The sequence below is a fragment of the Dama dama genome, chromosome 31, assembly GCF_033118175.1.
Source record: "Dama dama isolate Ldn47 chromosome 31, ASM3311817v1, whole genome shotgun sequence".
In the NCBI taxonomy this organism is placed as follows: domain Eukaryota; kingdom Metazoa; phylum Chordata; class Mammalia; order Artiodactyla; family Cervidae; genus Dama; species Dama dama.
Genome location: NC_083711.1, coordinates 13305354 through 13371302, shown reverse-complemented (window position 1 = coordinate 13371302; position 65949 = coordinate 13305354). Strand labels below are relative to the sequence as shown.

General features: G+C 39.6%; 4 protein-coding genes across 9 annotated transcripts; 2 read left to right on the top strand and 2 right to left on the bottom strand.

Annotated features, from left to right (window-relative positions):
* Positions 1-9371: 9371 nt before the first annotated feature.
* On the bottom strand, positions 9372-19861 carry RWDD2B (RWD domain containing 2B). Of its 2 annotated transcripts, none has more exons than XM_061134119.1 (6): positions 19724-19861; positions 16462-16685; positions 12847-13073; positions 12685-12752; positions 12205-12567; positions 9372-10054 (listed from the first exon to the last, which is right to left on the bottom strand). In XM_061134119.1, exons 3-6 carry the CDS (start codon positions 13051-13053, stop codon positions 9820-9822), a joined length of 873 nt encoding a protein of 290 aa, XP_060990102.1. In that variant the 5' UTR covers positions 13054-13073; positions 16462-16685; positions 19724-19861; the 3' UTR covers positions 9372-9819. The 2 variants fall into 2 exon arrangements, with proteins under 2 accessions (XP_060990102.1, XP_060990101.1); XM_061134118.1 differs by having other exon boundaries at positions 16462-16604.
* LOC133050022 (uncharacterized) lies at positions 16722-21706 on the top strand. The gene is made up of 2 exons (XM_061134120.1): positions 16722-20155; positions 21570-21706. The coding sequence occupies exons 1-2, from the start codon at positions 19599-19601 to the stop codon at positions 21658-21660; spliced, it is 648 nt and encodes a 215-aa protein (XP_060990103.1). The 5' UTR covers positions 16722-19598; the 3' UTR covers positions 21661-21706.
* Positions 21707-23165: 1459 nt separating this feature from the next.
* Positions 23166-48561, top strand: USP16 (ubiquitin specific peptidase 16). Of its 4 annotated transcripts, none has more exons than XM_061134113.1 (18): positions 23166-23303; positions 26379-26480; positions 28550-28728; positions 31652-31755; positions 32955-33058; positions 34260-34444; positions 35024-35119; positions 35682-35812; positions 36089-36176; positions 37521-37599; positions 39017-39108; positions 39447-39503; positions 40449-40625; positions 43024-43687; positions 44729-44823; positions 47570-47656; positions 48096-48252; positions 48361-48561. In XM_061134113.1, the coding sequence occupies exons 2-18, from the start codon at positions 26420-26422 to the stop codon at positions 48483-48485; spliced, it is 2481 nt and encodes an 826-aa protein (XP_060990096.1). In that variant the 5' UTR covers positions 23166-23303; positions 26379-26419; the 3' UTR covers positions 48486-48561. The 4 variants fall into 4 exon arrangements, with proteins under 4 accessions (XP_060990096.1, XP_060990095.1, XP_060990097.1 ...); XM_061134112.1 differs by having other exon boundaries at positions 34257-34444; XM_061134114.1 differs by lacking the exon at positions 40449-40625 and having other exon boundaries at positions 34257-34444.
* A 1061-nt stretch (positions 48562-49622) lies between these two features.
* On the bottom strand, positions 49623-63387 carry CCT8 (chaperonin containing TCP1 subunit 8). 2 transcript variants are annotated; one of them, XM_061134116.1, is made up of 16 exons: positions 63230-63387; positions 60760-60850; positions 59985-60064; positions 58299-58448; positions 57649-57829; positions 57475-57536; positions 56429-56566; positions 55342-55520; positions 54561-54627; positions 54397-54484; positions 54190-54305; positions 53654-53725; positions 53409-53573; positions 53001-53120; positions 50164-50268; positions 49623-49852 (listed from the first exon to the last, which is right to left on the bottom strand). In XM_061134116.1, exons 1-15 carry the CDS (start codon positions 63287-63289, stop codon positions 50176-50178), a joined length of 1662 nt encoding a protein of 553 aa, XP_060990099.1. In that variant the 5' UTR covers positions 63290-63387; the 3' UTR covers positions 49623-49852; positions 50164-50175. The 2 variants fall into 2 exon arrangements, with proteins under 2 accessions (XP_060990099.1, XP_060990100.1); XM_061134117.1 differs by lacking the exon at positions 50164-50268.
* Between the last annotated feature and the right edge of the window lie 2562 nt (positions 63388-65949).

Below are 65949 nucleotides of genomic sequence, written 5' to 3'. Positions count from 1 at the left end.
ATAACTGCTCACTTATAAGTAAAATGAGGGCTTCCCTCGTGGCCCAGCTGGTAAAGAATCTGCCTGTAATGCGGGAGACCTGGGTTTGATCCTTGGGTTGGGAAGGTCCCCTGGAGAAGGGAATGACTACCCATTCCAGTATTCTGACTTGGAGAATTCCATGGACTGTATAGTTCCTGGGGTTGCACAGAGTTGGACACGAATAAGTAACTTTTCACCAGCAGTAGGAGATTGGCCTGAGCTAAAAGGGAGGTATTTGCATACAAGGGTAGCCATAGAATGACCATGTTGTGGCTGAAGGAAGATGGGAAAATGTTCAGTTCAGTTCAGTCGCTCAGTCGTGTCCGACTTTGAGACCCCATGGACTGCAGCACACCAGGCTTCCCTGTCCATCACCAACTCCCAGAGCTTGCTCAAACTCATGTCCATCAAGTCAGTGATGCCATCCAACCATCTCATCCTCTGTCATCCCCTTCTGCCTTCGATCTTTCCCAGCATTGGGGTCTTTTCCAATGAAAATTTTCTATTTTGAAAATGTTAGACCTTTCAAAATGCAATTATCACCATCTCACCTGGATATTTCTTAGAAATGCAGACTGCCAGGCCCACTTTGGGACTATTAAATCAGATTTTACATTTTTAACTATGTTCCAGATCTTAAAATTTGAAAAGGACCAGAGTGATTAGCTATGCCCGTTTACTAAATTCTACTTATTCTTACTTCAAAATAACTAACGATTGTATTTCTATTTCCTTGATACCATCCACATTTCATAACAAGGATTCATACCTCTTTTTTTTTTTCCCGTTTTTTAAATATATATTTATTTATTTACTTGACTGCATGAGGTCTTAGTTACAGCACATGGGATCTTCCCCCCTGCATTGGAAGCACAGAGTCTTAGCCACTGAACCACCAGGGAAGCCCCCGGATTCATACCTCTTGATGTAGACCTTCAAACTATTCCAAACCACACAGGTCTCTGATTTTCCTAAAACACCATTTTATGATTGATTTGAGCGTTTGAAAATAGTCTCCATTATGTAACAGTTTCCAGTGCTCATCTTTTTCATCATTACTTAATCTTTTCAAGATAAGAGCCTTTTAAACCAGAGTAAACAGTGCCTACCAAAAGAGGTAATATTATGTCATGGTCAGTCATTTCAACCATATCCGACTCTTTGTGACCCCGTGGACTGTAGTTCCCCAGGCTCCTCAGTCCATGAGATTCTCCAAGCAAGAATACTGGAGTGGATTGCCATTGCCCTCTCCAAATATTATGTCAGTTTCCATCAAAATATCCATAACTAATTTAATCCAAAGAATTAATGAACTTTGGAAATATGATTTAAAATTTTATCTGGAAGAATAAAAGAATTAAAAGGATATTTTTTGTAAATAACAGAGAAATTTGTCATATCAGATTATAACATCTATTTTGACATTATCAAATAATAAACAAGTTTTAAAGTAAAAGACCTAATTAAAGATAATTGTCTAATCCAAAATACATAAAAATTAAGACAATGTAGATGCAATACCTAGAGGAAAAAGGCTACAAAAACTTAGGGTCATAACTAGAAAGAGGATGGGAAATTATAATAGCTGGAATGTCAACTCTCAAAAGCTAAGTTTGAAACCTGTATACTCCCAACAGCATTCTCAGTGAGATTTTTGTTTTCAGATATCTTGAAACTATCTCAAAAGCTCATATGAAAGAATAGGGAAAGATACCTTAGAAAGCAGGCATAATAATGGTTTGTCCTAATAAACTTCAAAATTCAAGATAATGCCAATACAATCCTCACTGTGTTGTTAGGACTAAACTGACATAGAATAGCAAATCTGGAACTCACACTCAGGCTCTGATGAAAGTGGCATGTCCTATGTCTGAAGAATATGGATTATTCAAAAATATCACTGAAACAATGCTTACCTTTTGAAGAAATAACTTTAGTACATACTTCTTGAAAGTGTTAGTTGCTCAGTCCTGTCTGACTCTTTGCGACCCCATGGATTGTTATGTAGCCTGCCAGTCTCCTCTGTCCATGGGATTCTCCAGGCAAGAATACTGGAGTGGGTTGCTGTTCCCTTCTCCAGGGGATCTTCCCAACCCAGGAATCAAACCCAGGTCTCCTGCACTGTAGGCAGATTCTTCACTTACTTCATGCAGCACTGTAAAATGAACTACTGATGACTGAATGTTAAAGCCATAGGGACTTCCCTGGTGACCCAGTGTTTAAGATTCTGAGCTCCCAATGCAGAGGGCCCAGGTTCAATCCCTGGTCAGGGAACTAGATTTCACGTGCTGCAACTAAGACCTGATGGAGCTAAATAAATAGTTTTTTAAATAAAGCCATAAGATATGGCATAGGGATACATATATTATTAAACTACAAAGAAATATATGGGAATGACAGATTCTTTAGGGTGGAGTTAATACTGCCAAAGAATAGGATTAGAATCAGCAAAAGTACACAAGAGGCTTTCAACCACATTTGTATAGTAGAATGGTAAAGTTTTGCTTGTCAGTAAAGTTCTTTTAAAGTAGTTGGTAAGATTATGACTTCATTTTTTACTTCTTTTTACCTTTTTCTATAAGGTAAATGTTCATAGTAAAATAAATAGTATGGATGTTACATATCTACTTCACAATAAGATTTTTTAAAACGAACAAAAAATTATGAGTTCTATAGACACATTTCCAAATTATCTCGGTGTAGGGAAATATTCCCAGTCAATGTGCCAAAGACAGAATATCATAAAGAAAATGACTGATACATTTAAGTAACATTAATTGGAAAGTTTTTTTTTTCTATGTCAGAAAAAAAAAAATAGACAAACTTGGGGAATATCTGTAACATTAACTAGATGTTAATAGGCTTACCATTAAAAAAATTCTTACAGGGAGCCCCCTGGTGGTCCTGGGTTAAGACTTGGCCTCCCAACACAGAGGCTGTGGGTTCAATCCCTGGTTCGGGAGATGCAATCCCTCCTGCTTCTAGGCCAAAAAAACAAAACATAAAACTGAAGCAATACTGTAGTAAATTCAATAAAGACTTGAAAAAACAAATGGTCCACATTAAAAAAATAAATCTTAGAAAGAAATAACTAAGGTTAAAATAGTTCTATTTAAAAAATTCTTACAAAAAATATTTTAAGGCTGCCCATTTACATAAAAATTAAGTAAGGCATAAACAGGCAATTCAGAGCAAAAGAAATATAACTGACCAGTACACATATAAAAAGTGATTAACTCACACTAGAAGTCAAATGAGGTGAAGTGCTAAGTCGCTTCTTTCATGTCTGACTCTGCAACCCTATGGGCTGCAGCCAGCCAAGGCTCCTCTGTCCATGGGATTCTCCAGGCAAGAACATATATGTACATTGCCTGGGGACATATGTATACCGATGGCTGAATCATGTTGATGTTTGACAGAAAACAACAAAATTCTGTAAGGCAATTATCCTTAAATTTAAAAATAAGTAATTTTTTTAAAAACTAAAAAAATATATATATACTGGAGTGGGTTACCATGCCCTTCTCCAGGTGATCTTCCTGACCCAGATCAAAAGTCAAATGAAGATAACATAAAACAATATAGATTTTTTTCCCATCTATTAAGTTGGCAACATGATAATAACCAGTGTTGGTAAAAATCTAGGGCAAAGGAAATTTTATAAGTCTTTGCAATTTTCATTTCTCAACCTTTCACAAGTACAATTGGCAAGACAAATCCAGAATTCCAGAGTGAAATTCCATTTCTTGAAATCTAACTTAAAGAGATAATAATGGATGCTCAGAGCAGCTTTGTTTTTGAAACTACACCAAACCAGGGAACTGCTGAAATCAATTACAGTGCACTCAGACAACCGAATATAAGACAGTCTTGAAAATAATTAATTTCATGGAAATGTTTACAACCTATTGTTTTATCAAAGAAGGCAGATAACAAAGCAACACAGACACTATGACTTGTGTAAAAACAGCAAAGACCACATATACAAAAATAATATACTTACTAAAAAACGTAAAACAAGGTTATGGGTGAGTTTTATATCCAGTTATTTGTACATTTTATACAATGGTTACCTTTCCAATAAAAATGTACTGCACAGATTTACTTGCATATATTTTGGGGGGTGGGGCGAAAAGAAAACAAGTTTAAAAACTCAAAATGCCAAACACCCCAGGGGAAAAAAATTAAGTCTCTGTACTACATGAGCAAAACTTGTATATTTAATCATCCAAAGCGAATGATTCTTCAGGGACTATTTGAAAATAGATAGTCTGAAAATATTTTCAGAACAAAAGTGATGGTCTATCAAAATTTACTTTTTCCAAGAAACTATATATTTGTATAATTGTATCACTTTACTGTAATAGAGAAGTTAACACATTGTAAATCAATTATATTTTGATAAATTTTTTAAAAAGAACTCCAATAAAACGAACTTTAGGTCAATACACAAGATTTTTTTTTTCTAAAAAAATTACTTTTTTCTATCATATTTTAGTTTCGATTAAATTTAGTGTTATTTAAAGAATCATTATGGCTGATTCATGTCAATGTATGGCAAAAACCACTACAACATATTAAATAAATTAATTAATTAAAAAAAAGAATCATTAATTAGAACTTCAAAATATCTCAAGACCACAATATTGTTGAGAACTCGAGTCATTTAAATTTCTCTGAAACTACTTTAATTTGTTTAAAACAATAGAGTATCAGTTTAAAATGAAATAAAAATATTTTTAATATTAAAAAAATAATTAAGCCTCCATTTCAGTAATTCCTTGGTTAGGATTCAGGGACACCCGGGTCCTCGAAGACACCATTCAGGTCCCTGGAACATCACGCCTCCAATTATTCCAGCTGTTAGCAACACCTAGGCAATCCCAAGAGAATGTGGATCGATGCCATTTTTTCCCCCGAAAGATAAATATTAAAAAAGAAAAAAAGCGCATCTCAACACCAGAAGAAGAGTTGGAGGCTGCCCGCCTGAAGGACGAGCCCAGAGAGACAGCAGGGAGCCAGAAGACCAGACACCAGCGCCCCCTGCCGGGCAGCCCCAATACGCCTTTGCCCCTAGGAGGGAGCGTGCTTCCGGGGCGCATGCGTGAAGTCATCGCAGGGGCCTCCCCGCTGCTCAGGCGGAGGTCAGGTGACCGGGGAGCCTGTGAGCGAGGCGCGTGAATTCTGGCCAGGTGCACGTGGAAGCATCTCGGGACCCTGGTGTCCGTGGGTAGCCAGTCACATGCTTTACGCCGCTGAGCCGGAATCTTCCCTCCCCGGGTTCTGCTCCTCCAAGGAGCGGATGTCTGCCTTTGACATTTCGTAGAGATGGCAGAGGCAGAGGACTTGAAGGCGAACATCCCTCCTACGACGCGGTGGGGTCAGATTGCCAGATGTTGCTAAAGGGGAAGGCTCCTGGTGCCCCTTGGCAGAATTTTTGTGGACTTGGATCTTCCCTGGTGGCTCAGGCGGTAAAGCGTTTACCTGTAATGCCGGTAGAGCTGGGTTCAATCCCTGGGTCGAGAAGATCCCCTGAAGAAGGGGAATAACTCCAGTATTCTTGTCTGGAAAATCCCATGGACCGAGGAGCCTGAAGGGCTGCAGTCCATGGGGTCGCAAAGAGTGGGACACGACTGAGCGACTTCACTTTCTTTTTCAAGTTTGTACTAAGTAGTTGTAATTATTGTTTCGGGGGGCAGGGAACTTTTCAAGTAATGTACCTGTCCTTCAGTTCAGTTGCTCAGTCGTGTCCAACTCTTTGTGACCCCATGGACTGCAGCACGCCAGGCCTCCCTGTCCATCACCAACTCCTGGAGTTTACTCAAACTCATGTCCATTGAGTTGGTGATGCCATCCAACTATCTCATGCTCTATCGTTCCCTCTCCTCCTGCCTTCAATCTGTCCCAGCATCAGGGTCTTTTTCAAAGAGTCGGTTCTTCGCATAAGGTGGCCAAAGTATTGGAGTTTCAGCTTCAGCATCAGTCCTTCCATTGAATATTGAGGACTGATTTCCTTAAAAGGACTGGTTGGATCTCCTTGCAGTCCAAGGGACTCTCAAGAGTCTTCTCCAACACCACAGTTCAAAAGCCTCAATTCTTCAACGCTCAGCTTTCTTTATAGTCCAACTCTCCGTACATGACTACTGGAAAAACCATAGCCTTGACTAGATGGACCGTTGTTGGCAAAGTGGTCTCTGCTTTTTAATATGCTTTCTAGGTTGGTCATAACTTTCCTTCCAAGGAGAAAGCGTCTTTTAATTTCATGGCTGCAGTCACGATCAGCAGTGATTTTGGAGCTCCCCAAAATAAATTCTGACAGTGTTTCGACTGTTTCCCCATCTATTTGCCATGAAGTGATGAGACTGGATGCCATGATCTTAGTTTTCTGAATGTTGAGTTTTAAGCCAACATTTTCACTCTCCTCTTTCACTTGCATCAAGAGGCTCTTTAGTTCTTCTCCACTTTCTGCCATGAGGGTGGTGTCATCTGCATATCTGAGGTTATTGATATTTCTCCCAGCAATCTTGAGTCCAGCTTGTGCTTCATCCAGCCCAGCGTTTCTCATGATGTACTCTGCATAGAAGTTAAATAAGCAACGTGACAGTATACAGCCTTGACGTACTCCTTTTCCTAATTGGAACCAGTCTGTTGTTCCATGTCCAGTTCTAACTGTTGCTTCCTGACCTGCATACAGATTTCTCAAGAGGCAGGTCAGGTGGTCTGGTATTCCCATCTCTTGAAGAATTTTCCACAGTTTTGGTGATTCACACAGTCAAAGGCTTTGGCATAGTCAATAAAGCAGAAATAGATGTTTTTCTGGAACTCTCTTGCTTTTTTGATGATGCAGTGGATGTTGGCAATTTGATCTTTGGTTCCTCTGCTTTTTCTAAAACCAGCTTAAACATCTGGAAATTCACTGTTCCCCTATTCCTGAAGGCTGGCTTGGAGAATTTTGAGCATTACTTTACTAGCATGTGAGATGAGTGCAATTGTGCAGTAGTTTGAGCATTCTTTGGCATTGCATCAATTCTTCTTATGTTCTATTAACTCTTGGCTGCCTGGTAGCTTTAATGGAATTTCACGAATGATATATTGTTGGGTTTCCCTGATATACAACTTTCTTTAAAAAAAAAAATCTGTGCTTGTTACTCTTATATAGGTGCCAAAAGTAATCATCAGTTCTGCTAGATAGCAGATAAGTTTTGTTTGTTTGTTTGTTTTTTTAACTCTGTCAAATTAATGTGCAGGGGGTAGGGCTGGCTTTGATTTTGTTAATCCAAACTTAATTTGGTTTTATGAGGTTTAGAATTTTTGATTTTGTTTTGATTGACTTGAGAAAACTATTGTTTGTACCGGAATTACTTTTACAAATAAAAATGGTTATGTAGCCAATGTTTCCTGCTAACACTCATGCTTTCTATAGATTCAATCAATTATGTTAAACATAACTTGATTTGAGACTAAGACTTTCTTTTAAAGATTTATCATTTCTTTATAGATTATTTCAGTTCAAGATATTTTTCAGAATAATACATTGACAAACTGTCATCATGGGATAGACATCATGCAATCATACTGAATAATTTTACATTTAAGGATGTTTATGTATGTAGTACATTGGTTTGGTTGGTTAGTCACCAAGTCGTGTCTGACTCTTTTGTGACCCTATGGGCTGTATGTAACCTGCCAGGCTCCTCTGTCCGTGAGACTTCCCGGGCAAGAACACTGGAGTGGGTTGCCATCTCCTTCTCCAGGGGATTCTCCCAACCCAGGGATCACACCTCTGTCTCAGCATTAGCAGGCAAGATCTTTACCACTGAGCCACCAGGGAAGCCCATAATCGTTGGTAAAAGCCTAAAAAAATCTATATTGCCTATTACATTTTAGTTTCTTACAGCTTGTATGGTGTCTTTTACATTATATAATATAGGCAGACTATCTAACTTGTTTTCTTTATTGATGACTAATACTTTGATTCATTTTCAGAGAAAATTTCTTAATTATGAGGTTGAAAACTCTGTACTTCTCTTGGTCACTGTGTTAATAGTTCAATGTCTAAATTTGACAGCTGTCTGGGAAGAAAGCTTGTAAAGCTACATTATTATAGTCTATGTTTTTATATTACACTTGAGATCAATGTACTTATACATACAATGTGTTTTTCATTAAAATAGTGTACAGAGAGTAAAGAAGTTTTAGTAGTTTATCCCTGCTGAAAGTAACATGGCATCACCTGGTCCCCTTGTTGGACTGTTGTTGCCATGTTGGTATCATGCTTGGTAGGGTACTGCATACCAGTCTGGAAGTGGCTGGGGAAGTCAGAAAGTAAGGTACAGCTGGTCCGTCTGGCTGTGTGGTGGCCGCGGAGGAAGGACTGGCATTTCCAGGGCAGCTGACAGGGCACCCGGGAGGTGGGCATCAGGGAGGTGGGCAGCAGGGAGGGAACCTGAGAAGGCACCTAAGACTCGCATCCATGAATACCATTTGGATTCTTCCGTGTGTGTGTGTGTGTGTATCTAAGATGTATCCACCTTTCCTTGTAGTTCTACTTTATCCCTTTTGTTTTCTCCCTAGCATTGGATAATATGTAGCATAATGTACTTATTCTCTTAGTGACGGCCACATAAGTTGTCTCCAACTGTTTTACTAAGATAAACAATGCATGTGCCCCCCACCTCCACCCATTCCTCCATCCGAGTCTCACTCCTCAAGGAATACCCAACACACAGGATCAACCTGAGTAATAGTTAGTAAATATTTAATCATCACTTTTGAAACTGGTTTATGCAGGATCTCAAAAACCAGGTTGTGTGTTTATTTGAGTGGGTCAATTTGCTGAAAGTAAATTTACAGAAAGCCACTTGCAGAATGAAAAAAAATTGTCAAAATCCAATTTGCCAAAAACAAATGCTCTAAATTACCAATTCCATGCACGCTTGAGACCTATTAAAAAATCTTCAAAGCCTTCTGTGAGGTAAGCCAAGAAGCAGGGGCAGAGTGTGAGTGTACAAAAATACAGATGAACTGCAAACTCTGTTTCAGAAAAATCTCACCTGTCTTTGTACCAAATGGCCAGGGTACCTGCAAAACTAATGCTCTGAAAAAAATCTAATTGGCAAATTCACTTCCAGCTGCTAGTAACAGGCACAGAAATACAAATAAAACTGGTTTTATTTCCTAATAAGCTATCTAGAGATAGGCAGGGGCTAGTGTTGGATCAGCAGTTCAACTGCTTGAGGACTGGCATCTCTGTGGCTCTCTTGACCCCTCCTTCCTTCGTGGCTGAAAGGACTATTGCAGCTCCAGTGATCATTTTGGTGTTTGTGACAGAAGAGATGGAAGAGGTGCCCTAGTTGCATCTATCACTTTAATCAGGGAAGCAAAAGTTTTTCCAGAGATTCCATGGTCAAAGCTGTGTCCCCCAGCCACCCTAGCTGCAAGAGAGTCTGTGACAGTGAGCCTTTAGCCTTTCGAGGTTCTTTAGTGGACACAGATACAGGGGGAAGGGATTGTGGATGGGTGGCAAGATGGACCACCCACGTTATAATATAATTAATTTCTCTTTCAAAACAGGTAGCTTGTAAGTCAAGAAATGTCTACCAATAATTTTAAGATTATAAATTAAAACTCAGTTCTAATCATGACATTTTTAACAGATGCATTTCTGCTACATTGCTTTTCCTCTTTTTCCTCCCTGACATTCTAGAGTGGGACTAAAGTCAAATTAATCTTTCAAGCAAAAGAGAGGAAAAAGTCAAAAGACCAACAGTGGCAAAACGCTTTCAGCCACTCCCCTGCTCACTGTCCTTCCACACCAAACAACATCTGGAACACATTCCCACATCCGTTGGCATTCAAAAACTGATACAGCTGACCAAAGTCCATGTGGTTTCCTCTGGCTCCATTAACACTGAATACTTTTTCTTCAAAAACTGAAAATTTTCTTTGTCTCTCCACGTCCTCACTTGTACCATCAAAAGGAATGTCTTCTCGATGGCGAATTAAAATTCTCTTCCAGTTTAATTTTCTGAGCCTGAAAAGAAATGTTCAGAGTAGAAATTTTGAAGATGTGTATTCTAAAGCCCTGAAAGTAGAAGCTATAAAATAGATTTATCAATGCCTTTTCCTAGAAGTAAAGAAATATCCTTTTATCTCACATGGATTTTATTTTAATCAAATATGATTCCAGGAATACATGATCACTCATGTCTGTTTTGCAATGCTATGAACTGTAAGCCCACCAGGATCCTCTGTCCAAGGGCTTTTCCAGGCAAGAATACTGGAGTGGGTTGCCATTTCCTCCATATCCCATCCGCAAACTCATTTACTGCCATTATCACTGCCTGGTATCAGCATTTTACAAATGCAGAAATTCCTGAATCTTGACCTCTCGAAGGGGCTTGTCATTTAGGGTATCAATAGAGAAATAAGATTCCCTGGTGGCTCAGACGGTAAAGAATTTGCTGCAATGCAGGAGACCTGGATTCAGTTCCTGGGTCAGGAAGATCCCTGGGAGAAGGGAATGGCAACCCACTCTAGTATTCTTGCCTGGAGAATTCCATGGACGCAGGAGCCTGGCAGGCTACAGTCCATGGGGTCGCTAAGAAGTTGGACACGACTGAGCAACTGACACTTTTCATTTCTCACTTTCATAGAAATAAGATTAGAAATCTCCTTGTTCCATAGGGTACACACAACTTACGGCATCACTAAGATGAGAGAAGAATCAGATCCATAGAAATGGAGGGGACAGTAGACAGTGTTGTGGGCAGGGGCGGGACTTAACATCTATCTACAGAACAGCTTCTCTGCGCTGAGTGTCAGGTGAGGGGAGTACGCTGACCAAATGTGAGTGCTGTTTTAGACTAAATCCTGATATGACTTCAGGGACACACAGATTTCCACATCTCTAGTATCATGTGATACATGACACAGTGACAGACTTTTTTTTCTTGGGCTCCAAAATCACTGCAGATGGTGACTGCAGCCATGAAATTAAGAGACGTTTGCTCCTTGGACAAATAGCTATGACAAACCTAGACAGCATATTAAAAAGCAGAGACATTACTTTGCCAACAAAGGTCTGTCAAAGCTATGGTTTTCCCAGGAGTCATGTATGGATGTGAGAGACTATAAAGAGAGCTGAGCACCAAAGAATTGCTGCTTTTGAACTGTGGTGTTCGAGAAGACTCTTGAGAGTCCCTTGGACTGCTAGGAGATCCAACCGGTCCATCCGAAAGGAAATCAATTGTGAATATTCATTGGAAGGACTGATGCTGAAGCTGAAGCTCCAATACTTTGGCCACCTGATGTAAAGCACTGACTCATTGGAAAGGACCCTGATGCTGGGAGAGATTGGGGGCAGGAGGAGACGGGGACGACAGAGGATGAGATGGCTGGCTGACTCATCACCGACATGAGTTTGAGCAAGCTCCGGGAGTTGGTGATGGACAGGGAAGCCTGGCATGCTGCAGTCCATGGGGTCGCAAAGAGTCAGTCACGACTGAGGGACTGAACTGAACTGAGTATCATGTTGCGGACGTAATAATTGACAAGGCAGACAGAAGTTGTGAAAGCCTTGGACTTCTCTGGTGGTTCAGTGGATAAGAATCCACCTGCCAGTGCAGGGTTCGATCACTGGTCCAGCGAGATTCTATGTACTGTGAAGCCATTAAGCCCATGAGCCACAACTCCTGAAGCCTGCATCCTTTAGGGCCTGCAAACCACAGCTCCTGAAGCCTGCACGGCTCAGAGCCCGCGAGCCACAACTCCTGAAGCCTGCACGGCTCAGGGCCCGCGGGCCACAGCTCCTGAAGCCTGCACGGCTTAGGGCCCGCGAGCCACAGCTCCTGAAGCCTGCACGGCTTAGGGCCCGCGAGCCACAGCTCCTGAAGCCTGCACGGCTTAGGGCCCGCGAGCCACAGCTCCTGAAGCCTGCACGGCTTAGGGCCCACGAGCTGCAACCCCTGAAGCCCACTAGCCTGGTGCGCTAGAGGCAGCAAGTCACAACTACTGAGCCCATGTGTCTAGAGCTTGTGCTCTGCGACAAGAGAAGCCACAATGAGAAGCTCACAGAGCACAACTAGAGAGAAGTGCCCACTCGCTGTAAGAGGAGAGAAAGCCTGCACATAGCAACGAAGACCCAGCGCAACCACAAAAAAAAAAGGGGTTGTGATGGCCAACCTTGACCAGAATTCTTCACAGGCGCTCTGTGGGCCTTCCACACAAACAACACCAGGTTTCCCAGGCATGCTAAACCCAGAGAGGGAAAGCTCCTTTGCCCACTCGAGAATATTCTTTCTTTTGTATTTGTTGTAGATGTGATGGCTGTAGATCCAGAGCCTTGTGAGAACGTGGTCGCCCGGCTGGACTGTACTTCCCGGAGCAGGGGACGGGGTGACATCTTTGCTGATGTAGCCAGAAGCATGTTCTCGAACCCACTCTGTGGCATTCAGTATACAGACATCTCCGAGACAGTTCTTTTGTAGGTATGCGGTCAGATCCGTGTTCAGCTGAGCCTGCTCGGATCTACTTAATAATTCGGACCTGATGGAAAAGATATGGGATTAAATATTAAATGAATTTTCTCAGAACAAACTTGAGAACTGCTTTTGTTCTCAGATTAGTTTTGACCTCTAAAGTTGGCCAGGGTCTGTAACATACCTGACAGTAATTTCAGGCAGAACTGCAGGGTATTTAAAAGGAAGAATACAGGCCAGAGAAAACATCACCTGATTTAAAAAAAGAGAGAGAAAGAAAAACTGCCCTAAGTGCTGTTTTAAGTTGAGACATATTTCAATGCTTCCAGAAGTAAAACTGAATTACCATTGCTTCCTCAGATACGTCCAGGTTCATACTGATTGTAAAGTAAACTTTTGAAGATCGTCCTTCCATGGTCCTCTTTTCAATGCACTCTTTCAGTTCTGCTAAAGCCAGCTGGTCGTTCACGATGAGCTCGTTCTCACCGGGGAACATACTGGCCAGCAGGTCTAACTCAGAGAGTTGGGCCTCTGCCTGTTCAATCTCAGTCATTTCGGGGTACCTGTAAGTTTCTAAGAAGGTAAGGATAAGAGAGACATTTAAAAATACAATCCTGGGAGAACTCAACATGGGTACATATTGAATATGGGTACTTACTGAAAATTTGATTTCTTAATAAAATATGACATTTAATCAGAATACCTTCTGTGTTACTTTCAGATGTAATATACTAAGGATCCAAAGGGGTTTCCCTGGTGGCTCGGTTGGTAAAGAATCTGCCTGCAATGTGGGACACCCAGGTTTGATCCTTGGGTCAGGAAGATCCCCTGGAGAAAGGAATAGCAATCTACCCCAGAATTCTTGCCTGGGAAATCCCATAGATGGAGGAGCCTGGCGGGCTACAGTCCATGAGGTGGCAAAGAGTTGGACACGATTCAGCAACTAAACCACCACCACGGATCCAAACTACAGGACAACCCAATGACAGTAATAAAACTCTAAAAAAACCAGGCATCAAATTCCTTTGTATGCAGATAGTTGATGTGGCATCTCGAGATACCACAATGAGCAATTACATGGAAGTAAACTAACTATGTAGTCCAAAAGGCATATCAATGATATAATCAGGAGCGAGGCTCTGATTGGTTACCTTGGAAACTCAGAATGAAAAGAATAAGGAAGAAAGTTAGATGTGTGGCCACTTTTTTCTCCTAATATTCATTAGTTTTTAAAAAAGAGAAGAATGTGAAAAACAGAAAATAAAGGCTAATTATCCCATAGCTCAAGTAACTCATGTCAACAACAGCAAAAAAGCACAAGATTGTAAAATGCAAATGATGGACAAAGGTTAAAAAGTGAAGACACAGTTTGCTACTGGTGATTGCTTCCCCTAGCTAAGTCCCCCATCCAAGGCAGAGATTTTGGTGTTTCAGAAACATTTTAGGCATTACACATATACATATACGGAAAACACATGGAGATATAATGTGTAAATAAATGTAGACAATGAAATATATAATTAAAATATATTCTCAAGGGGTCATATTTATAAACCTTTTGTGCTTACTGCCTAACTCTCTCCCCACCAAATGTATTTTGGACATCTATTCACTGTCAGCACATAGATCGATCTATCTTATTCTTTCTGGTGGTTGACTATCATAGTGAATCAGATAGATATGTCATAATTCATTGCATTCCTTATTTACTGATGGGCACCTGGGTTTTTTCCACATTTTTGCTATTACGAACACTTCTATAATGGAACTTTATATATACGCATACACATACATAAAGACACACAGTTTGGTGAGCTGTGAATAATATATATACAAGAATAAGTTTGCAGAGGTGGCTGATTGGTATAGCATTAAAAAGTTTGGATACTGTCAAGTTGCCTCCAGAAAGCTGCTACATGGAAGTTTAAAATTTTCACACAGTCCCCTGCTTGAAAAAAATTCTTGGCACAGAGTCTTTATATGTTGTTCTGTGAGCCATTCATTAGTTTTTATTTTTAAGGAGGCAGACTCACCAGCCTTTTCTTTTACAGCTTCTGGACTTTGAATCTTTGTTGGAAGATTCTTCCCCACTCCAAGGTCATAAAGATTACAAGATGCTAATCAAAATTGGATTTTAAAACATTTCTTAGAATTTGATAACTTGATTTTCATTTGCAAGAAAGTGCGGGGCCATCTAATAAAACATGGAGGCTGAGCACATGTGTTAATTTCTCTCTCTTTTCCCTCCATTAGAGTACAGGAATAGATTGTTAAATATGAAGGGACAGGAAATGACAGATAAAAGCTGTCAACAAAATACAGGAAGGTGGAGAGGGGTCAATGAGTCACAGCTAACTCAGATTTCAGCTTTCTTCCCTTTATTAACTGCTTGGTCAGGTGGGGAAGGGAACTGCAGCGCTGCAGAAGGGCTCAGAACTGTCAACACCAGCTACTTTGGAAAGCTGCTGTGTGTGTGCCGTAGAAAACACGAATTTGTTGAAACTCTAGAGTCTAGACTTTAGACTCTCTTTCAGGGTTTCTTAATATTGGCACTACATATCTGATGGCGGAATCACAAGTTATAAGACTGTTGTTCTAAATGTATGTAGAAGAAAAATTTAAGATTATTATATCATTGAATTAAAAGTGACATAAGGTTTCTGTATTTTACTGACACCGGTAAAATATGACATCAGCAGACTATAATGGGTTGCTGCTTCTTCAGTGTCAAGTCTGGGATATTTGAGGCAAAAAAAAATCCCCAAAGGAGTGATCATCATGTCCTTCCTTGGATCCCGAGGTCCTTCAATGATCTGTCACCCTCTCTCCACCTGTCAGAATATTTTTGTGTTTTATATATATATATATATATTCTTTTGGGGAAGAATAGGAAAAATATCCTGAAAAGTGGAAGTCCCTCTAACACAATGTTTTTATCAAGTTGGCATTAAAAAAAAAAGGTGGGGAAACTTGTTATAAGGAAAGCTGATCTAAAAATTCCAATCTTATGAAGCTGATCTAAAGAAAAACCAGCACATAAAAATGTGTTTCTAACGATGGTCACTATCAATAATAAGAAAAAATTCAGAAATGGCTTAACTGTTCAGCAACAGAACAGTAGTTAAGTAAATACATAGGCATACCTTGGAGATACTGCAGGTTTAATTCTAGACCACCACAATAAAGTAAGTATCACATTAATGTGAGTGACACAAATATTTTGATTTCTCAGTGCATATAAAAGTTATGTTTATACTACACTATAATCTGTTAAGTATGCAATATAATTATGTAAAAAAAATACATACTTTAATGATAATCTTTTTGTAATAATGACATCAAAGATCACTGGTCACAGATCACTATAACAAATGTAATAATAATGAAAAGTTTGAAATATTGTGAGAATTACCAAAATGTGACAGACACAAAGTGAGCAAATGCTGTTGGAAAAATACCAAGAGATGTGCTCAAGAGTTGCAACAAACCTTCAATTTGTAAAAAACAAAAAACACAGTATCTTCAAAATGCAATAAAATGAGATATGCCTGTACATCCTGTACACCCAAACAGTAGAATATTATGAAATAACTTAAAAAATGGATATTGACATTGATGTTCATGATGTATGGTTACCTAAAATAGTAGATTGTAAAAATAAATACATGAAAATAGTAGATTGTAGAACAATATAAATAATCTTAATCAATAAATACTACTACTATTCCTTCTTATACCATCACATGTACATGAAAAAAAAATCACAAAGAGAATTCACAAAACTATTAATAGTTGGCTAATGTGGGTTGGCAGAAGGATTTTCACCTTTTAATTTCTATGTTTCTATATTGCATGAAGTTCATGATTAGCATGTAGTACTCTAAATTCACTAGAAAGGAATAAGAGTTATGCTTCTGAATGGAAAACTGAATCCCACTGATGCAAAGGAAACATGGCTTACCTTCTCAACGAGAATTCACTCTGGGGAATCAAAACACCATTATTTCAGTTGGTGGTGTCTTCATGGACTTCCTTTTCATCTTTGGTAAAGGTTGACTGGGCAGCTATTATCTGTAGAGCTTCATCCTTCATTCTCTCCTGGAACTATTTAGTTTGAAGATCAGGACTTATTTTTTTTTTTTTTTTTTTTTTTTTTCTGTGTCCCGGGAAGATCAGGACTTATATCTAATAAAATATAGAACAGTGAAGGTAAAAAGGCCAAGTGTTAAGTGACCAGTATTATCACAAGGATTAAAATGAGGGCATGATCAATATAATGGGTCTTCAAAGAAAGATTTGAGGAAGGTGGCAGGATTTGAGTTGAGCCTTAAAGGAAGGGTAAGACTTCGACAAGGGAGGAGAAGGCATAATGTGGCGAGGGAAGAAAGGTGTGCAGGGCAAGAAAGCCCACAAAAAACAGCATGGACCTGAAGCTGTCCCTTCTTCACAAGTCCATCTGCCCAGCTGTAATTCAGGGACTCATCGTTTGCAATATTTCTCCTTATGGTACTTACTGTTTGTCCTCTAAACCCATTCTTGGTCCTTCTTTACCCTTCCCTGGAATCTGGACAGCGGACCTCCACAGCCTATAGCACCTAAGTCTTCTGCATTTCTTATGGTTGGCCAGTGCTCTGGCTGGAAGTGGGAGGATGGGAGGAGAAAGAGGCCAGGGTATTTCTTAATTATTCTTTCCCTGCTTCGGTGGGATCCTGACAATCACCTCTGACCAAGCTCCTGCAGGCAGCCCTTCACTTCTTTAGCTCCAGTACAACTTTCAGCCTACAGAAAGTCATGGTTCCTTTAAATCTGGCCACACCTTGGGACTCCCTTGTGGTCTAGTGGTTAAGACTCTGTGTTTCCACTGCAGGGGGTGTGCATTTGATCCCTGGTCAGGGAACTAAGATCCCCTCATACCATGTGGTATGGCCAAAAGATAAATACATACGTGTGTGTGTGGGCTTAGTCGCTCAGTCATGTCTGACTCTTTGTGACCCCATGGACTGTGGTCCACCAGGCTCCTCTGTCCATGGAATTTTCCATGCAAGAATAGTGGAGTGGGTTGCCATTCTCTTCTCCAGGGGATGTATGTATACACACACATATATCTTTGGCATATATACATATATATCTTCAGAAATATTTAAAACTCCTGGATTATTAGAATTCCTTATCTTTTCCAGTCCTGTTGGAGTTGGGGAACTAGGAAACAACTCGTCAGACGGTTATGAGAGGAGGTGAGTTTACTTTGGTTTTTATCATAGTGGTTTAAGTATACTCTGTTGCCAGACTGCCAAGCTGCAACTCCCAGCTCTGCCACTTACCAACTGTGTGACCGGAGGCAGGTGGCTTAATTTTCTGTGCCTCACTCTTCCTATCTCCAGAATGGGAATGACAGGGCTGCTGTAAGTTATTAAATGAGGATGTGTGGGAAGTGCTTAAAATGATGCCTGGCAACAGAGTAAATGCCATAAAGAGCTTGCTATTTTTATATTCAATCAACAAATATTTCTTGCGCACCTATTGTATGTCAAGCACTAAGACTGCAATGATGGACTAAAGTAACCAAAAAAAAAAAAATCTGTGCTGTCAGAGATTTAACCGAGTGGGAGCAGACTATGATAACAGAACACACACACACACACACACAACGCCATGCCCTCTTCCTGGGGATCTTCCCGACCCAGGGATTGAACACACGTCTCCAGCCGCTCCTCCCCCGCCCCCCACATATATGTCCAGGGAATAACTGTTATGAAGAAGATAAGGTGCAAGTTGCTGGGGGTGGTTCAATTATACACAAGCTGGTCAGGGACAGCCTTTTTGCTAAGGTGACTGGGGGGGAATGAGACTTGAAGGCACTGAAAAAGAAAGCCACGTGTTGAAATGGGCAAAAAGTCTTCCAGGCAAAAGGAACAGCATGTCCACAGTCCAGGAAGCAGGATGATGGTATACCAGGTGGCTGCAGCAGAGTGAGCCAGGGGCAGGGTTTTAGGACAAAAGGTTGGAGACGAAATCAGGGGCAGTCATGTTGGAACTCACAGGGAATGACCAGGATTTAGGATTTTTAAAAATATATATTTATTATTTATTCAGCTGTGCCAGTTCTTAGTTGCAGCCCTGGGGATCTTGCCGCATCCGACCACCAAGGAAGTCCCAGGATCTGGGGTTTTATCCTGACTGATATGGAAGGCCACTGTAGGAGTCTGACTTATTAAAAGGCTCACACTCACTGCTGGGAAGAAGGATGGAAGCAGAGTTAGCAGGTAGGCACTACAATGATAGAAGGAGAGATGATGGTGGCTTGGATTAGGGTATGGTAGTGGAGGTGGTGAGCAACTGTTCATGTTTTAGACATGTATTAAGAGTAGACCCAACAGGATCATTGATGAATTACATGTGATATGTAAGAATAACTGCGAGGCTTCGAGAAAACTGGAAGAACGGACCTGCCATTTACTTGGATGGGGAAGATGGTGGAAATCTGAAGCTTGGTCTTAGACAGACTAGGTAATGAAATGCCTATCAAGCCACCCAGTAAGTAGAGACGTTCAGCAGGCAGCTAGATGAACAACTACGGCGTTTATAAGAGATCTGGCTGAAGATGTAATTTAGGGAGTATTGAGCATTTCTCCAAAAGCGCGTTTGTTTAGTCAGTCGGGGAGTGAGTTAATTCGGGAACAGGCCTCATTGAGTTTGGAGGTCTGGGTCTCAGGTCTGGTGGACAGCTACCGGAGTGATGTCACAAATAAGTGATTTGTCCAGTTATTTTCGCAGACGAGGTTTCAGTCCCAGAAACACCTTGAACAGGATTTTCTGACTCAAGGTTTTAGTGAATATCACCGTAAGAACGCAGAATGACACGAGCTTCCTTTCTTTTTCCCTTGCAGTTTTTTTTCTTTTTATTGACTATTATATTTTTTAAAGGACTTGACTGTTCAAGTCCTAACTTACTCAGAAAGTTTCCCCTGGCCCCTACCCTAACGCAAACCATGTTCAGGACGTGTGTGCTGGGTGTGTGTTTCGGTGGGGGGGCGGGGGGCGCGGTGGAGAAGAGACGAGGGTGGGCGGGGCCAGGAAACGCGACGCTAGTTCTAACCAATGAGCTGTGAGAAGTTAGTGGGGAGGCGGGGCCACCAGGTCGCCGAGTTACCGAGCGGTGGACGGGGCCGCCGCAGAGTAGGAACTCCCAGTCCGCAGGCGCCACCGGTGGACAGAAGACTCACCTCGAGCCATGGGCCCACTCAGTGCTGTAATCCCGCGTTTCCTGGCTGCACAAACGGCTCGATTCGTATTCGGAGACACCCTCAAGGATCCCAGGGCCAGCAAACCGGAAGCCGACAAACAGCCTTGGTCCGGCCGCCTGAGGAGAGTGAGACCCCGCCCTCCCGGACGGACGCGTGCGCGTTCTCAAGCCCGCGCGCCCCGGAAGTCGGAGCTGAGAAAACCGAGATCCCTGGGCCCGGCTGCGTTTCTGTCAGCCGGATAGTTTTTGTTCTTCCCTATTCGCGTTTCCCAGCTGCTGGCACTGTCAGTGAGAAGCAGGGCCGGCAAGTTACCTGGGTCAGGATATCGTCCATTGAAGTAACGCTCCTCAAATCCGAACTTGGGGCGGAGTCCTTCGGGGATCTTGGTATAACGCAGATGAGATTCGGAAGGTAGCCTTGGAGTCCCACGTTTTGCATTCCTAAGATCTTCCCAGGTAGTAGCGGTCCTGCTGGCCCCTGAACGACGCTGAGTAGGCAGTAGGGACCGGTGAGCGTGGATAGTGGCCGTGGCGATCCTATTAAGAACCCTGTGCCAACACAGGAATTTATCTGCGCTAATGAAGGACAGTTTTAAGCTGACTCCCCAACACGAGAGTAATTAAAAGATATTTTTCTTAACCAACTAAATATACTCAATGTACCTTTTCCTCTATTGTACATATTCATTATAGAAATCTCATAAGATTTATCGCCTAGATATTGGCTCTTCCCTGATAGCTCAAATGGCAAAGAATTTGCCTGCAATGCGGGAGACTTGAGTTTGATCCCTGGGTTGGGAAGATCCCCTGGAGGAGGGCTTGGCAACCAGCTTCAGTATTCTTGCCTGGAGAATCCACACAGACAGAGATGCTTGGCGGGCTACAGTCCATAAGGTCGCAGAGTCGGAGACGACTGAGCGACCAAGACCAGTACAGCACAAGCTGGTATTGATATTAGGTACTATCATTGCTAATTTTTTTTTTCTTTTTACAAAAATAAGATGTGTTTAAAGGTCTTCATAGCTGCATCTTCTACATGGTGTTTTGTGAGCATTTTTCAGTGTCATTAAATAATCTTTCTCCAACTTTTATGGAACATTTCAAGCATTACAGCAAAGTTGAGAGAATTTCACAGTGACGCAATTCACAAAGAAAGGAAAAGGAGGAAGTTGATTTTGCTCCCCAAAGGAGTTTTGGAATGTCTGAAGACATTTTGAGTTGTCACAACTGGAAGGGTGTGTGCTTTGGGCATCTAATGGGTAGAATCCAGGGATACTGCTCAATTTACCAGGGTGCACCAGGGTATCCCCCCTACAAAAAATGTGCTGGTCTAAGATGCCGGCAGTGCTAAGGTTAAGAAACTGACCTCAACAATGCCTAACTAGCTTTGTCATAGATCTAATTCATCCATCCCATCTCTTTTAATGCATTTCAAAGTAAACTGCAGACATTAGTCTACTTCTAAGTACTTAAGCATGCATAACATTAGGATTTCAATTATGTAGGTTTTTTTTTAAGTAAAAAGGAAATGTAAATGTATATTTGCTGAGTTTTGACAAATTCATACACCTTGGTAACTCAAATCCTATTAAAATGTAGAACATTACAGCACCCCAGAAAATTCTTTCAGGTTCCTTCCCAGTCAGTCCTCAACCAACCCAACAGGCAACTATTAGTCTTTTTTTTTTTTCTCTCCACACCATAATTAGTTTTGCCTGTTCTAGAACTTAATAGAGATGGAATTATCCAGTAGGTACTTTTGTGTAAGGCTTCTTTGTGTGTATCCATGTTCTTGTGTGTATCAGTAATTTCTTTTTATTCCTTAGTTGTATCCACTCAGTGACTATACCTCAGTTCTTCCATTCCTCTTTCGATGGAGACATGGGCCGTTTGCAGTTTTTTGGCTATTATGAGTAAGGCTGCTGTGAATAGTCAAGTACCAGCATTTCTCATGACTGAATTTCTTCAGTAAGTATCATGTTCCAAACACTTCTAGGTTCTAGAGATATAGCCACGAGATATAGAACAAGACAAAAGATGCCCCCATCTCAGAGAGCTTAGGTATGCTTGTTTCTGGGGGCAGGGGAGAAGGAAATGGCACCCCACTCCAGTATTCTTGCCTGGAAACCCCACAGACAGAGGAGGCTGGCGGGCTACAGTCCATGGGGTGGCAAAGAATCAATCAAGACTGAGTAATACACATAAGGTCGGAGGTGGGGCAGGGGGTAAATACATTAGCAACTATGAAACAAAAATACCAGATGGTGATAAATGCTGGGTAGAGAAGTAAAATAAGGTGATGTGAGTGATAGAGTAGCCATGTTACCTATGTTTTTCAGCCAATTTCTTTATGTGAAAGTGACTTTTAAAGTGTGAACAGAATTAAAAGATCAAAAGTGAATGGCATTCTAGGTGTGGTACAATGGCCCTAAGGCCATTTTAGAATAGAAAGGGGGGAAAAAAACAAGGTCTATCTGCTAAATGTTAAAACTTAAAAAATTATATAAGCAGTATAGAGCAGGAGAGCCCTTTACCCCACTAAGTTTAACCATCATTACTCTGGCCAATTCGACAGGTTAGGGTGCCACTTTCTTAACCTACTTTCATCAGATTACTAGTAACGATGACTATTTCTTTTTATCATGTTTTTATTGTGAATTACCTGTTTATATCCTTTGCCTGCTTTTCTATTGGAACCTGCATCTTTCCCCCTAGCGATTATTGTGCCTTCTGCATAAGATTAAACTCCAAGGCGACGAAGCCTGTGTTTATTTCACTTTACAGAGGGCTTGGCACTTAACCTATTTCTAACGCATAAACAGTAAACATTTGTAAATTTTACCCTGTCAGCAAGGTTAGTTCAAGACTATATACTCAACTTTAGAAGTCGGCTGGTCAGAATGAGTAAAATGAGTAAATGAGGGGAAATGAGTAAAATTTAAATGTCCCCCTTCAAATGTGACGTGTTTGAGTAAGGTAACCATCCAGGAGACTACAAATGTCTGACCACCCCCAGGTACCCATACCCATACTTTAGAACTATTTAAATAACCCAATAATCACAGTGGGGCCGGTGGTAAAGAACCCCCCTGCCAATGCCGGAGACACAAGAGACACGGGTTTGACTCCTTGATTGGGAAGATCCCTTGAGTAGGAAATGGCAACCATTTCGGTATTCTTGCCTGGAGGAATTCCATGGACGAAAGGAACCTGGTGAACTGCAATCCACAGGGACGCAGAGTCCGCAGGACTGAGCACACGTGCACCTAATTACCGGAAGCGGGGGAAAGAAAAAATCATTGACAGCCAAGTCTGTGACAAGCCGCGTTCAGACTTCCGGCGCGAGTCCTGCGCAGGCGCCGACTAACAAGCGTCTGTGCCACTGGGCCCCCAGGGCCACAGCCACCTCCCATAATACCGCGTAACGGAAGTTGTTACTTTCCAGGGGTCACGCTGGCTTGTGCTCCGTCGCTCTCAATTCGTCACCGGGAGGAAGACGGAGCAGGCTGCCCAGGCCGAGGGCCTATTAGGGGATGCAGCTATGGGCGCTGTCGCCGTGGGTGAGTTCCGCTCCCACTGCCTTCGCAGTCACCACTCGCATGACTTCCTGCGCGCCCGGGAGCCCGAATTTTCCTCCCCCGACCTCGTTCTCTCCTCGAAGGCCCCTCTGCCTTTAAGCACGTTACCTAGCCTCGGCCCAGTACCGCGTTCTCATTGGCCTCACGTCCTGTCAGTTCCAGGAACTGACCAATGAGTTGTCGGTGCTGGCGCTCTCCTCGACCCAGTGGACCCCGAGGTTCCCCCCGTGGGTACGGAGCAGTTGGAAGGGAAGGGGAGGTGTGGAGGGCTCCGCGCGGCTGGGGACTCTTCTTACGAGTTGGCGCTGAGTTTGCCGCCGCGTCCGCGTGTTGGTTATTAGGACAGGCAGGAGCTGTCGTCTAGACGATTCTGTGCTCCCAGGGTAGGGCACATTTTCGCGGAACTTGAAAGCCCTGTTTTAGCCCCGCTGACAGAAGTTTTCCAAACGCATGCATGTTTAATGGATCGCAGCCAGGCGTGGGAAATACTAGAAGGGCGGAGGAGGAAGGGAACTGGGTTAATAGGAGAGCCGGCAAGACCAGCTATGATTTACTTTTTGCGTGGAGCCCTGCAAAGAGTAATTTGGCCCAGAAGGTAACGCTCATCTGAAGACTCGCCTGAAAAATGAGTAGATTTATAGATGTTTTATAGATGATGATACTCACAGTACTCTGTTTTCACAACTCATTAGATGCCCTTTATAGTTGTCAGAAATTTACTGGGAACTCTTTTTTTCCACATCATTGAAGCAGTCCTCCTGTCCTCTGCCTGCAGCAATTACAGTTCGTCTTTCAAGTTTTCCTTTGGCGTCTGGGCTACTAGCAAGTCCAAAACCAGATTTGCTAGTGCTGTCTTCAGCACTGCTGCAGATTTCTTCATTCTTTACCTTTTTCTTTCTCACCGGAATTTGTGTGCTTCATTCTTGTATACTTACCTTTGCACCTTATAATCATCCTTAATGCCACAGGTACTATTCTTTTTTTCTGTATCAATACAAGAAGTATTTTTGGATCTGCTCTATGTTAACACTGTTCTAAATGCTGTAGGTGATTCAGAAGTAAGGCCTAAAACCCTTTCTTGCTCTTAGAACTTTAGATTCCAGATAGAGAAATGACATGTCCAGGTGAAGGATTTAAGAAGCATCTCACTTAGGTATCTGATTAGGGTACAAGATGAATAGCACACACTGAACGCTGGGAAAGCAGAGTTGAGTGGTTTATTTAGAGTCAACTGGTTGCCTAAGACTCCATTGAAATGAAAATCTTGGAGGAATTGGGAAGATTTGGATAGATGGAGAGAACTCCCAGCTAGAGAGTAAAGGCTTAGAGGTGGAAGGCAAGGAGTTTTGGAGTGGAGGGTACAGAAGAGTCCATGGGATTCTGCCTTGGAACCAAAAAATCTGTGATTTAAGTTCTATTTCTGCCACCCTGTGATCTTTCATCATTTTGAGTTTAATTCTTTAGCACAATGCTCCATTTAAAGGCTTTTGTGAAAATCAAATGAGATAATATTTATGAAAAGGCTTTGAAAATCCGAAGCACTGTATGACTAAACATTAGTGGTTCTTTTCTGAGAAGTAACGAGAGTCAGGGTTACCAGGGTGTTGAGGACAATTTATAAGGGACCATGAGTGCACAGCACAGGAGAGTGGGTTGAAAAACTGTTAAGTACTTTGAATCAGGAGAGTGATTTGATGAAAATGGCATCATTGGAAGATAATGTCTGTACTAGAATGCAGCACAGATTAGAGGGAGTTGGATTGGAGGGAGGCAAGAACTTGGGTGCTGTTCCCCCTTCCCCAAATCAGAATATACCCTCATTTTGTATATAACCATATAGTTGTGTTCTGTTAATAAATACATTGGTTTTGTAAACATGAAACTTTGTTAATGTTTTGTCTTTGAAAAGGGTAACAGTTAATGATTTGGCACTCATTTTTCTTACAAACCTTGTGGGATTACCTTGAATTACCCTCACACATTAAGAACTAAAGGAGGAATATTTTTAAGACTCTAAGCCAGAGCAAGATGACAGCTACCTTTCAGAATTAATTGGGAAGTGTTTTAAAAATATATGTCCCACGTCCTACTTTCCACTTATGCAATCAGAATTTTCATAAGCATCCCAGGTAGAATAATTATTATAGTCATTTAAGTGAAGTCATTTAAGTGATTTTGACACTAAGTTATTCTAATGTATGTAAACTATAACTTTTAAACATCATTATTAGGTAGACCTGTATGTACTTTCAGTATTTTTCATGTTTTCTAATTTTTAATTGTTGACTGAAGAGGTGATTTGATATGAGCTAGATTTGTCATTCTTGCCTAGAAAAATTCCATGGATGAAGGAGCCTAGCAGGCTACAGTCCATGGAGTCGCAAAGAGTTGGACACGACTGAGCGACTTCACTTCAGATTTGTCATATTATTTCAAACTGATTTTGTCAAGAATATAATAATGTAAATGGTCGAGAATACAGATGTAGTCAGTTTTCAGTTAACATCCATAGGAAGTTCTAGTGTGGAAAGATGCAGAACAGTGTATCACATTATATATTTAGCTTTGAAACTATTTTGCAAATTTTCTAACTCCCTCTAGGAGATTGTTTTCAGAATTATTTTAATTTTCTTTGAGAAATTATAAATCTAATTGCATTGCCTGCAAGAACTAAGAAAGATAGCTTTGAAGAGAGGGAAATTAAAGTTTCAGAGTGCTACCACCATTCCACATTTATGTAGTGAGAAGTTGAGTTCCTAATAGTGTAAAGTGTTAAAACTTCAAGATATGTGTAAGAAGATACAAATTCTCTCCAGACCTTTACATTTATTGAACACCTGTTAACATTACTAAGAATCAGTTTCCTAAGCTATGAAAAACAGAGGTAATACTCTACTTCAGGGGTTCTTATTGAAAACTGAATGATACATGGGAATGGTCTTTGTAACTTATAAAGTATGATAGATACACAAAATGATGTGGTTTAGTTACGTTACTGTATCCTAGAGAACTGTAAAACTTTTTTTTTGGTCAAGCTAACTTTATCTTGTTTTCTAGATTGTTATTTTGTGTCAGTAAGTAATCCCTAAAGTGCCAACATGGGAAAGAAACGGACAAAGGGAAAAACTGTTCCAATTGATGATTCTTCTGAATCTTTAGGTATATTTCACCAATTAAATCTTTAAAGTAATGTTTGTATCCCTAAATGGACATCTATTTTAATACGTAAAAATGCGATCAGAGTGTTTTGATTACATTATTCTGTAATTTGCATTTTAACTTAATGTTTGTATAGACATTTTTGTCTATACAAATGTTTGTAATTTGTAATTTAATGTTTGTAATTTAATAGTCTGCACAACATTTTTAATGGCGTGATATTTATTCCATTGATATAGAGACCATGGGTGTGTATTTCATGATTTATTTAGGTAATCCTCCACTTTTATAAATGTAGGTAATCTTCAGCTTTGCAGTGTTATGAATAGAGTGATAGTAAACAAACTGCACATCTGGTTATCTTCTTGGTACAGATCCTAGAATTAGAATCACTGAATTAAGTGGTATAAATATTTTCAAGATTCTTTTGGATCTATTGCCATTCAGAGATGTATAACTAATGTAGAGGCCCCCTAGCAGCATAACAGAGTACACATTTCTCTGAACCTTTATTGACACTGGTTGGTATCATTTGTAAAAATCTTTGATTTGCTAGTTGAAAAAGAATATTTTCTTTTTTCAGTTTGTGTTGTTTTTGACAACTTACTGGGCTTTCATAGTTTTTCACATGATCTCATTTGCATTTGTATTCTCTTGGTGCATATTCATTGGACATAAAGCTAATTGTACCACTTGATGAGTTTCTAAACCTCCAGGAGCCCTGAAAGAACTGAAGCCCTTTAGAGTGGCTTGCATAGCCTGTTACTGATCTGGCCCCAGTGGGGTTTTCAGTCTCAGGTCCTGCTGCTCGTTATTTCACGTGCGACTGCCATTCTGAGAAGACAGCATGCACTTTTACATTTTATACCTTCATCCCTTTGTTAATGAGATGTGGCCTTTTCTGGGTCAGGAAGATCCCCTGGAAGAGGAAATAGTAACACCCTCCAGTATCCTTGCCTGGAGAATCCCATGGACAGAGGAGCCGATTGGGCTACCATCGATGGGGTTCCAAAGAGTCAGACCCAACTGAGCAACTAAGCACAAGGCCTTTTCAGAGTGTTTACTCCATGAGGTCATAGTTTAAACTTGAGCTTGAAATTAAGAAGACTTAAATCCAAATTCTAGTGTAGCCACTAGTAGTTATGTGACCTTGGGCACTAACTTTGAGGTTTGTCATCTATCATTGGGGGTAGTACTGCCTGCTTTTCATGGTGGTTGTATAGATTAAATGAGATAATGTGTGTAAACAGCACAGTTTCATGCTCATAGTAAGTGCTTAATCGGTATGAGAAGTTTTTCTGATTATACGTATCTCCCAAGGTTGTACAGACACCACCTCTTCTGTGAAACTTCGTTGACTTTAGCCTTCTCTTCTTGTGCTGCTATAGTATGTCTGAAGCGCTGCTCCCTAGGTGGTGCAGTGGTAAAGATTTCGCCTGCCAATGCAGGAGACATAGGAGATGGGTGTTCAGTCCCTGGGTCGAGAAGATCCCCTGGAGAAGGAAATGGCAAACTACTCCAGTATTCTTGCCTGGAGAATCCCATGGACAGAGGAGCCTGGCAGGCTACAGTTCATGGGGTCGCAAAGAGTTGGACATGACTGAGCGACTAAGCACCCACGCATATGTATAAAGCATGTTTAGAGATTCTTGTGCATTCACTAATTTGCTTCTCCTGCAAGAATGTGAGCTGCTCAAAGAAAGAGCTCTGAGTTGGTCACTTTTTCAGTTGTGTTGTCTATTACAGTGCCAGACATGCAGTAGTTGTATTGTTGACTGAATGAGGGACCTTCTCTGCAGTCTTTTAATATAAAGAGAATAATAGATACAATTAATAAATTAAAGTGAATTTAGGGTGGTGGTGGTTATACCTAGGACTCGAAAGCTTGTTTAAGATCTTTCTTACATAATCATCTCATGATCAGATATCAGACAAAAATTTAAGTTTTTAGGTTATCTAACAATTAGTTTATAGAGTAAATTCATTTTTGAAGTTCAAATCATGTGTACGTTTTGAAATTAACTGAAGAAAGTCATATTCTACCTCATATTTATTATTTGTTTTAATAGAACCTGTGTGCAGACACATTAGAAAAGGATTGGAACAAGGTAATTTGAAAAAAGCTTTAGTGAATGTGGAATGGAATATTTGCCAAGATTGTAAGACGGACAATAAAGTAAAAGATAAACCTGAAGAAGAAACAGAAGAAAATCCTTCAGTTTGGCTGTGTCTTAAATGTGGCCATCAGGTATGCTTAGATTCTGATTGATTTGGGATTGTGTTAAACTCTTTGAACTTATTTTGGAAGATATTACCTAAAAGCTCGGTATGGGTGACCAGAATGTGTGTTGGCGTAGTTCGTGTTCCCTGGAGAACAGGTTCTGAGACAGATTTGTGTGTAGGGGTTTACTGGGGCGTATTCTTGGGTCCTGTGCTAGGAGACCAGAGAGACAAGCAAGCTTAGGCAGAGGCCTGCTCCAGGGCCTCAGCTGAACCCACAGTGGAGTCTGGTCTTCAGAGAGGTCCTGAACTGAGGCACAGGGCCAGGCCTCTGTCCTTGTGCCTAGACCAGTCATCGGATGTTGGTTGCTTCTGGGGAATGGAACTGATGGTAAGGAAGGCAGCTTCCTTCCACGGAGGATAATTCTTGGGATGGACAGACTGAGCTGTGACCTGCCCCCAGGCCACATTTCTGACCTCTGGGGAATGAATACCTGGGGTCTGATGGTATCTGGGTGGCAGAACGGCTCACGGGTATCATCATGGTACTAAAGGTCAGGAGGGCCTCTTAATCAACCTTGGTGGTGGTAAGTTTATCTGTTAGGCAACTACTGAGCGGTGGTAACATCTTCTAAAACTACAGTGTAATAGCACAACCGGGATATTAACATTGATACAATCCAGCAGTCTTAATCAGGTCTCCCAGCGTTACTTCTCTTAGTTTGTGTGGGGGTATATGTGTGTTGTGTATGTATTAAGTGCTGTTCGGTTTGGCACCTGTGTAGATTTATACCCACCACCACAGTCAAGGTAGTGAAAAGTTCCAACATCACATGGAGCTCTTACGTTGCCTTTTACAAATCATACCCACCTCTGGACTGCCATCCTTCCTCCCAGCCCCTCACAACCTCTAGTCTGTTCCCTGTTTCTAAAATTTTGTCATTTCAAACATGTTGTGTAAGTGGAATCATGTGATACACAATGTTTTGGGACTGACTTTTTTTACTTACACTTCTGAAAGTTTTCCCAAGTCCTGTGTCTCAATGGTTACTTCTTTTTTATTGCTAAGTGGTATTCCATGGTAGGGGTGTACTACAGTTTGTTCACCTGTTGAAGAACATCTGGGCTGATCTCATTTTTTGGTGATCATGAGTAAAGCTGCTATGAACATTTGTGTACACATTTTTGTGTGAATTTAGTTTAAGATTTCATTTCTCTGGGGAAAATGTCCAAGAGTGCAATTGCTGGGTAATAGTGAATTTTTTAGCTTTTAAGATACTCCCAAGCTTTTCCAGAATTGCTGTTCCATTTTGTATTCCTCCCAGTAGTGTTTGAGTGACCCACTCTCTCCATCCTTGCCAGCATTTAGTATTGTCACAGTTTTTATTTTAATCATTTTGACAGGTAATATCTCACCGTGGCCAGACCATTACAAAATTTTATGTTAGCATTTTTATTTATATGTATTTGAAAAGTTGTCATTTAACCTATTAGATACATATGATGAGCATGAATATATTTTACTACTACAAATTTTCCATAATGCATTTCCTATTATAAATTTTATTTATTTTGCTAGTTTTTTAGTTCCTTGGGGTAAGACAGTATCAGTATTAACTGTTAACTTTCATCCCAGTAGTTAGGTTTTACACCGTTAGCACAGGATTCTCAGTTATTAAGATATCTCATGTTTGTTTCAGATAGCCTCAATTGGTGTTAGAATTTTCAAAATCAATACCAAATTGTAGTTCATTTATTTCAGAACTGAATGTTAAATGGGATAAATTCAATCAGTAGGTTTGATATCATAGTTAAAGGGTTAGAAGCCAATGATGGATATTTCACCCCCAAAGTAATATTTTTTGTAGCTGCAGTAGAGACAGGACCACTTACTGTAGTGTCCTTGGAGAGAGTTGAAGGCCTGGTTCAGATAGATACACAGTGAAGATGTGCTGCTTAGCTGTGGCTAATCAGCTGGAGGTGAACAATCTGGTCATGTTCTTTTGTGAATATACCTATGCAGATGTAGGTGGGAGTCTCCCACTTACTTGTTCAATTAATGCTTATTGACCTCCCTCACTTTTCGAGTCTTTGATAATAGATTAATTCTGTTTTTCATGCCTTCAGTATTTACACTCCTGCAGAAGGTGTGAAAGGGAAGAAAGGATAGCAGCATTAACAGCTTTACTGTAAGGTAGAAAATAAGGCACGCCCTCAGGAATGTACACCATGTTTTGTGGGAGTTTGTCTATGGGAGGAGCTGTGTTTTCTCATCTGGGAAGCTGGGCATAGGCTTCTAAGAGGAAGTGGCCTCTGAGCAAGATCCTGAAGACCGAGTGGGATTTGATCCTTGGCAGTAACGGTAAAGAATTTCAAGACAGATGGAATAATGTGAACAAAACAGTATTGTGGAAGCGAGGTGGTTTTAGCTGGTAGATGCTACTCAAATAGGAGAATATGGGCGCTAATCCTGGAAAGGTGGATCGGGGTCCGAAGGTATCAGGTTTGTTGAGTAGGTTTGCTGAGAGCAATTCATCACTTATGAATTGAGTATATGAACAGAGCTTTATTTTAGGAATATTAAACTGAACAAATAGGTATGTGAAGAAAGGTTGAAGTTAGGAAAATATTTAGGAAGATGTTAAGGAGTTTAAACTAGAACTAGTGAGTGACTGCATTGGCATGGTTTGGTTAGGACTGGAAAGGACAGGCTGGTGCAGAAGAGTACTTCTAGCATGTGGTTTTCTAAGTAGCTTCTTCCGTGAGTGTCCTCAGGTGCCTCTTCGTATTTAAGTTCTCACAGAATCTGGACTCTGCTAGAGTCTAAAGTTTTAACTTTAAAATTATAAGAATGGCAAGATTTCTTGATCCACTTCCTTATTCATTGTAGATTGTGAATTCTCTCCTGGTGAATTTTTGTGGCTTTGAGTTTTATGATTATGATCCTCTAGGGCTGTGGCAGGAATTCTCAGGAGCAACATGCTTTGAAGCACTACCTGACACCACGGTCTGAGCCTCACTGCCTGGTTCTTAGTCTGGACAACTGGAGTGTATGGTGAGTTTCTACTCCTGTGCCCATTTGCTGGAAATTATTTGAGATGTTGGGGAATGGAGGTGTTTGAACTGTTTCAAAGAGCAAGAAAGTTTAAATTTTTTTAGTATTTATTTACATACCATCACTTTCAGGATTCCCCATTGGCTCAGTGGTAAAGAATCCGCCTGCAACCCAGGAGACGCAGGAGACTTGGGTTCAATCCTTGGGTTGGGAAAATCCCCTGGAGGAGGAGTTGGCAACCCATTCCAGCATGCTGGCCTGGAAAATCCCATGGACAGAGGAGCCTGGCAGGCTACAGTCCCCGGGGGCACAGAGAGCGACACAGCTGAGCTACTGAGCTCACACGCACGCATCACTTTCAGGAGGCTAGAGAATGTGATGTTACGAGAAGCATTTGCTTAGTATTGTACAAACAGTTACAGCATGTAGAAGACAGGAATTTTTACCCTTTGTTTTTCTCTCATGATACTACAAAGCATATGGTAGAGTTGGGACACTAACAAATTCCAGATAAACTGAGATAATAAATTTTGGCAATGAATTTGCATGAAAATGTTAGGCTGGTATTTTTTGTCTTTTAACATCATTAAAATTTTACATCTTTAAAAACCATTTACATAGCAATGTTCACTGAAAGTGCCGATGTGCTGCAACTTCAGTCATGTCCGACTCTCTGTGACCCCGTGGACTGTAGCCCACCAGGCTCTTCTGTCCATGGGATTCTCCAGGCAAGAATACTGGACTGGGTTGCCTTGCCCTCCTCCAGGAGATCATCCTGATCCAGGGATCAAATGTTTCTCATGTCTCCTGCATTGGCAGGCAGGTTCTTTACCACTAGCGCCACCTGGGAAGCTCATTCACTGATCATCATTTGTCAGTTGTAAAATTTGTTAATTTTGATAATGTAGGTCTGTAATTTAACATATGATTTAAAAAAACTTTCATGTTATAAACAATCATTTCAGTAACATGTTTGGAGTGTTTTCACAGTATTTATATGTAGCTGTAATTCGGGCTAACTTTAATAGTACAGCAGAGTTAATATGTATAGTCTTCTTCAAGAAGACACAGCATTTTTATTTTCAGTTTCTTTACTGGCATAGTTTGAGGCTTACACACTTGGGTCCCCTGAATGAAAATCAGTCTCCTTTTGGTGGTCAGTTTGTCACTCTTCTTCTCTGGGATCTTTTGGGACACAGGTGTTACCTATGTGATGATGAAGTCCAGTATTGTAATTCAAACCGATTGGGTCAGGTGGTTGATTATGTTAGAAAACAGGCTGGTAATACAACTCCAAAATCAGGTAAAATCATTTGTTTCTTAATATATACTGTAATGTTGATATATATTATCAGTGGATATTTAGTTTAACATACTGTATCATTGCACGTAGCTGAATAACATTATTAGTGAATGATTTCAAACTATGAAACTGTCTTTCGTTAAGAATGCAAAACAGTAAGAACGTTGATAATTATAAGGAGTTAGAAGGGAATCTGAGAAACAATATAGTCATATATGATGAAGAGTCTGGGTTAGTGATGAGCAGTAACTCCATACTCCCATACCCTGGCACAGGGCTTAAGGCAGACCTGCCTTATAATGGATTTATCTTTCTATATTGTTTGGATGATGTGAAAGTTGGTGATGGACAGGGAGGCCTGGCATGCGGCAGTCCATGGGGTTGCAAAGAGTGGGGCCCAGCTGAGCAACTGAACTGAACTGCTCCGTTGTTTGGATGATGTGAAAGTAAGGTGCCTGTAATTCCTTCAAAAGGCCAGATGCTTCTCACGTTTTTTTCATTCATTATTAGGTTAATAGGGTTGATTTTCATCAACTGCTTTAAAAGCTTTAGATTTTTACAGTCACAGAGGTATCTTTTGTGGATCCAGATTGTTTGTTCCTAACTTCAGGGTTAGTTTTTTCTATTTTTTTTTTTTTTAATTAATTAATTAATTAATTAAATTGCACCAGGTCTTAGTTGTGACATATGGCATCTTTGATCTTGGTTGCACTATGCTGGAACTTTTGGTTCTAGCATGTGGGATATAGTTTCCTGACCAGGGATTAAACCCAGGCCCCTGCATTGGGAGTGTGGACGCTTAACCACCCACCGAACCACCACGGAAGTCTCCAGGGTTAGTTTTCACTCGCAGATTTCATTTAAAAATTTACTTCATGTCCATGTTCCTTATTTGATTGATTTATACTCTGATTTCACAGGGTAAGATTGCTCATTTGTAAAAAACATTTGTTCAGTAAAAAGGGGATTTATACTGAATACTGTTTGGTTTGCCTATGTCAGTTCTGAATATTTTTGGTTTACTGGTTTTTCTCTCTTGATGGTAATTTATTTGTAATAAAACATTTAAAATCATACAGGTAGTAAATCATGTTATTAGGTAAAATTCACAAATTCTAATCCCAAGTATATCTTTGCATTTGGTATGTGTGTCTTACAAGTTTTGCTAAATCATTTCTTTTTCTTCTTTTTTTTTAAGCAGCAAAAGATAATGGTAATATTGAACTTGAAAATAAAAAGCTAGAAAAGGAGAGTAAAAATGAGCAGGAGAGAGGAAAAAAGGAAAACATGGCGAGAGAAAATCCTTCCATGAATTCGACTTCCCAGATAACCGTGAAAGGACTCAGTAATTTGGGAAATACGTGTTTCTTCAATGCAGTTATGCAGGTGCCAATGTTAATATTTCCCCCCTTTAAAAAGATCTTAGTATTTTCCTCATAACGCTAGGATGTTTTTGCATATTTGCTACTGATGATATTGAGCTTTTCCCTCACACGTAGTTTCTTCCTGTGTTTTCAAAGAAAATTCAAGGGCATGTTTCCTTTGCATGACAGTAAAACACTGTGCTAAGCCCTGGCGTGCGAAAGGGTTCAAAGCAGCCATGGCCCGTGCCCTCATAGAACTGTCCTTGGGTGTTAGAAACACAAGGGAGCCAAGTACAGAAGTAAATTCCTAGTTGCACGTGGTGGTGGGGTAGGGTAGCTACTTCATAGTAGGTGGTTGGGAGAAAGACCTTCTGAGGGATGAGTGAACTCAGAGCTGAAGTATTTATGAACCAGTAAGAGCGGGGGCGGGGGTGGGGGTGGTGGTGGGAAGAGCACGATGTTACTTCGTGTGTAACAGACACAAGAAAAGTTGCAGTGTTGATGGTGTTTTTCTGTTCTGGAAGACTAGACACTTAAGGTATTTGACTGAATTGGTTTGCCTATAAATAATTTTTCCTTTCTTTTCCATCCTGCATTCCAGAATTTGTCACAAACACCAGTGCTTAGAGAACTACTAAAAGAAGTAAAAATGTCCGGAACAATTGTAAAAATTGAACCACCTGATTTGGCACTAACAGTATGTACTTTAAAATTTTCTTTTTTTCTTTTCCTCTCTGAGTAGCAGCATTTTAAATTATTTTTAAGAACTGGTGCTCGTTTTCACCTCTTTTGTTTGTTTTAAGCTACCAAGGTAACTTTTCAGGCTAATGGATATTTCTGAGGGGCCTTTACGTGTGTTTGCTCCTGAAAGCCCTTCTGCTGTGCTGAGTGTTTGGCTTCCTCCTGGGGAATGCTGCTTATGAAGCTCTGAGCATGCATTGTCATTTTTAACATCTTTTAAAGTGACTGAAATGCTGTGTAGCGAAATGAGTTTTACCCTTTCCATTTTTATTATTTACATCTTGATGTAGCTCTTTCAGTTCCTAGGTAGTAAGTTCCTGATAAGATAAAACAGTAGAACTGAATTCTTTATCAAAATAGTTTAGGACTAAAAACTTTCTCCATCTTTTGATGTACATTTTGAACTTGTAATTGGAATAGCTCTATCAGGAACATAGGAATATAGGTTGATGAGTTACATTTTGATAAAATAATTCTAAAATTTGACTGAAGAAAGTAATTTTTATTCCCATATTCAGGAACCCTTAGAAATAAATCTTGAGCCTCCAGGCCCTCTTACGTTAGCCATGAGCCAGTTTCTTAACGAGATGCAAGAGACCAAAAAGGGAATCGTGACACCTAGAGAACTCTTTTCTCAGGTCTGTAAAAAGTGAGTATCTGTTTTGATTGTGCTTTCAGTGCAACAGTAAGAAGCTGGGAAATAATATGAAAAAATTAATAGGATTAGAGTTAATTCAATAGATAATATTAAAGCATGGTTTAAAAAACATGTACTTTGTGTGAAAAATCTGCCAAGAGTGGTGTTGGACTAAACAAAAATTTTGAGAAACTGGAACCCACCAAAATTTGGGATGTGATCCTAAGATTTTATAAAAAATAGTTTCGTTTTAGTGGACTCACCATAGTTTTTCTTTTTTCCCTGTAGAGCAGTGCGATTTAAAGGCTATCAGCAACAGGACAGTCAGGAGCTGCTTCGCTATCTATTGGATGGAATGAGAGCGGAAGAACATCAGGTTAGCATGTTTTGCCCAGTGTCTTTTGTAATCTCCTCTTCATTTACTTGTCTGTCATTTGATGTCTTAAGGGTTATTAGAGCAATGAAAACTAGTTGTTGAGGCCATAATATTGACTTTTGTTTTCTTCACCGGCCTTTTCAACAAGTGTATTTTCTTTTTATTTATTGATTTTTCTTCTTCTCTTTTTCTTGGCTAGTGTATTTAAATTATTAAATTAATGAAGGGCATTAGAAATTATTCTTTTCATGATGCTTTATTTTGCTCGCTGTTTCTATCATTATTGGTCTCTAAGGGTTGATGTTGTAGCCTATGTCAGGAGAGATGCAGGTATGAAGAATATTCCTCCCCAGACGATTCCCAGTTGCAGTGCAGCCTTACTCTTACTCTGTGATTTAACACTGTTTTTAATCTGGGGAGTATTTTTATTTTGTAAGAGTCAAGGAGCATTTGTTGCATTATAGAATTTTTGTTAATGTAAAGTATGTAATTTTGTAATTACTTTACATACTTTAATTTTGCCAGGACGTAAAGTGAGTTTGAGGAGGGTGTGTGTGGATGTAATTGGTAACATAACAGAGTGGTAACTTACTTTGCCCTTATTTTTTGCCCTGTTCTCGGTATTCTGTGAATCCCCTTACTCAGTCCTCACGACCCTTCTGTGCGGTGCACGCGGCTGTCGTTTTTCTCACTCCATCGATGATGAAGCTAGGGCATCCGGAAGGTCACTGCCGGGTGCAGGGTCACCAGTACTGGTGGAGCTGGGCTTTGAGCCCTGGACTCTATCCCTGTAGTTCTCTGCCTCAGGGACTTCAGGTGGCTCCGGAATCTGCCTGCCAGTGCAGGAGAGGCCAGAGATGCAGGTTTGATCCCTGGGCCTGGAAATCCCCTGGAGGAGGAAATGGCAAGATTTTGCATGGGAATTTTGCACAAGTATTCTGTCATGGGATCCCATGGACAGAGGAGTCTGGCAGTCTATAATCTATGGGCTCACAAAGAGTCGGACACGGCTTAGCAACCGAGCACACACGCACTCTGCTTCTAGTACATGATATTTCAGTGGTCTTCTCAAAGGCTGTGGGCATGTTCTGAACAACTTTGGTCAGAGTAGGTTAAAATCTTGAAATGATAATATAGTGCCTTTGCTCAGGGGTTAGTTATTGTTTTTTAAAACATTTCTTTTTAGCTCCAGGAATTAATTTTGAAAATGTGATTTTAAAAATATTAATTTTTATTTGGTAAGTTTGGGGTGCTAATTCTTAATCGTTTTCTTTACTTGATTACATACTTTCTAAGGAAAATAACTAAATTTAATAGTACATGTATCTATTTTATTCCTTTTAGAGAGTGAGTAAAGGAATTCTTAAAGCATTTGGTAATTCTACTGAAAAAGTGGATGAAGAACTGAAAAATAAAGTTAAAGGTAATGTCTGACTTTTTGAACTAAAACAGTATAGTTGAAGTCCTATACATTAAAACAGGATTGCTGGCACATGTATTTCAAATCCACAGTTATTAGTGTATAATTTCTCTTTATCTCTGTTGACTTAAAAAAATTATTTAGTACTCCAAAGGAAAATACTTTAGAAAAATTTAACTTTGGTGTATTCTTTTTATGTAGTATTATGGTAAAATTTATAAACAGAGAGCTAAGATGACATCCCAATTTTTTTTTTCAAAAGCTTAGACTTTATTTTTTTGGCCCCACCACGTGGCTCATGGGGTCTTAGTTCTCTGACCAGAGACTGAACCCAGGCCTCAGCAGTGAAAGCCCGGAGTCCAAGTCCTAACCACTGGACCGCCAGAGAATTGCCTCAAAGCTTAGACTTCAAATATTAGTGATTTACACTTGTCTTTTCGAGTTGTCAGCTGGTTTATTAATCACGGAGCTGACTTTATTCTTATCATTGTGTAGCATTTAATGATTTAGGAAAGGTTTGTTGAGTAGAACCGTTTGTGATGATGGATCACTTCAGTATTTCTGCTGTCTGATACAGTAGACGTATGTGGCAGTTGAGCCCTTGAAATGTGACTGGTGCAAAAGGAGCTGAATTTTTATTTTCATTTGATTTTAACCAGTGTATCTGGCCCCAGTGACTAGCAACTACTGAATTGTGAAGCACAGCTTGGAATCTACACAGAGCAACTGCCTCCTCAGTTCCCTTGGTGCTGGCCTGGCTGTTAAAGGAGAGACGCTAGCCTGCTCAGCTGTCTGTCATAAAATGTGTTTCTGTATAAATGGCACCTGTCATTTAAACAAGGCTTACACATTTCATGCAGTTAGAAAATTGGATGACTAGGTAGTAAAATTACATCACCTTATGCTAAGCTTACCAAGGTTGTTTCTGGGGACATAGAGAAAAGGAGGATTTTGTCTGAAATACTTTTCCTAAGGGCTTTTTGGTTTTGTTTTGATTTTGAATGGAGTTCACAAAGCAAGTTACTGTCATATTTGCTGCTGGTGTTACAATGCTAGAGCTAGAAGTGAGCTAAATTATCATCCTGCGTAGCCCAGTCTGCTCATTTTACTGTTGATAGTTAAAATATTGATGCACAGAAAGTCTCACTGACTTGCACAATTCATTTTGCACTGACTAGACCCTAGAGCAGAATTTTTTTTTTTTTGCTCGAGATATGATTGTGTTAAATTGTATCCTGCCTAGAATGCTGGAGTGCATGCTGCTGACTGGAGTATAAAAATTATGGTAATTATGAGTAGAGAAAAACAACTCAATAGGAAATTACAAATAAAATGTCAGGGTTAGATAGGTAAGTAAGTAGTTTCAACTTAACTTCATTAATTGTGTACAGGTAATTGATAGCCTTTTTTCCCCTTGTAGAGTATGAAAAGAAAAAATCAGTACCAAGTTTTGTGGACCGAGTATTTGGTGGTGAGCTGACGAGTACAATCATGTGTGATGAATGCAGAACTGTAAGTAGAGGCAGTGCAGACTGGACTTATGCATATTAATAGAGGACAGTTTATGAGTTGTTCCTTTTGGAAACAGAAACATCTGGTTAGTTTTATAAGATACTTTTTTGAACTAAGTATGCATAGTTTTTTGCTAGAACTATGAACATTCCTTAGGAAGAAGTTAGTGTAATATTTTCATTTCTTATACCTAACCCAAAGTCCTCAACACTGTGTAGTTTTTCATTTTCTTAAGCCTTTATTTTAAAATTTAGCCCTCCTCCCCAAGATTTTACTATATGATGTTTGAAGTGAATATCTTTTCCTTCTTTTTTCATCTTCTTTTTTGGTTGCTTAAGGTCTCCTTGGTTCATGAATCTTTCCTTGATTTGTCTCTACCGGTTTTAGATGATCAGGTAAGATTATTGAGTTTATTTTATTGAAGTAGATTTTTTTCTTTCCTGTGCTAAATTTTGTGAGGGAGGGCTTGTTACCGTTTCCAAGTTTGTACTTTACCAGGCCTTGCATGGAGAAAGTTTTCTTAATATGTGTGAGATAGAAGAGTTTTAAAGATTTGAAAAGAGAATGAATAAATATATGTATTCATGTATATGTATATTTTTATGTGTGTATATACGTATGTATTTTAAAGACTATGTCTTGAATTGTTTATGGATGACTAACTTGGTTAGTTTACATATAGGGAAGTATTTACTTCATTCATGTAAGTCATTATTATTTTTATTATTTAAGACTAACCACAAATCCCTTAAAGTTTAAGTCCATAAATATTAACAGAGAGTAAGCCATGTAAATTTAGTTCTTATCAAGTAAGAGTAGGAAAAAAAGAACATGATGAGTATTGGATAAATCATTATTCAACTTAATATGAATTGGGGGGTCCCTTTAAATCAGTGTTACTAAGTGATTAAAGTCTTGCCAAACATACTTTATTTTTTCTTCCCTTTAAAACTGTCACTTGCATGAGAAGAAAAGAATAAAAAAGAATACCTCTAGTGGGACATGTAAATCACTTATCAATAAAAAGTGCATTTAGAAATAGACGTAATTACAGCTTGGTACAGCATGTATCTGTTACAACTCACTATATTACTTTCTATTACACTCAGATGTTAAATTGCCTTTTTTTACCGTTTTGTTTGTTTGCTTGTTTTCTCAGTATGTGAAGATTGTTTTCTAGTGTCTCAGATGAATTAATTTTGTCTTGGATATGTTTCCAAACAGTTTGAAAAATAAATCTGGTGTAAATTAGGAATAGAAAACTGTTTAGGTAACATGAAATTTCTTTACAAGCAGTAGTAAAGTTTTATTTTTGGTTCATATTCTCTCCATATTTTAAGAGTGGTAAGAAAAATATAAATGATAAAAATCTGAAAAAGACAATGGAAGATGAAGATAAAGATAGTGAGGAAGAAAAAGATAATGACAGTTACTTAAAGGAGAGAAACGATATTCCTTCAGGAACAAGTAAGCACTTACAGAAAAGAGCAAAGAAACAAGCCAGGAAGCAAGCCAAGGTGGGTAATTAGGAGGAATACCTACTTGTCTAATTTTAGCTTTTAGACTGTTGAGTTTGAAGTCTGGATGACACTGGAGGACATGTCTGTTATTTTATGTACAGCACTTTAATTTGACGGGCTTTCCTGGTGGCTCAGACAGTAAAGAATCTGCCTGCGATTCGGGAGACCTGGGTTGGGAAGATCCCCTGGAGGAGGGCAGGGCAACCCACTCCAGTATTCTGGGCTGGAGAATTCCATGGACAGAGGAGCCTGGCGGGCTGCAGTCCATGGGATCACAAACAGTCGGACACGACGTGACTTTCACTTTTACTCGATTTGGCAGTTACAGAATTAGCTCATGTAATATTCTCTGCAGCAAAATTTCTTTGAGAATATGTGAAGAAAATGTTGTGCTTAAAAAAAAACTGCATTACTTGTCACGACTTAAAAAATATTTTATTTTCAAGAATTTTTTCAGTTTCTAATACACTAACATTTAAAAATATATAAAGGTGTACAATAAAAGTCTCTCTCCTTGTATGATATACTACTACTGTCATTAGTTTCTTATATGTGCTGGAGATTTTTTGGGAAAATACAATCAAGTACAAATAAGTGGTCTTGTGTTTCCCTGCTTTTAAAAATTATGCACACTGTTCCAGTCCTTATTTTCTTCTACTTAATTAGATGCTTGCAGATCTCTACATTTCTTCGTGTTGCAGGACACAAAGATTCTTTTTTTTAACAATAATATAAAGAAACTCTACTTGATGTTCTGTGGTGACCTAAATAGGAAGGAAATCCAGGAAAGAGAGGACATATGTACAGCTGATTTACTTTGCTCTACAATTAAAACTAACCAACATCATAAAGCTACTATACTCCAATAAGTTTCTTTTTAAAAAGTCATTTAGAATTCTGTTTTAGTAGTAAACGTTGTTCAGTCGCTCAGTTGTGTCCAAATCTTTGCAATCCTGTGGACTGCAGCAGGCCAGGCATTCCTGTCCTTCACTATCTCCTGGAGTTTACTCAAACTCATGTCCATTGAATCAGTGATGCCATCCAGCCATCTCATCCTCTGTCATCCCCTTATCCTCCCGCCTTCAATTTTTCCCTGCATCAGGGTCCTTTCCAGTGAACTGGCTGTTCGCATCAGGTGGCCAAAGTATTGGCGCTTTAGCGTCAGCATCAGTCCTTCCAACGAATATTCAGGGTTGATTTCTTTTAGGATTGACTGGTTTGATCTTGCAGTCCAAGGGACATTCAAGAGTCTTCTCCAACACCACAGTTCAAAAGCATCAATTCTTCAGCACTCAGCCTTCTACAAAATATAGTTTAAAAGATGTACTATAGTTCATCTAACCATTTCTTGATTGATTTAGATGTACAAACACCTATACTCCTTTGGTCTAATGGCCAGTTCTGCTGTGAATAACCCTATACATGTCATCTGTAGGGTATATTTTGAGAAGAGGGATTGTATTTGTAGTTTTGCTAAAATAATTGCCCTCCACAAAAGCTGTACCAACTTATGTTCCCACCAGCAACATATGAAAATGAAGTCAAGCATGTTTTTATGTTTAAGAGCCATTTATGTTTCCATTCCTTTGAAGTATTCACTCATCTCCTTTCTTCACTTTTCTTTCATGTGTAACTAATTTTAACTGAAGAGTCTCAGAAACTGTTTTGTGTCCAGGACCCTGTATGTGGCCCTTCAGCTTTCTGGTATTACAAACTAGCCTCACGGGACTGTCCTTTCAGTGACGGCTCAAATGCTAACTAACGCTTTGAGTCTTCAGCCATCCCAGTAACAGGAATCCGAGTGAAAGCCTCCCTGAGCCGACGCCACACCCCACGCTGGGACACAGGCAGCAAATAGCAAAGGTGGTTTAAGTGGCTAGTGATTTAAACGTCCTCTGTACATTTGGTTTCCTTGCTTCTTCTCTGATTTGGGGTCGTTTGTTTCCTGGAATTTTATCCTCCATCCCTCTGCCTGTCCTTGAGTTTTCGGTTTGCTTTTTTATCTCTTAAGTGACGCCTTGATCATGTCATTATAACTCACATGGATACATCCCTTCCTGATGTATATGTCGTCACTCGCCCCCCGCCTTCACACACGGCTGCTTGGGTTCAGCAGCCTCGCTGCTCTGTCTAGATCTAGACTGCTCTGTTTAAATCGTGCCCATTTTTATTTGCCCCTGTGTGACAGTTTTTTGAATATTGGTAATGATTTACCCCTCCTTTCAAAGAACTTTTCTTTATAATTATTTAATCTCTGACAGTAAAGGAACTTTTCTGGGAGTGAACTCTTCCTTACTATTTATTTTTGATTGATAAATAAGAAAACCTAATGTGGTATATGTATGCTTTTTCTCTCCCTCTCTCTCTTTTTTAATGTTTTGTATTTTTTACACAGAACCAACGAAGACAACAGAAAATTCAAGGGAAAGTTCTTCATTTAAATGATGTCTATGCCATTGACCATCCTGAAGATAATGAATGTGAAGTTGAAATGTCACTTCAGGGAGAAGCAGATATTAAATCCAACCATATCTCTCAAGAGGAAGTTGCACCTAAAGAATATTGTGTTAATCAGAAAGATTTGAATGGCCATGAAAAAATGATAGAAAGTATAACTGACAATCAAAAATCCACAGAGGAAGCAGATATGAAAAATGTCAGTGTGGATAATGCTCTGGAGGTTTTGGCATCATCTGCCACTGAATGTCCTAGGAATTTAAACGGTGCCTACCTGAAGGATGGGAGCAATGAAGAAGTGGACATTTCCAGTGGTTTTGAGAACCTTAATTTGAATGCTGCTCTGCAACCTGATGAAATAAATATAGAGATTCTGAATGATGACCCTACTCCCGAGACAAAGGTATATGAGGTTGTAAACGAAGATCCAGAGACTGCTTTCTGTACACTCGCAAATAGGGAGGCTTTCAACACCGACGAGTGTTCAGTCCAACATTGTTTGTATCAGTTCACTCGAAACGAGAAACTTCGAGATGCTAATAAACTGCTTTGTGAAGTGTGCACGCGGAGACAGTTGAGTGGACCAAAGGCAAATATGAAAGGTATTTAGATGCTTTCACAGAAAGTAATGTTCAGGGGAACAGTTTGCACTGCATCTAGTAGACTGTTACTGTTTTAATTGTGTCAGGATTTGGATGGAGTCACCAAGTTCTTTTCTGTGTAAACATTTTAATAGAAGCGTGGGTAAGCAGACTTCCTTGGCGTCCCAGCAGTTCGCTGTCTGCTAGCACTGCCTGTGAGGAAGTCGTCCCACTCAGGTGTTGTCACCGCAGGCTCCTCACGGACAGGGGCTGTTTCCTTGTGTCCTCAGTTTGCCCTGGCTCGTGATGCCCCCATCCCCGCCGCACCCAGAAACACACACCGGAACTCTGCAGTGTGGCGACACCCCAGTGCAGGGTCACAGTGCTTGCTCACAGTCTTCTTCAGATAGAGATGGAGATATTCATAATGCCTCTCCTACCCCGAGCCCCCGCCTTTGTATTTTTATTTTTATAGATTGGGTAAGTAGGATAGGGAGGGACCACAGATCCCCAAGGATTCTCACTTGAATTGTTGAGCACTTGACAAGTCTTTTTCTCTATGTTATTTTTATTGTTTTATTTATTCACAATTGATTTTATAGCATTTCTGTTTGCTTTAGTGCTGGTGTCAGTGGACTGTGCTTCGTATTTTAAACTTGGCCCGCCTCTTGTTTTTTTTTGTGATCTCTGAGCTAAAAATATTATAGATGAACATTTGAAAATGACTTTATGGTAGAAAACATTAACTTTGAACCCCAATTATTACCTCTCCAAAAATAATTCTATTCTTCTCAGTAGACTGCAATTGTACTCAATTATTTTATAATAGGTTGAATTCTATCAGTAAAAATTTGTGGAAATTTTCTCTTGTGTATTAATTAATACATATAAAGTATCCTTGATCTTTGCCTCTTGGTTCAAAAACCTAAAATATTATTTGGTTCTTTTCAGAAAGCTCACTAATCTTTGACTTAGGTGTGTTGAAATGATTTTATAGCAGGTGTGAATGCTGAAGATGTCTAAAACGATGCTCACACTGCTAACATTTGGGTCTTTCTGTAGGTGAAAGGAAGCATGTTTATACCAATGCTAAGAAGCAGATGCTAATTTCTCTTGCTCCTCCAGTTCTCACTCTTCATTTCAAGAGATTTCAGCAGGTACCCCTTGTTTTCTTACCAAAAATTTGTTTCAGATATGTAACACCTGCTTTACTTGTTATTGTGTCTACATGTTAAGTGTGTGTGTGGTTTTTTGTTATTTCTTAGTTTTGACTTCAAAGATATAGGAAAGGAAAACAGTGCTTATGTGTGCATGCTCAGTTGCTCAGTCTTGTCTGACTTTTTTGACCCTATAGACTGTAGCCCATCAGGGTCCTCTGTCCATGGGCTTATTCTGGCAAGAATACTGGAGTGGGTTGCCATTTCCTTCTCCAGGGGATCTTCCCATCCTAGGGATTGAAACTGAGTCTCCTACATTAGCAGATGGATTGTTTACCACTGAGCCACCTGTGAAGCCAAAACAGTATACATATGGGTAACACAAAAGGGTTTGATGAAGGTAATGTCAAGTTGGAAGAGAAATTTAGGCACAGTCCCTCCTCAGTTTTACATGTTGCTCTTTTTAGATATCGGTTCAGTTGCTCAGTTGTGTCCAACTCTTTGCGACGCTGTGGACTGCAGCATGCCAGGCCTCTCTGCCCATCACCAACTCCTGGAGTTTACTCAAACTCATGTCCATCGAGTCAGTGATGCCATCCAACCATCTCATTCTCTGTCGTGCCCTTCTCCTCCCGCCTTCAATCTTTCCCAGCATCAGGGTCTTTGCAAATGAGTCAGCTCTCTGCATCAGATGAACAAAGTGTTGGAGTTCCAGCTTCAGCATCAGTCCCTCCAATGAATATTCAAGACTGATCTCCTTTAGGACGGACTGGTTGATCTCCTTGCAGTCTGAGACTCTCAAGAGTCGTCTCCAACACCCCGGTTCAAAAGCATCAATTCTTTGGCACTCAGCTTTCTTTATGGTCCAACTCTCACATCCATACATGACCACTGGAAAAACCATAGCCTTGGCTAGACCTTTGTTGGCAAAGTAATGTGTCTGCTTTTTAATATGCTGTCTAGGTTGGTTATAGCTTTTCTTCCAAGGAGCAAGCATCTTTTAATTTCATCACTGCAGTCACCATCTGCAATGATTTTGGAGCCCAGAAAAATAAAGTCAGCCACTGTTTCCACTTTTTCCCCATCTATTTGCCATGAAGTGATAGGACCGGATGCCATGATCTTCATTTTCTGAATGTTGAACTTTAAGCCAACTTTTTCACTCTCTTTCACTTTCATCAAGAGGCCCTTTAGTTCTTCTTCACTTTCTGCCATAAGGATGGTGTCATCTGCGTATCTGGGGTTATTGATATTTCTCCCAGCAATCTTGATTCCAGCTTGTGCTTCATCCACCCTAGCATTTCGCATGACATACTCTGCATATATGTTAAATAAGCAGGATGACAGTATAGTCTTGATGTACTCCTTTCCCAGTTTTGAACCAGTCCATTGTTCCATGTCCAGTTCCTTCTTGACCTGCATACAGATTTTTCAGGAGAGGTAAGGTGGTCTGGCATTCCCATCTCTTGAAGAATTTCCCACAGTTTGTTGTCATCCACACAAAGGCTTTGGCATAGTCAATAAAGCAGAAGTAGATGTTTTTCTGGAACTCCCTTGCGTTTTCAATGATTCAGTGGATGTCGGCAATTTGATCTCAGGTTCCTCTCCTCGGGTTTTTTCTAAATCCTGCTTGAACATCTGGAAGTTCTTGGTTCATGTACTGTTCAAGCCTTGTTTGGATAATTTTGAGCATTACTTTGCTAGTGTGAGATGAGTGCAATTGTGCGATAGTTTGAGAATTCTTTGGCATTGCCTTTCTTTGGGATTGGAATGGAAACTCACCTTTTCCAGTCCTTTGGCCACTGCTGGCATATTGAGTGCAGCACTTTCACAGCATCATCTTTTAGGATTTGAAATAGTTCAACTAGAATTCCATCACCTCCACTAGCTTTGTTCCTAGTGATGCTTTCTAAGACCCACTTGACTTTGCATTCCAGGATGTCTGGCTCTAGGTGAGTGATCACACCATCGTGGTTATCTGGGTTGTGAAGATCTTTTTTGTATCATTCTTTTGTGTTTTTGCCACCTCTACCTAGTATCTTCCGCTTCTGTTAGGTTCATACTGTTTGTGTTCTTTATTATATTAGCATCTTACTCTAACCTTAATTTCAGGTTTTAACGAGAAAAGACCACTTTACTAGTTATATCTCATACTTGGGAAATTTAGCAATGTGTGTGTGGTATCTTTTTTTCACTGACCCTTAATAATATGGCATTAGTACCTTGATTTCCATCTTTTTGGTGACTCCATCTTTTCTGAAAGACTTTTAACCACGAGCAGTACCAGTTGTAAATTCAGTTCTAGATTCGCAAAGTATTTTCAGAGCATTTTCTCTCTTGTGCTTGGTGTGAGCTTGACTATCTGGGTGCATCTTTATGAACAGTTTGCCAGACTTGGTTAGAGTGAGGCTGAGAGTGTGCTTCACAGAATTCTGCTATTGCTGAGTTTTAAGCACTCAGAATCTCGTTTAATTGGGATTTTCTGGATGCTTAAAGCAGAAACATTGACAATGTTCTTAAAGGAACAGCTTTCTCAATCTGGACTGTGTGTGGGTCTGGACTGTTTGGTTTGTGCACCCCCTACAATCAACTGGAAGTTGGCAGTGAGGGGACTAGCGTCTTCTGAGACAACTGAACTGGGGCTGGATGTTATTGTTCTTCTGGGCATTGTGGTGGGTCGACAGTTTTCTTACCATGTAGTGTTTTTCCGCGAAAAGAACTTAAATCTACTGTCCTTCTTTTTCAGGCTGGTTTTAACCTACGCAAAGTTAACAAACACATAAAATTTCCAGAAATCTTAGATTTGGCTCCTTTTTGTACCCTTAAGTGTAAGGTAGGTGAAACTTGCCTTTTTGGGGAAATCTTTTAGAGGGAATCAGTTTATTACCAAATACTCCAACAGCAACTTACATAAGTTTGAAGTTGATAAAAAGCTGCTGAGTACACCAAGTCTTTGATCTTTGTACCTTTGTAATTTCAAGATCTGTGATCAGTCATCTTCAACATTAGGTTGTTACTTCAATATATTTTTAAACCCCCATTTGGCCAGGAAACTGATTGTAGCAGGTGGTCTCTGGTTTATGGTTCTTCCAGCAGGACAAAGAGTGGCAGCTTTCTAATAAAAACTTAAGTGTGATGCCACTCAGTAGGCTGAGAAAAGGGAGAAAATTCCAGTCCTCGTGATTTCTGCATTCTCCAAAGTTAGAGATCTTTAACATAAGTTTACAGTTACCATGCCTAGAAATAACTTTGAATTCTGTTCACCTTTAAAGAATGTTGCTGAAGAACAGACACGGGTACTGTATTCCTTATATGGAGTCGTTGAACACAGTGGTACCATGAGGTCAGGGCATTATACCGCCTACGCCAAGACAAGAACTGCAAACACTTATCTCTCTAATCTTGTTCTCCATAGTGATATTCCACAAGGTAAAAGATTTTACAGAATTCTAGTATTCAGATATTTATGGGGAAACCAAAAAAGGTTGAACTTGAATTTTTACATTTCCATTTAATTTTACATTTCCTTTTTGACAGATTTTGAAATGGAGTCAACCAAAGGGCAGTGGTTTCACATCAGCGACACGCACGTTCAAGCTGTGCCTACAGCTAAAGTATTGAGTTCACAGGCTTACCTCCTATTTTATGAGAGAATACTGTAACAGTTTCAAAGTGCTTTCTCTGGAAACATTGATGGCTTTTATAATGGCTATAATAATAAAAAAGTAAAGACTATAACTGTAAATCATGTTTACTAAAATACTGAAGGGAAAATACCTAAAAATTTACAGTGGTTTTGTACTGTCACAGTGGTTTTTATCACTGCTTCCAATTTCTGGAAAGGATTCTGAATTACTTAAGTGCTCAATAATATGTCTGGGTGGTGGTTTGCAACACATCAATAAAGTTAATTACCCCCCAAATTTGCTTTATTACTTAGAAGATTTTATCAGTAGTTGTACTGACTACTGAAAACATTAAACTACTAGAAAACATTAAAAAGAGTTTCAGACTCTGGCTAACAAAACTTCAAGTGTGTTAGTTAAAAGTATTAATTTTATAACCATAGGGTATTTGATTTGGCAGTAACATACATGTAGTTCTTCTGATGCCAAGCAGTGAGCATATGCTGGGGTGTTGGCTGAACTCAAGCCAGTGTTTCCAAGGCACATACAACCCTAAGAGCCTTAAGAATACCAAAACTGTCCAAACTTCCTGTAAGGTTCTGTATTAGAATTTCTTTTGATGAGTTTATATAAGGCCCAGCCAGCCATACTGCATCTAAATTCCTTTGAAATGCCAAAAACAAATAAGAAAATTTAAAAGTGTTATTCAGTGACCTCATATAACCAACACATAGTAGCACATGTTCTGTAAAATAAGTTTACTTTTTACAGTGTTCTTTGTTTTCAAACCTCCATGTATAAAAATTGACTTGCTTAATTTATACATTAAGAGGCATATTTTCAGTTGCGTCCAGGGACTGACAGACTTCCTATAGAGCACTTCCTATAATTAGTAAATGTCTCAGAGGCCTTGCAGGCCACTTCACTTCTGTCATAACTCCAACTCTGCCTTTCCCTTGTAGAAAGCGGCCATAGACAGAATGTAAATACTTGATCACAGCTGTGTTTCAATAAAACTTATGTACAAAGACAAACAGCAGGCCAGATTTATACTGCAAACAGACCCCCTAATAACTTGGGTGACTTTCCTTAAGTGTCACAGTTTTTCATTAACAAGGCTGACACAAAACAGGTCATCCAGATCCAAGAACAGTGGTCCTCAGACAAAGAGGCTTCAACAGTAACATGTTTATTGTATAATCCATTCAAGGATACAAGATACAAACACAAACCACTTCTTAATTTAAGGAGAATGTGAAAACATCAGGCAATTCCTATAGTACTACTACAAATACAACCTTCACCTACAGTAAAAATGAAGCCATTCAGTCATTTTGGTCATCATCCCAGTCTTTCTTTCCACTTGGAGGCTTGGGCCCACCTGCTGGTTTTGCCATGATGATCTGCAAAACAAAATTCACAAGAGTACACTTACAAACTCAAGCTTTAGAATGAATAGAAAGAATATTTTTCTGAGCCTGCTTTGTTATTAAGCAATCATCACCAATGAGCAATCTGTTATTACATCACATATGGAACACTAGCGTAATCTTGGTTATCATCCAGCAGGTGAGCTTTCCGTTTTTGTGGACATTAACAGCAACAAAATGCACATTCATTAACGGGAGGCCTTCTAAGACATGCATTTCAACAACCCAATGTGCAGAATGTTAGAAATAGCTGCATGCATCACTGTCATCAATCAGTTTGGCACCTGATTTGCTATTTATATATGAGATTCGTCTTGCCAACCATCTTTATCCCAATTTCCTTGTGGTTTAGGAGCTTTAGGTCCACCTGCCAGTTTTGCCATTATAATCTAAAGTGGTTGATAGGTAAAATATATATATTAAAGTTCAACAATGATATTTCCTAGTACCTGAGAGCCTAGAAAAAAGTGTTATTCAGTGACCTCATATAATCAACTTTTACTTTATTTCCTAGTAAATGAGAACCCTTCAAGTACAAGAATTGTGTTCATAAACAAAAGTCCTAGCACCTAGTTGCCTGGAAACTTACATGCCAGAAACCTCATTTATCTAGAATCACTTACCCACTATTTTACAAGTATAGCCATCTAGCATTTTTAAAGGATTTATGTTTGAACAGAAAAAGGTGATGGTTGCAGCTTTGGGCTCAAATAAATTTGGGAGAAGTTAAACATAGTTGGCTTTCCACAGAGCAGAACTCTTAATCCCTGGTTAGTACATACATATATATATATAAAACATCAAGGAATTTGGCATGAGTCTCAATGCAACGAAAAGTCATAAAATATCTTCACTACCACCTTCAATAGCGTCCCCATCCCTTTTTAGAAGCTGCTTTCATAAAGAACTTGAAAGTCCTGCAATAACATTTTACCAACTGGGGATAAATTCAGATTGAATTAAAAGCAGTAAGTATAATTTTAGAACCTAAGTATACTTCAATTAAGATAACAGACTGATGGGCCTCTTTCCAGAGTTTCAGATTCCCTGGATCTGGGAATTTGTATCTTTAACAAGTTGTTAGATGACAAGGATGCTATGGACTAGGGCACAATTTGAGAACTAGTAAACACCTGAACAAACACTAATCCAGCCCTACTACACTGTCCAATGCTGAAAACTTTTCAAGTCCTTTTCTAAAATGCATACTATGCAAAATTAGGTACAACTATACTGAAGAGTACAAGCTCATTACAGTTGGATGGGTTCCTCAGATAGATATGTACAGAGTGCTAATGGCAAAAACAATAAACATCCTCCCTTAGGGTAAAACATAACACAGCCTTCCTAGGTTAAACCCAAAAATCAGAAGTACCTGTGTGAGAAAGGCACTTGTGTTATTAACACTACTGTCTTGCTTGGCTAACTGACATGCAAAATATTCCTTACAAACTTTCACTGTGAAAATTTGCTGCTTATCCCATGCTTCAGTCTATTTAGCTTCTCCTGTCCCCTTCTACTTTTTCTTGGGGCCCCCATTATCTTTGCTCACAAACTCCAAAACCATTTTTTCCTAAAAACAGTATGATGCACTGACATAAAAATGCACGATTACTAAATCCAGTCCATGGATATCCAGTTCCATTTCTGGTCATCTCACCTAGGAAGAGTTCTTTACCAAAGTGAAATCTGTTTTGCTATAATTACAACCAACTGGTCCTTGCTTAGATCAATCTCCTTTCCATTTCTATGTAAAACTGTTTCCTTTCATTTCTACCTAAAATTTGATTGTCCCAAGATTAATTCAGCATGATTTTCATTTAATGGTTTTCATTAAATGGATTTACACTGTGCCTCTAGCAATTAAAATTTTCTACTCAATATTTAAAAATTATTCATTGGTTAATAATCACTCCTAGAATTCTGTAAGAAAATAGATTTCATTAAGTACTAGAAAACACCTTTTTGAAAAATTGTGATTTCTGATTTATCTCAATTCAAAATAGTCTTCATCACTTTTCCTCTTTGCCTAATCCCTCAAAAATATTAGCAGAAATACTATGATAATTTTAACACCTGAGGACCTTAAAACCCCCAAGACAACATTTGTCACAGAAGAACGCTCTTAACCACCAGGCCCTGTCATCTCCACATTTCCTTGATGGTGGTACAGATAGTGGTCCAGACATTTCCCCTCAGATGCCTTCCAAGAACCTGAGTGGATGCCTGAAACAGCACAGTAAGAACTCTATATATATAACAACACTCTTTTATCACCCGTACAAGTCTATCAATCAGGTACAGTAAGAGTGTATTCAAGTTGGCAGCATCATTACTCCTGTACTTTGGGACTGTGTGCTAAGTCACTTCAGTCATGTCTGACTCTTTGCGACCCCATGGACTGTAGTCTACTAGACTCTTCTGTCCATGGGATTCTCCAGACAAGAATACTGGGGTGGGTTGCCATTTCCTTCTCCAACTTTGGGGCAGGAAGTAAAATTTGTTGATCTGATCACTGAAATGGCTAAGAGACAGTGTACAGAGCGTGGATATGCTGGATGAAGGAATAGTTCATGTCCTGAAGCAGGAGAGCATGAGATTTCATCATGCTACTGATAACGGTGTACAATTTGAAATATATGAATTACATTTTTCTAGAATTTTCCATACAGTGTCTGGCATAACAGATGACTTGTGGCTAAAATGAAACCACAGAAAGCAAAACTGCAAACAAGTTAGAGAATACTGTAGTCTGCAATGTCTGCTTCAGGCTTTTATGACCTTTCCATATTCCATAAGGAACTTCCTCTTAAAAAGGGTTTTAAGAAAAAAAAGTCTTGAAAACTATGAATCTAAATGAGATTTATTTTACCCATTTCACTTCCCAAGTGGCAAAGGAGTCTTTCATTAGAAAGATACTTTTAAATTAGCTGAATCAATACTTTCAATAAAATGTAAAACTATAATAGAGAAACAAAACTTTTTTGGGTGGCTGGGGGGGGGGGGGGGGGAGTACTTTACTTTGAATAGGAAGAGAACTGTGTTTCAGGCCCATGAAAATATACTTTGAACTACATAAAAACTAGTATTTTTAAAGATCAGTATTTAATTTCTCACTCACCTGATCCACTCTGAGAACAGTGACGGCAGCATTAGTAGCCAGTTTTATAGCCCAGTATTTTCCCAGGTAAGTATCTAGAACACCAGCTTCCAACATGTCCTTTACAGCAGGAACTTCAGCCTGTCAACACAGAACTGTTTTTATGCTTTCATTCTAAAGGTTTATGTGAAAATATTTACACTCAATAATATAAACAGTGCTACTTATATAAAAACTAGAATAAGTAGCTAGGCAAAAGTACTACCCTATATACACTATAAAGCAGAAGGATAACTAAATTATCAGACAAACTGAAAAAGCTGTTGAGAAAATCCTGTGCTCACAAATCAGAACATTCTCTGATCTTCCTTTTAATGTTATGTTGTACATTCACAAAATAAAGTTCACTTTTTTTTTTCTCCCAAATACCTCAATATCTAATCCAACGTTTTTATTTCCTTCTTGATGTACTGCATAGAGTTTAGAGATTACTTCATTGGCCTTAACTCCAGAGTTTTCTGCCAGTGCCCGGGGAATAGCTTCAAATGCCTCCGCAAACTTCTTAATGGCATACTGTTCAAGTCCAGGACACGTCTAAAACAAAAATGTGCTAGTTACTCAATTTTATTCAAACAACAACAAGAAAGTCAGTTTATACACAGAAAACCATATACCTCTCCATATGATGTGATCTGTTTGGCTAATTCAATTTCTGTTGCTCCACCTCCAGGTACAAGACGTTTATCCTATAACGTTTAAATGTTGTTTAAAAAAACAAGTCACCAAGAAGCAATTTCCAGTTTTCTAAATCTTTTCAGATTCCAGTACTCCACCAAACTTAAGAGCTTTAAATCTGATTCAATTACAAATTTTATAAAATTCCAATTCCAATTAAAAAATGGAGTGATTTGGACAAGCTATCTTACCTCACCGTAGGGTCTCGTATATGAAAAAGAATCAAAGTGAAGAATGGGAACAACACTGCAATTATCTACATTTTCATAGATTCAGCACTAAGAATTTACTGAAAAGGAAACTGAAGTGCAATAGAAGAAAAACCACCATAAACTCTTCACGACAGTTAAAAAAGGAAGCCTTGATTTGCTGTTTCTTTTCATATTTAAGAAAATCCATCAGCAATAAACACTTAAATGGAGTCTTACAGAAAAAGGTGCTGTGCTTTACACAAGCCACCCATGCTAATACTGACCCTTGTGAGAACTTTGAAAGTATTAACACCATCATCTACTGCCCTCTCTATATCATCCATCAGGTTGTCTGTAGAGCCTCGAAGGACTATGGTAGAAATGGCACCATCTTCCTTTTCTGTCAATAAATTAAATATATATTAGGAGATTAGTAAAAGAAAATGAGCTCCCTACACATCACATACGTACATTTTACCATGACTACTCACCATGCTTAAACACAACCACTTGTGTATCTCCAACCTCTGACAGGTAAACACTGTCACAATGTCCCATTTCTTCAAGGACAGGAGGATTCTGTGAGAAAATGATTCTTGTAATAAAGTAATTTGAATAGGTTCGACTATCTTTTAATAGTGCCCAACATACATACCAATCTAGGAAGAGCTGTAGCACCAACTGTTTTGCATAATCTTCTGAGATCCCACTTTGAGTTCAGCCTTTAAAAAACAAAACAAACACCTTAATAGGAGACACACTAGTAAAACACAAGATATTAAACAGGAAACTGTTCACAGGGCCTCAAGTCACCCTCTTTCTTCCCTGAAGGTTCAAGCTCAGAATAGGTCTGGACTGCACTGTGCAATCCAGCCACTTATGTTTATAAAATTACTGTAGAACTGAGAAAGTTCCCAAGTCTCCTTAGGATGTCAAGGGTTTGTAGTTGTAAAACACAAAGGAAGCCCTGGCACATAGAAAACTTTTGCTATACTTTGGGCAACTGAATGTTCTGTGAGAAAGAGAACAGTGATTTCCTCTGCACATTATATTAAGAAAGGTGGGAACGGTTAAGTTATCCAGTGTAATTCATAAACAAAGTTATGTTCCTAACCCCACACTCTAGCTAACAGTGTGTACCAGATTTGTGTCTGGTCTCTTAAGCTCTTCCTCTTGCCTGGAACACTCTTTCTTCTCCCTCTTCAATAACACCTGTTAACTGGTCCTTCAGCTCTCAGTCTAAAGGTATATTTGCTCAGAGATGTTTCCTGTTTCCCTAGACCAAGTGAAGTCCACTTGCTACATTATCTAATACCTCATACTTCCCCCTTTTAACACTCTTAACAGTCTTTATGGTGTGCTGAATTTATTTGTTCACTGTTTCACCACCCAAAGTCACTTACAATCTGGAGTAACAGAAGGCAGTCCTCTCTTACCTCACCAACATGATATTGTATTTGTTTGCATAGTGAAGAGCCATGTCTGCCACTCTGCCACCCGTTACTACGACATTTGCACCAGTATCAGCAATAGCTTTGACTTGCGCATCCATGAGATTTTCTTCTCCCTTACTAAAATTCATCAATTCTTCAGCACTCTTTATCAACACTGTTCCCTAGCAAAATAAGCAAAGATTTTCTTTAAAACCATTTCATCACTTTGGTGTTCAAAGTCACAGAATAACATTAAAGAAACAATTTAAACATGCACATATTATGAAACAATACAAAATCTGTATGAAACTAACAGAAATGCAGCTTGCTCCCAGACCAACAACCTCTCCCTCCGCCACACTCAGCACTAACATATTTGCTCTCTGACAGGCACTTTTCATGGAAAAATTAGAGAAATTCTAAACTATGAGATGTCAGGCAGGTGTCCGGACGTCTGTCTTCTGATGTCAATTAGTGTACCAAAACAACATTGTGGTTCTCAAACTTTTTCTAAAATGTGGACTAAATGACCAGGCCCATCCCACCCCAAACCTGTATAACTTTAAAAATTCCAGCGATGAAATCAACAGTGATTTATAAACTTCAGACTTCTTAGTATGTATTTTCAAATACAAACTTCAAATTGTAACTGTTACTAACTTCAAATTATGTTAACTTATTTTTGTTTCAGGATGCTACAGAATTTCAATGTTATTTAAAAAACTGCAATGAACAGCACGCAAATACTCATTTTTTCACTTAAAACTGCAATGAACAGCACGCAAATACTCGTTTTTTCACTGAACATTTAACCCGCTGAATGTGTTAAGTTCTACTAGAAGTCAAGAAACTGTTTGTTTAGACTGTAAACAATACTGTGTCACCATCTCAAGTTTCACTTCTTATTTAGTACGTGAATTAGATATTCAATATAAATCTAACTAAAAAATAGACACAAGCCTGCAGTTTTCAGTAATTATGCCATATTCACTGGATTAAGAGCAAACTCCACCTCAAAATGTTAGAATCATTAAGACTATCTGAAAAGGAAGCCCAAATTTTCACCTTCAAGATTCTGAAATCTACATACCTTAGTTTCTGTTATCATGCCATCAAAAGGACAAGAGTACACTGCTATTTTTGCATCTTTGACAGATGTTACATCACCTTCAGTTTCCTTCTTAAAAACCATGCCATGCAATACTGAAGAGGAATGCACACCAGAGCCCTGAGGAGTTGGATACCAAAATCATCAACGATTTCATGACATCAGGGATAATTGCCTGCTTCTGCAGGTACCAAAAATATTCATTACTAAATAATGTACTACAGCAAAGCAGTGACTCTTGGGGATGATACAGTGGTAGACATTAAAACACACCAGTCTGTTCATTGCAGGGATCACTGTGGCAATGAGCTACAGTTACAGACCTAGATCCTGCAGCATACTTGGGGAAAAATCAAAGGACAACTGCTCTAAACCATTCATTCACTCAGCACCAATGTACCAGGCTGGACTGTTAGTGACAGGGACAGAACAGGGATCAAAGCCAAGTTTCTGATTTCACACGCACACCAGGTAACAGGGAAGGGGAGGCAGTGTATGGATAGTCAGAATACACAGCACGTATATTAACACATACAGCTAATGCATGTACTCATGTAAGTTAAACTTGACCACATTAACAATCACATGTCAATGTGTAAAACCAATAGTTATATGTTTTACTGTATCAATCACAATTTTTACCAAATATATCCCTTCAGATATTAACATTAAAAGTATGAATTTTATTACACAGCAACAGAAAAACCTGAACCACCTGCAAAACTGCCTTCTAAGCTCATTTTATAAGTCAGCATATATGAAGAGTGCCAATAATTAGTACTTTGTTTATGCACTAAACCTTTCAACTGTTATGGAAAAATGATGACTTAAGAATATGTCGATATCCTTTTAAATTCGAACTAGTAGTATTACAATCTAGCAAGATCAAAATCTTACAATGAAGGCAGGAAAGTCGCAAGTGTCTAAAACTTACAGGGTAAAATTTAGATTAACAAATTTTTTTTTGGCTAAGGGGGGAAAAAAAAAAAAGACCTATCTAGATAACACTGATGCATTTCTAAACTTACCAGAATCTTACAAACTCTGATGTTATCAACATTGAAATGGCCAGAGTCAGGAAAAATGGATACTGTTAAGAAACCAAGACATATCAAAAGATATATTGGGAAAACAGAGAAAATATCTTAGCCACATGAAGACATTTTAATTTTGGATTTTTTCATTTACTGATACATACTCACCACATGCCTGAGCTATAAGCTTGGCCAGAAACACTTCATTACCATATTGTTTACTCATTACGGAGGTATGAAGTAGAGATGACACTTCATCAACATCCCGTAGATTTTTTGCAGAACAACATACCAAGTCAGGAAGAATCTCATGAGCTTTTTTGCAGGCTATTTCATAGCCTTCTATGACCTTAAATGTAAACAGCAAAAATACTTCCTCAAAGGACATAATTTTGACATGTCTTAAAGTATCTCATTTTGATGACCCAATGGATATGGTATTTTCAATAGAAAAAGACAAAGCACACTCCCAGAGTAACATTCACGGCAAAGCCTACTATTTAAGAGTGTAGGCTTTGGTGACAGCCCCCATTTGAACCCCAACTGCCATTACTAGCTACTCGAGCAAGGTTTTTCTAACTTAAGGCTCATTTTCCTTATCTAAAACAAATTGGGATTACTTTTAATAGGCCCCACTCAGAGGCGTTTTGTAAGGACCGAATGAGACATTGCATGGGAAGTACATGTACCACAAAGCCTGACACAGAGAAAAGTGCTCAGTATTGGCTATAACTGTAGTACTGACTTAAGTTTGAAACAGTAGGTATACATACATAAGCAAATTTGAAACAGGGGTAGATTTTAAAATGGTCACTCACCTCTGAAACCGACAGGCCAAGTCTGAGAAGCTCTTCAGCTAATTCCAGGAGAGCTCCAGCAAAAACCAGAACAAAGTTTGTGCCATCTCCAACCTCTTGCTCTTGCATGTGAGAGGCCATCACAATCATTTTTGCAGCAGGATGTTGCACCTGGTAGAAGGCGTTCGAATTTAAATAGCAAGTTAAAACATCTGACCCTTAAAGCAATACGAAAATTTTCCTTTCCATTTCTTCTTAAATTAACAGACTCCAATCTCCTATGGGTCAGGTAACTCTTCTGATCCCACCTGTAGTGTGGTCACAAGAAGACAATCCAGGTCCCCTTCCACCCATCAGCACGAATGCACCACCATAAATGACAGTAACTTCACAGGGCACTTTCTTTCAATGGTCAGTCACTCAGTATGTACACTGTATATATAAGGTTCCTAACACTATTATAAGTTCACTAAATTAAAAAACAAAGTAATTCCAACCTAAGGCACTTTTAAAAAAAAAGGCTTCAGAAGTGCTAAAGTAGATGCCATTTAGCTTGGTGATAAGTTTCAATATTTATGTATATCCTCATTGAAAGGGGTTATCAATTATGGTCTAAAAAAAGAAAAATATAAAATATTCTTAAAGTGTATCATAATTTTAAGTGGTCCTTCCCTAGAATTTAAGATGCTTTTTAAAGGAATAAGTAAGGAGTGACAACTGACAGCACTGAGAAAACTAAATAGCTGACACTGGTTTATTATGAAGACAACAGCCCCATCATACTTAAATGTGAGAACATCACGGAGTACAATGTTAACCTTCATAATGACAAGTCCCTCCACAGCTATCTCGTGGATCTGTTTTGTTCAATATTACTACTTTAACACTATATCATTATTTGGGCTTCCCTTGTGGCTCAGATGGTAAAGAATCTGCCTGCCATGTGGGAGACCCAGGTTCGATCCCTGGTTTAGGGCACGGTAACCCACTCCAGTATTCCTGTCTGAAGAATCCCATGGTGGGCTATAGTCCATGGGGTCACAAAGAGTCGGACACAACTGACAAGTGACACTCTCATATCATTATTTAAGAAGTTGGAGAAACGTTAACTTATCTACGGAGTTCTGACTGAAGAATTAATCCTGGTGCTTTAAGAAAAATTCCCTGAGACCGAACATATCCTTCAATTAGCAGCTGGCTGAGGAGTGGTTCTCCATGTGTGATCAGGCGCCAGACTGTCCTCATAAACCTGGTGGCAGTTATCTATTCTACAGACTCTATACCATCAAAACTGTAGGTGAACAAAACAAAATTCCACCAACTGATTTAATTTCACAAACACAATTAAAACAAACCCATCTTAAAGTATCAGCTGTTTCTACATTATGGAATAATTCACTTTAGCATCACGCTCTAAAGAAGACAACATTCAATTTGATAGTATCAGCAAATATATATGTATATTTTATAACAACTAATCTCTCCATAAATTACAGAAGATTTTAACAGGAGCAAAGATCTTAAACATAAAGAGGATTCTCTATAATTAGGAATATCTATATAATGAATTTTCAAGTTGGGAATTAAAAAAAAAAAAAAACTCCTTATTATCCAATGTGAATGAAATAAAGGTTATTCGATGTTAGAATACACTGAATTTTTGACATCACCAAAACATTTCTTGGGCTTTTAAAAGAAATAACTTACTTCTAGCTCTCTTAAAATAGTCGCTGCATCATTTGTCACAAACAACTTCTCCAGGTGGTTGATAACCATTTTGTTCATTCCTCAAAAATAGTTAGAAAAAGAAATCCATCATCACTCAAACCATTCTCCAGACACCAAAGAAAATCCAGTCAAGAAACACAAATTAAAAAAAAAAAAAAAAAAAAAACAAATTTGCTATCCATTCCTTGAAATAACGTTGTAAGAACTCAAAACATACTACCTATTCTTAAAGCCACAGCCCAATGGCTTCCCCTGCCTGCACACCTGTATTCTTTCTTTCCTGCCAATTTCATATTTTTTGTTCAATTTAAATTATATTGACATGTACAAAGACTAAAATTATTTACTTGAAAATATATTTGTTTTGCTTATTTCATAAATTTGTATCAATTAATTCAGTTGATGGTGGGAAGCAAGAGATGATTTTTCTCCCTTAAATTATGTCATTTTACGTAAGAGAACCATTCCACAGCTGTAACAATGAACACTAGGTACTACCTCAAAGGTGAAAGCACCATAACTTTTCTATCCTCTCAGTAGGACAAAAAGTAACATTTCAATTCCAACTTTTCTAAAAAGATCTGAACTGCTGATTAAAGATTAGAAAAACTGTACAGGAGTTATTTTCAACGCCACACTGTATTATGGCTAAAACTCTCAATTTACATATACTATCCTCAAACAAGTTTCAAGAACTATTACACAAAATTCTATCATAGTCCTGTATTTTTTAAAACATGAATTTAGAAATTACCATTTGGTCCGTATGCTGTGCGAGTTGTCTGGGCCAGTTCCTTGCAAGCCTGTATGTTCCTGTACACAGCCTCTTCTAACCCTGAAAAATGCTGGAGAAGAAAACTTCTGATTAGGCAGGACAGTGAATCTCAATAATTTCTTCATCTGTAAAATGGGAGTAGTAGAACAGTACCTGTCTCAAAAGACTGCTGATACTATCAAGCAAGACTGATGTATGTAAAAGCATGGTGTTCGGTGTTCCTATGATACCACAGATACCACTGTAATCTATGATCCATAGATTTGTCCACTAATTGAATGAATAAAGCATGACATTTTTAGGGACCATGGGTACCTACTTACACATCAAAACATAAAGCCTATAATTTTTTAAAAGTGTGGTGACAAGTGCAGAGAAGAGCGCTAAGACTGATTAGAGAAAGCATATGAACCACTGCAGATTATTTAAAAATACCTTTCCAGAGTCTACCAATTCTTTCTAAAAGCTGACATGTGGTATGAATGTGATAAAACCTGAGCATTGTAGAGTCAACAGGTCTATGTTCAGAGGGAATTAACATATTTACCTTATACATTTTTAGAACTAAAGCATACAGATTTTGAACTCTCATTTGAACTGAAACAAACTGCTCATTTGTACACATTAATTCCAATGTGTATACACTGAAAACTGAACTGCTCACAGGACTCAAATTTTCAAGTTTTACAATCAACTTCTTTTAGCCATGGGATTTACTTGGGAGTCTCAGATAAATTTCAAGAACCTACTGTTCATGTGAACATTTTTTAAGAGCTGCTTTGCCTGACAGAGTAGGCAACTGCCACAAGTGGTTATTTAAAATTTAAGTAATTAATTAAAAACTCAGTCTCACAATTGCACTAATTGCATTAATTGAAAACACAATCCCTCAAAAGACACAGTTCAACTGCCCAGTAGCTACATGTGACTAGTGGATACCACACTGGATAATGCTGATTTAAAACATTTCCATCATAGCAGACAGACAAAACTGCCTTATACTCCTTTTCCCTCACTCCCATTCTCTGAGGAACAGTCACCTCTGACCATAAATCAGACCCTACCCAACGGTTCAAAGACTTCCCCTCACTCTTAGGATAAAATGTAAATCCGCTGTGAGGGCTACAAGGTCCTACACCCTCTAATCCTTGCCAACAACTCTTCTAATTTTATCTCTTACCACTGTTTTAAGATGTCAAACTCACTTCATCCTCAGAATTTGGTCCCTTAGCCTGAAACATTTCTGCCTTTAATCTTGGCCACTAAGCACAGAGCTGAGAGTTCTTTCCTTAACATTTTATTTATTGTTCTACCCCAAACTTTCCTTTTTAATTTTTTTTAGAGCTGCACTTCCAATTTCCTTTATCATTATTTGAAATTATCCTTTTTGCTTATTTGGTCACTTATTATTTCTGCCTCAGAAGAATAAAAAAATACTGACACTTCCCAGGCTTTAAAAAAAAAAGTGAGTTCATGTCATCTTCAGCAAAGCTCTTTCACCAATTCTTACAGTAAACCTCCTTACCTAATAGAGTCACGTTATCCCCAAAGTGCATCCTTGCCAACAAGAAACCTAGTTCCCTCAAACTGTTACCACAAATGGAACCACGCTATCTACATTCCTTTAAGCACAGAAAGTCTGGGAGACAATCGGGAACACAACTAATTGAACATAAAAGACACATTTAACAGTAGTGCGTCTAAGACTTTTTTTTTTTTTTTTTAAAAACCATGCTGTTAAAATTACTTTCAAGATCTCGCCGAAAAACAAAGGCTTTACTTAGGTCAGGGTGTCCCTTACCCTGTGGGTTACAACTCTTTCCGTCCAATCTCCCCAATTGAAAGATGAGGAAAGCAAGACCCAGAGGGTTAAGTTTTACCTCAAGCTGGCTAAGATCAGACCAGAACCCATTGGGATTGTAACTAAGGTTTATCCTACCATAATACACTATTTCTGCGAACTAAATAGAGAGCCCATTGTTTCTCATTTGCAAGAGTTGCCTCGTCCCTGTCCTCCCCGGACCACCCGCTCCTGGAGCCGTTTCGCAGTATTCAAAAGCACCTTCACCTACGTTATTTCACCTACTTCGCGCCCCCCAAAGGAAATCCTCCTCACTCTCGTTTTACTGATGGAGGAAAAATGCAAAGAGCGGCCTTCACACCCTGTGCGGCTACAAAGTACAGAACTCGCTGCCTGCGGCCTCGTCGCCCACTCGCCGTTTCTGGCCGCTTGCCCCCTCTCCTGGGCCCATTAAAAAAAAAAAAAAAAACCACTAAATGCCCGTGGCCCTCCGCGGCCGAGCCCTCCCGAGAACACCTCCCTTTCTGGAATCTTCTTTCCCTCCGACCGCTATGTCGGGTGGGCACGCCGGGCCCGTTCGTAGGCTTCTTTTCTTGGCTGCGGCCGCCGTGGCTCTCCCACCTCATCCCCCCTTCCTCGTTTTCTTACCTTCGCTCCCTCCTTGAGCATCTGGGCAAAGCCCGGGGCCTTGGGGACGTGAAGCGCCATGACCAGTCTGCACGGAGCCGTTCACGCGCCCTCTCAGAAGATCCCGGAGGAAGCGAGAGGCGCGCACAGCCTCCTGGGAACGTAGCGTGCGGCAGCCTCACGCTCCTCCTTTCTCTTCAGCCGGGCCCGCCCCTTCCCCCGGCGGCCTAGTCTGAACCCTCGCGAGAAGGAGCAGTTCGCGTCGCCAGAACTGAGTTGACGATTCTCGATCTGCTCGATCGATGGGGCGGCTCGATCGGGCCGGGCTTTCTGTCTTCCGGCCGACGCACGCGTAGGCTGCCTGGCGGATGTGGCTCGCTCCCAGATATTCAGTTCGCTTAGACGCATAGGCTCTGTGGTGGGGACTTTTGAATTTTGTCAGTTTTGTCCTTGAGTTTTGCCACGCCTTCCAAGAGTAGCTTCCTTGAAAATCTTCCAGAGCTCCCCACGATATTAGCCAGGTGGGCACCCCTTTTTTTCCGAGGCCGAACACCTGCCTTCATCTTCCAAATCTGTGGTTGAACTTGGGCTCAGAATTGGGCGCTGTGGCATCTCTGGGGACTTGAAGGTGATAAATGCAAATCTGAAAGGAAAACTACGTACTGAGTGCTCATATGTGCCAGGCCCCGTTATTTGCTTTATGTGCGGTATCTTAGCTAGTGGTCAATCTTTTATTAATTACTTCCTTTTGCAATTTACAAAAAAGATAGTTTGTGCAAGATAACAGCGCTAGTAGTCTTAAAACTAGGATTTCTACCCAGATTAGATTGCAAAATGCACGTTGTTAAGCAACTGTACTCCTCTTTCCTCCTTTTTTTCCTTCTGTTTTTTGGCCGCCCCACAGGGCATGTGGGATCTTAGTTCCCCCACCAGGAGTGAAACCCCGCCCCCCTGCGGTGGAAGCATGATGTCTTAACCACTGGAACACTTGGGAAATCCCTTTCCTGCTTTTTCTTGGAAATATAAACCCCTTTTACTTTTCCACAATCTTTTAAAACCTGACCTCTGTCATCCCACATCAGCCCATGACTGATTTCAAAGGACTGAATGATGGCAGAGTACTTTAAAGAGTAATTTCACACAGTGGAAGTAATCCACTCTCCTAGTAGAAAATATAGACAACTGAGTAGAACGTTTGGCTTGTCTTTTGTTCCTTGATTAGACACTTGCAAATGATTTATTTTCCTTAAACCGGGACAGATTTAGTGTGTCTTAAAGGATAATCGTATGTGTTCCGTGTACTATAACTTTTTCTAATTAGCACTTAAATGCATAATTATTAAAAAAAATTTTTTTTGCCAGCCATCTCAAACAAACGGTATGTGAACCACCTTTTGGGAAACATTCAGCGATCCATAAAGGGTGGTCCAAGGGCAACAGGAGATTTCCTTATGGTTTAGCTAAGAAATAAATGAAAACTAATTCATCTAACTCAGAGCATTGCTTATAAACATAACCAGCAACAACAAAACTGAAAGGGATTAAAGATGACACGATAAAATTTTAATAAAAATAATTAAGGTATCAAGTCTTGGTAGAGACCATGGTAGATAATTTGAGGATAAAACTATTGATGAATCAAATTTCCATGGAAAGTTTTAGTTAAAAAATTGATCTGGGGACTTCCCTGTTAGTCCAGTGATTAAGACTCCACTTTGACTGCAGGGGGCAGTGGGTTTGATTCCTCTTAGGGAATTAAGAACCTGCATTCCTCAGCAGCACTGCCAAAAATAATAATAAAAGTAACCATAATAATAACAAAGTTTGAAAATTGATATTCATTTTAGTAAATTAAAAAGGAAATGGGAAGGATTAAATCAATTAAAATCTTCTGTATGGTAATTGATCAAGAATTAAATTGATTTAATTGCTAAGAAGAATGCTTTTTAGATAAAAATTCATTTTGTATTACTTGGATTAAATGGTGTATTCATAACTGTGGAATAAAAACACAAGGGCAGAATTTCCACTGGATCCAAATAGTTAGCCAAATATTCCTCACCCAGACTAGAAAGTAAACACAAACCCCCAATATGGCTCTGGGCCTGGCTCTGGTCCCTGCTTATGGCACCTGTATCTTTGCCTTCTTGGCCTTCTGTCTTCTGGCCACAGAAGCCTGAATAGTTCATCCTGTCTGCTTTACCGCCTCTGCTTCAAGGTCTCAGCCTCTGCTCTGCTCAACCTAGAATGCTCATCTGCTCCCTTTTGACTTAGTTCTACTTCAGTAAACAAACACTTACATTAGAAAGCCTTTGATGACTCCCAAGACATTCCCTGTGAATCATTCTCACAGCTTCCGTGCTTCTCCTTCACACTTATCCTAGTTGCACTTCGCACTTATCCTAGTTATGACAAAATTTGTTGCAATCTTTCCCAACTGGTAGGTAGGCACTGTATCGCCAGCATGTATCGCTGGACATTGCATGAAGCAGAGACTTAACAGATGGCTAAATGGGTGTCTGAATGTTACCGAAAGGTGTGGGGTCCAGCTACTCACTGTTCAAAGGCCAATAAACAGGCCAGGTTGGTGGAAGGGAAACTTTGCTTTATTTCAGATGCTGACAGCTGGGCATGAGGGCGGACGTCTGTCCCAAGGCCGACTCAGCCCTCTGGCAGCCGGTGGGGCGAGAGCTTTTATAGACAGAAGAGGGCTACGTGCGGAAACATCACAGGCAGCTCTG

What these genes read in the sequence shown, in the direction of transcription:
- CCT8 (XM_061134116.1), bottom strand. Translation starts at nt 63,289, where the DNA reads ATGGCGCTTCACGTCCCCAAGGCCCCGGGCTTTGCCCAGATGCTCAAG. An exon ending in CACAGCATACGGACCAAATG is followed by an intron (nt 60,065 to 60,759) that starts GTAATTTCTAAA and finishes ACTATTTTTGAG; the next exon opens with GAATGAACAAAATGGTTATC. An exon ending in CTATTTTAAGAGAGCTAGAA is followed by an intron (nt 58,449 to 59,984) that starts GTAAGTTATTTC and finishes GCCTTCTACCAG; the next exon opens with GTGCAACATCCTGCTGCAAA.
- RWDD2B (XM_061134119.1), bottom strand. Translation starts at nt 13,053, where the DNA reads ATGACTGAGATTGAACAGGCAGAGGCCCAACTCTCTGAGTTAGACCTG. An exon ending in ACGTATCTGAGGAAGCAATG is followed by an intron (nt 12,753 to 12,846) that starts GTAATTCAGTTT and finishes TTTTTAAATCAG; the next exon opens with GTGATGTTTTCTCTGGCCTG. An exon ending in CTGCCTGAAATTACTGTCAG is followed by an intron (nt 12,568 to 12,684) that starts GTATGTTACAGA and finishes CTTTTCCATCAG; the next exon opens with GTCCGAATTATTAAGTAGAT.
- USP16 (XM_061134112.1), top strand. Translation starts at nt 26,420, where the DNA reads ATGGGAAAGAAACGGACAAAGGGAAAAACTGTTCCAATTGATGATTCT. An exon ending in TGATTCTTCTGAATCTTTAG is followed by an intron (nt 26,481 to 28,549) that starts GTATATTTCACC and finishes TTGTTTTAATAG; the next exon opens with AACCTGTGTGCAGACACATT. An exon ending in ACTGAAAAATAAAGTTAAAG is followed by an intron (nt 37,600 to 39,016) that starts GTAATGTCTGAC and finishes TTCCCCTTGTAG; the next exon opens with AGTATGAAAAGAAAAAATCA.
- LOC133050022 (XM_061134120.1), top strand. Translation starts at nt 19,599, where the DNA reads ATGAGCTGTGAGAAGTTAGTGGGGAGGCGGGGCCACCAGGTCGCCGAG. An exon ending in ACGCAGATGAGATTCGGAAG is followed by an intron (nt 20,156 to 21,569) that starts GTAGCCTTGGAG and finishes TTTATTCCTTAG; the next exon opens with TTGTATCCACTCAGTGACTA.